Source organism: Prunus persica, chromosome G8 (genome assembly GCF_000346465.2).
Source record: "Prunus persica cultivar Lovell chromosome G8, Prunus_persica_NCBIv2, whole genome shotgun sequence".
Classification (NCBI taxonomy): Eukaryota; Viridiplantae; Streptophyta; class Magnoliopsida; order Rosales; family Rosaceae; genus Prunus; species Prunus persica.
In genome coordinates, this window is record NC_034016.1 from 9450006 (window position 1) to 9522094 (window position 72089).

General features: G+C 37.5%; 4 protein-coding genes across 4 annotated transcripts in view; 1 reads left to right on the forward strand and 3 right to left on the reverse strand.

The window, feature by feature from the left end:
- On the forward strand, nt 25202-26543 carry LOC18768308 (protein EXORDIUM-like 2). Its single transcript, XM_007200461.2, has one exon. It carries the CDS (start codon nt 25283-25285, stop codon nt 26162-26164), a length of 882 nt encoding a protein of 293 aa, XP_007200523.1. The 5' UTR covers nt 25202-25282; the 3' UTR covers nt 26165-26543.
- On the reverse strand, nt 27837-31664 carry LOC18766803 (phospho-2-dehydro-3-deoxyheptonate aldolase 2, chloroplastic). The gene is made up of 5 exons (XM_007200227.2): nt 30974-31664; nt 30446-30723; nt 29614-29890; nt 29124-29369; nt 27837-28367 (listed from the first exon to the last, which is right to left on the reverse strand). Exons 1-5 carry the CDS (start codon nt 31451-31453, stop codon nt 28101-28103), a joined length of 1548 nt encoding a protein of 515 aa, XP_007200289.1. The 5' UTR covers nt 31454-31664; the 3' UTR covers nt 27837-28100.
- LOC18767222 (ABC transporter G family member 11) lies at nt 37801-42473 on the reverse strand. Its single transcript, XM_020553804.1, has 8 exons — nt 42014-42473; nt 40591-40670; nt 39998-40468; nt 39823-39909; nt 39518-39643; nt 39200-39394; nt 38847-38933; nt 37801-38732 (listed from the first exon to the last, which is right to left on the reverse strand). Exons 1-8 carry the CDS (start codon nt 42381-42383, stop codon nt 38040-38042), a joined length of 2109 nt encoding a protein of 702 aa, XP_020409393.1. The 5' UTR covers nt 42384-42473; the 3' UTR covers nt 37801-38039.
- LOC18768468 (ABC transporter G family member 11) overlaps nt 67046-72089 on the reverse strand; it is a 5051-nt gene continuing 7 nt past the window's right edge. The window contains exons 1-8 of the mRNA XM_007201680.2: nt 71671-72089; nt 69960-70039; nt 69367-69837; nt 69192-69278; nt 68762-68887; nt 68427-68621; nt 68030-68116; nt 67046-67915 (exon numbers count right to left, since the gene is read on the reverse strand). The exon at nt 71671-72089 is cut by the window's right edge and continues 7 nt beyond it. Of these exons, the coding sequence (XP_007201742.1) occupies nt 67226-67915; nt 68030-68116; nt 68427-68621; nt 68762-68887; nt 69192-69278; nt 69367-69837; nt 69960-70039; nt 71671-72040 (2106 nt within the window). The 5' untranslated portion in view covers nt 72041-72089 and the 3' untranslated portion in view covers nt 67046-67225. The remainder of the gene's footprint in view (nt 67916-68029; nt 68117-68426; nt 68622-68761; nt 68888-69191; nt 69279-69366; nt 69838-69959; nt 70040-71670) is intronic.

The following is a 72089-nucleotide window of genomic DNA, read 5'->3' on the forward strand; positions in this document are numbered from 1 at the left end:
AGGACTAAGTTGAGGGAATCCGTCTGAAGGTCTCTCCTGAAGAATTATGGAAACCTAAAGAGAATGTCGAGCTAGTACCCCTTGATCCTGACAAGCCATAAAGAAAAGCGCGGATCAGTTCGCGCCTAAGCCAGGAGGAAAAGGCAAAGCTTGCCGCCTTCCTCCAGAACAACAAAGACGTACTTGCATGGTCGTCATCCGACATGTAAGGCATCGATCCCCAGATCATCTGCCATCGCCTACACGTCAACCCAGCTATCAAGCCTATAGCACAAAAGAGACGCAACTTCACCCCCAAACGAGTTGCCATCATTGAAGCCGAGATCGACAGGCTTCTAGCTGCCTATTTTATTGAAGAGGTTTCCTACGCAGAATGGTTGGCGAACATTGTTCTAGTAGTAAAGAAAGATAAAGGCCTGTGGAGAGTATGTGTCGACTGCACCAACCTCAACAAGGCATGACCTAAAGACAACTTTCCACTGCCAAGAATTGATCAGCTCGTCAATTCAACTTTCGGGAATCAACTGCTAAGCTTCATGGACGCCTACTCCGGCTACAATCAAATCATGATGCATGAAGACGACAAGGCAAACACCTCTTTCATCATCGAAAGAGGTACATACTGCTACAAAGTCATGCCCTTTGGGCTGAAGAACGCCGGAGCAACCTACCAAAGGCTGGTCAACAAAATTTTCAAGGAGCAAATCGGCAAGACTATGGAGGTCTACGTAAACGACATGCTAGTCAATGCTCCCGAGCGAGCAGACCACATAAAGAACCTTGCCGAGGCATTCAGCCTACTCTGAAAATACAACATGAAGTTGAGCCCGAGCAAATGCAAATTTGAAGCCTCGTCCGGCCGATTCCTGGGATACTTAGTCACCCAAGGAGAAATTGAGGCACATCCAAATCAAATCAAGGCTATACTCAACATGAAGTCACCTGCCACAACAAAAGAGATACAAAGTCTAATGAGCAGAGCGGCAGCTTTCAACCGATTCCTTTCAAGATCTACCGACAACTGCAGGCCATTCTTCAAAGCCTTGAAGAAAGGACACAAAGACAAGTGGGATGACGAGTGTGAAGTAGCTTTTCAAAACTTGAAAACCCACCTCCATTACTCTCAAAATCGATACCAGGCGAAGACTTGCACATCTAACTGGCGGTGTCCGACTCAGCCGTCAGCTCAACTCTCATTTGAGAAGAGGAGGGGGCGCAACATCTGGTATTCTATACTTCAAAAGGTCTCCTTGATGCAAAGACTCGCTATCCAAAAGTGGAGGTCATTTTTTTGCTCGTGGTTTCCACGAGAAAACTAAAGCCCTACTATCAAGCACACTGGATAATTGTCATGACAGAATTTCCTTTAAGATCAATCCTTCACAATCCCGACGCTTCTCAGGGACTCATGAAATGGGTTATCAAAATCAGTCAATACGACCTCCTCTACTCGCCGAAGACTGATATAAAAGCTCAAGCTTTAGCATATTTTGTTGTAGAGTTTACTCTAATAGCCGAAGAAGAGAAGATGGTCATGAAAAGCAAGGAAACAACAGACGTACCTCCCCCACCGATTCAAACCTGCCTAATAACATGTGGCAGTTGCATGTAGATGGAGCATCAAATCACAAGAGAGCAGGGGCAGACGTCGTCATAATCACCCTAGAAGGAACTTTGTTTCATCACATTAGGCTTTTCTGCTTTAAACAACGAGACAAAAAATGAGGCATTGCTCGCAGGACTGTGCCTAGCAAAAGAACTGTCGATCAAGAGATTGGCCATCTACTCATCCCAGCTGATCACGAATCAAGCCTCAGGCGAGTACATGGCAAAACATCCAAGAATGGTCCAGTACCTCGATAAAGTCCAAGGACTTTTGAAAGAATTCCCTACTTTCACCATCGAACAACTTCCACGGGCAGAGAACAATCATGCAGATGCGTTGGCGAGCCATAGGATCAGCACTAGACACCCATTCAGACGCTCCATCCCAGTCGAACACCTTGACCAGCCAAGCATCGAAGAAATAGAGCCAATCGACTCAATGCAGATCGATGAAGACCCCAATTGGCAAGACCCCATCATCGACTACTTAGTGAACGAAAATCTGCCAATGGATAAGTCCGAAGCTAGGAAGGTCCAGCAGAAAGCCGCGAGATACTACATGCAAGGCGATAAGCTCATTCGTAGATCTTACTCCGGCCCTCATCTTACCTGCATAAAATACCCTCAAACACTTTGTGTCCTCTATAATCATGGAGTCCTCTATTTCTGGCCTACCATGAGCCATAACTCCACTGAATATGTCAAAAGATGTGATGGCTGCCAACGGTACAAACCAGTTCCTAACCTGCCTGCCGAAATCTACTATCCGTAGAACAGTCCGTGGCCTTTCATGCAATGGGCCATTGACTTAGTATGCCCCATGCCACTGGCACCTGCCAAGAAAGAAATGATGATCGTTGCCACTGATTACTTTACTAAATGGATCGAGGCCGAAACTCTATCCTCTACTAAGAAGTCGATGTGGAACAATTTATCTGGAGAAACGTTATCTGCCGGTTTGGCTACCCACAATCACTAATTACCGACAATGGCTCACAATTCATCGGCAAGCAAATCACTGCCTTCTTCAAAAAATATGGCATCAAGCAGCATCTATCTACCCCGAGGTATTCTCAGGGCAACGACCAGGCCGAGGCATCCAACAAAACAATACTGGATTGCCTAAATAAGAGATTAGAAGGCGCATAAGGAAAATGCGTAGATGAGCTCCCTGGAGTACTATGGGCTTATCGCACCACCATGCGGAAATCAACTGGCAAAACCCCATTTTCCCTCGCCTAAGGAACTAATGCAATCATTCCTCCTCATGTCACTGTCCCCTCCATAGGCATTGAAGTGAGTAGTATTGAGCAGAACTTCGAGTAGATGAGGCTCAACCTTGACTTACTTGAAGGCGAGCACAAGAAATCCATTGTCCGAGTCGCCTCCTATCAATAGCGGTTGACGTCTTACTACAACAAAATAGCCAAGATCAAACAGTTTCAACCAGGCGACCTGGTGCTAAGAAAGACCTTTATCACTGCACAAAGACAAGAGTCTAAAAATATGAAACCCAATTGGGAAGGCCCTTACGTGATCAACCGGTCAGAGGGCAGAGGAAGCTATACACTTGACACCATGGACGGGAAGGAGATTCCACGATAACGGTATACCTGCCACCTCCAAAGATACTATCCATGAGACTTCCTCCTACCTACTCGGTCCCCAGCAGATTATTGAGCACTGCACATTTCTGAAGAAGAGAGACAACTGCTGGAAGTTCTGATTTCTTTATTCAATTGTTTCCATTTCGAATAAAGCGATGTAATCTCATGAACATCAATAAAAGTTCAGTTTCTCATTCCAGAATGTCCACACACAAAAAAAAATATATAAAAAAATTACATAGTTGCCCATAAGCAACGTCCTTCAAGAGACATAGGGCAACGACTAGAAGCGTCCTTCAGGTGACGCAACCCGCAAAGAAGCTTCATAAGGGAGACGCAGGGTGCGCTAGGAATTTTTTAAGGGAAGTATCCAAATTACTATCCATTTCTTAAGGGGGCAGGATAGTCATACAATTGCCCATATAAAGCGTCCTAAGGGAGATGCAGGGCGACGACCAGAAGTGTCATTCGGGAGACGCATCCCGCAAAGCATCGTCCTATGTGAGACGCAGGGTATGCTAGGAATTTCCTAAGGGAGGTATCCAGGTTACTATCCGTTTCCTAAGGAGGGCAGGATAGTCATACAATTGTCCATAAGCAGCGTCCTAAGGGAGACGTAGGACAACGACCAGAAGCGTCCTTCGGGAGACGCAGCCCATAAAGAAGCGTCCTAAGGGAGACGCAGGGTGCGACAGGAATTTCCTAAAAGGAGGTCTCCATGCTTCCTAAGGAAGGTATCCAAGTTCCTATCCGTTTCCTAAGGGGGCCAAAATAGTGATACAATTGCTTATAAGGAGAATCATAAGGGAGACGCAGGGTGACGACCAAAGCATTCTCCAAAAGATGCAGAATACCCCGTAGTCCCTCAATGGGGACTCTAGCTTTTGCCAATATCCTAAGGGAAATTTACAACCAAGACACTAGCCGATTACTCAAGCAGTTCACAAGACAATATGCAAATTGAAGTTGAAAAAATAATAACTGAAATTTCGATAACAAAGTGACCGACTGGCCAAGTTCAAACAAAATGAAGACGGTCAAACAAGACCAATTATTCTAAACAAAAAGCAGACTACAATGCTGAAAAGGCATAAAGGAGTCTTCATCTACTCCGAAATGCTAGCAGGAGATTCCTGATCTTCAACCTCTTCAGCATCCACCTGATCCATAACGCTTGCCACCACTTCCTCTGCTTCATCCTCTTCAGCTACTGCCTCTTTAGCCACCTGCTCTTCAGCTCCTTCCATGTTCACAGTATTAACCTGTTCACTTTGCATAGGGAGCAAGTCAGGACAGAGCATCTCGATGTCTTTATCTCCAATGGCATAGAAGGGATCATTTTCATTTGTGCAGTCCAAGTAGCCCAACTTATACGCATCCATGGTAGCTCCAGGGATCATTTCCACAACCGCTCCAACCGTCTTTGACCACCAGTGCCGACGATAACCAGCCTGGTCCCACCCAGCTGGTACTTGCCACGAAAAAGATAAGACAAAGAAAAAAATACATGCTCGACTTACCTTGAGATGCACGGTAACTCCTCTCTTCGACAAGCAGTACAAATTCTGTAAGATCTTTCTCATGCTAGAAAGTAGAGAAGTTAAGTTTGCGATGTAAGAAAGAGTGAAGAGAAGCCATGTATTTATACAAGTTGGACAACCCGGGTCAAGAAGGAATCGCAAGCTCATTCCTACTGGGAATCCAACTCCAAGAACAGTCAAAAGCCTACTTCAATTGAGAATTCGATCTGCAAAAGGAATCCAACTCACAGAAGAAATCCCAAGCACAGTTAAAGAGCCCAAAAAATAATTTCATCTCCTACATGCCACAAAAGTGTCATGCAGAAGCTGGGTGGCATTTGTGGGAGCAAATATTTTCGTCTCCAATCACAGCACGCCACGTGCAAAAGAAGATTATCCCTTAAATTCATTGATTGAACAAATTTATTTAGCCAATTAATTAATAAGGATAATATCTTAATTATAGGATATTATCTTTATTTAAGAAGATAATATCATTAATTTAGATACTATCCTAATAAAGAGATATAATCAAGTCCGACTCAATCCCTACAAATTTGGGTAAAGATTAAACTCCTCCTAATAAAGAGTTTATTCTTTACGAAACCCTAGCCCCGAGGCTCCTATAAATAGATGACTTCATTCATCATTTAAGGTACTTCAAAAAACCTACTCCTAATAGCCGAGAAAAATACCCGAAGCTCTTTCCCTCTCCACTCTCCACTCTCCATATTTTCTCCGCACGGCTCCGGCCGCCCACTGCACACCATACATACATCTCCGTACCCTTTTGTTAGCTATTGTTTTCCTACAAACACTCAAACTAACTTAGGCATCGGAAGACCTTTGGCCAACACCCCCCGAGTGTGGTCTATTTACTCCAGTCTTTTTTACAGGAATCAAGGAAGAGAGAGAAGGAAGATCAAAGGTTGAAGGATCTAAAAGCGAATATTCTCCCAAGAGATTATTTGCACAAACAGCATCTAGTAAATTGGAAGATGAATTTGAAGTATAACTTGTAGAATAATTCAAATTAGCTTCTTGTGATTGAGTGTGGTAAATTATATTATTGCTTGAAAAAGAATAATGGTTTGCTTAGTTCCCTTGTTTTCTAGAGCATAATGATTCCTACATTGTCTGAACTAGAAAAGAATCTTGCACTTCAAGAAAACTTTGGTCTAGCATGTCTGACAAGGACTTAGATATGGGAATTATCATCTAAATATTCAAAAGAATTTGTTGAATTCATTAACTAACTTAGATTGCTTGTGGTTGATTCCGAGACTCTAGACATTCATCATTATTTTTCAACCTTTAAAAGTCAACATTTTTATCTTCAATTACTTAGATTAATTTCTTGTTTGTTTGTTTATAACCCTTGTGTGGGAGCAAATTTTTCAATATCCAATCACGAGAGGTCATGTGGACAAGAAGAATATTCCCTAGGTTAATTAATTGAGCCCATTTATTTGGTCAATTAATTAATACTAAAAATAGGGATAATATCTTAAATATGAGATATTATCTTTATTTAATAAGATAATATCACCAATTTAGATATTATCCCAATTTGGAGATATCATCATCAAATTAGGATTCCGATCAAATCCCTAATGCACTCAATCTCTACAATTTGGGGAAAAAATAAACTCCTTCCAAATAGAGTTTATTCTTTGCAAAATCCTAGCACACAAGGAGCCTATAAATACACCAAGCATTCAAGGTAATCATAAACCTAAGTCTAAAACCTGAGAAATACACCTGAAACTCCTCCCACATTCTCTCTCTCCCAAGCCAACGATGCCACCATCGCCGCCGGCCATACCTCTCTCCTCTCTCCATATTTTTACATATACGGCTCCGACTACCACGCATGGCTATAACCGCCCGGTTCACATCATACATAAGTCTCCGAACCCTTTTTTTAGCTATTGTTTCTCCTTGATTTAATCAGACTAACTTAGGGATTGAAAGGCCTTCGGACAATACCCCTCCCCCCCTCCTCCTCCCGGGGTGTGGTCTATTTACTTCGATCTTTTTTTTAGGAACTGAGGAAGAGAGAGAAGGAAGATCAAAGATTTAAGAATCCAGTGAAGATTTTTGCACAAACATTTGGTGCTTTCATCAAGAGCACGAGTCATACTCAACACGTGCTCTTGAATTAAAGGAATCCGTTTCCTCTATTTTTTTTTTAACTCAATCAAAGTCTTCCGAACAACCATGGGTTGAAGCAAACAAACAATGAGCAAAACCGTCGTGATGGCCCAAACCACGACCAGCTTGGGCCACCACAACGCTGCGGCCCCGAGAATGTCCCATGCTGCAACTGAGGCCATGGCTCACCCTCACAGCGCCGCATCTACCACTGCAGCCCCTGTTACCGCCGCTGCACCTCCTCTCAGTCTCATGATCAAGAGCTTCACTTCATTGCGTACTGCCGCACTACAACCGCACGGTCACCTAGCTGTGGCCATTGCGCCATCCCACAGCCACCTCACAGTGAGCACAGCAGCCACACCACATCATGGACACATGGCATCACCACCAAGCATGGTAGAACCTCCTATCACGGTGGACTCACCGTCGTCACCGACTTTGCCCTAAGCTTGGAATAACTTCACTTGTTCCCTCATTTGCCTCCACGCTCGACGTATGCTCTCGCGTACACCTCCAATGAAACCTTAGCACGTGTACAATTGGGCTCCACACAATTCTCTCATCCTGGTCCACGAAGTCAAGTAAACCTCAATCTGAGAGTTAACTAGCTAACCTAGAGAATGGATTATCAAAACGACTTGATAAGGCAACTCCTCAACCATATAAACTTGGCTCAAAACCTTAGCCTTGGACAACAGGGCGAAGAGAGAAGGATGGACGAATGCACTGGTGGGCAATTTGAGAGGTCTCTAGTAGGTCGAGTAGGAGTAAGTAGACAAGGAGAGGGACAACAACGTCATCAACATACCGACATGTCACAGGCATCCGCGAGTCACGCTTAAAGCAGACGAAGTCTCCAATCTAGGTTGATTTCAAGGACCAATGTGTACGAAAGGTTGGGTTCGCAAGCAGACATTCGTGCCCACCTGGGCTCGCCGGAAAATGTTCATGAAAGTTTAGGCCCTAAAGGAGGCCAACCAAACGACCCTCACAATGAGGTTCGCAATGAAAGGCGCTCCATAGTTCACTCCTGAAGGACCAATTCCCGTCAACAAGTCACAGGGAATCCCTAGCAAGCGCAGTCGCAATCCTTGGACCCCTTACGTGATTAATCTTCTTATCGGACCCATCATGGAGTTTTCTTTTCCCTCCTTTTTTTTCTCCATGCCTCTAATGGATGGACTCACACTCGCTTCCTCATTCTCCTCAGAGTCATTCACAGAGAAAAAATCTCATTCCTTAGACCCATTACGTGATTAATCTTTCTTAACAGACCCATCATGGAGTTTTCTTTTCCCAACCTTCTTTTTCTCCATGCCTCTAGTGGATAGACTCACACTGGCTTCCTCATTCTCCTTAGAGTCATCCACAAAGAAAAAATCCCATTCCTTGAACCCATTACGTGATTAATCTTTCTTATCGGCCCCATCATGGAGTTTTCTTTTCCCATCTTTCTTTTTCTCCATTCCTCCAGTGGATGGACTCGCACTAGCTTCCCCATTTTCCACAGAGTCATCCATAAAGAAAACATCCCATTTTTTGGACACATTACTTGATTAATCTTTCTTATTATACCCATCATGGAGTTTTCTTTTTCCACCCTTCTTTTTCTCCATGTCTCCAGTGGATGGACTCACACTAGTTCTTCATTCTTTTCAAAGTCATCCACATAGAAAAAATCCCATTCCTGTGAGCTATTACGTGATTAATCTCTCTTATCGGACCCATCACGGAGTTTTCTTTTCCCCCTTTTTTTTTTCTCCATGCCTCTAGTGGATGGACTCACACTGGCTTCCTCATTCTCCTCAGAGTCATTCACAGAGAAAAAATCTCATTCCTTAGACCCATTACGTGATTAATCTTTCTTAACAGACCCATCATGGAGTTTTCTTTTCCCAACCTTCTTTTTCTCCATGCCTCTAGTGGATAGACTCACACTGGCTTCCTCATTCTCCTTAGAGTCATCCACAAAGAAAAAAATCTCATTCCTTGAACCCATTACTTGATTAATCTTTCTTATTGGACCAATCATGGAGTTTTCTTTTCCTATCTTTCTTTTTCTCCATTCCTCCAGTGGATGGACTCGCACTAGCTTCCTCATTCTCCTCAGAGTCATCCACAAAGAAAACATCCCATTTTTTGGACCCATTACTTGATTAATCTTTCTTATCGGACCCATCATGGAGTTTTCTTTTTCCACCCTTCTTTTTCTCCATGTCTCCAATGGATGGACTGACACTAGCTTCTTCATTCTTTTCAAAGTCATCCACATAGAAAAAATCTCATTCCTGTGAGCTATTACGTGATTAATCTCTCTTATCGGACCCATCACGGAGTTTTCTTTTCCCTCTTTTTTTTTTCTCCATGCCTCTAGTGGATGGACTCACACTGGCTTCCTCATTCTCCTCAAAGTCATTCACAGAGAAAAAATCTCATTCCTTAGACCCATTATGTGATTAATGTTTCTTAACAGACCCATCATGGAGTTTTCTTTTCCCACCCTTCTTTTTCTCCATGCCTCTAGTGGATATACTCATACTGGCTTCCTCATTCTCCTTAGAGTCATCCACAAAGAAAAATCTCATTCCTTGAACCCATTACATGATTAATCTTCTTATCGGACCCATCATGGAGTTTTCTTTTCCCATCTTTCTTTTTCTCTATCCCTCCAGTGGATGGACTCGCACTGGCTTCCTCATTCTCCTCAGAGTCATCCACAAAGAAAAAATCTCAATCCTTGGACCCTTTACGCGATTAGTCTTTTTAGCAGACCCATCATGGGTTTTCTTTTTCCACCCTTCTTTTTCTCCATGCCTCCAATGGATGGACTCACACTAGCTTCATCATTCTCCTTAGAGTCATCCATAAAGAAAATATCTCAATCCTTGGACCCCTCACGTGATTAATCTTTTTTATCAGACCCATCATGGGTTTTCTTTTTCCACCCTTCTTTTTCTCCATGCCTCCAGTGGATGAACTCACAATGGCTTCCTCATTCTCCTTAGAGTAATCCACAGAGAAAAAATCACATTCCTTGGACCTATAACGTGATTAATTTTTCTTACCGGACCCATCATGGAGTTTTCTTTTCCCTTACTTCTTTTTCTCCATGCCTCTAGTGGATGGACTCACACTGGCTTCCTCATTCCTCATTCTCCTCAGAGTCATCCACAAAGAAAAAAATCTCATTCCTTGGACCCATTACTTGATTAATCTTTCTTATCGAACGCATGATGGAGTTTTCTTTTCCCACCCTTCTTTTTCTCCATGCCTCCAGTGGATGGACTCACACTGGCTTCCTCATTCTCCTCAGAGTCATCTGCAAAGAAAAAATCTCATTCCTTGGACCCCTTACATGATTTCTCTTTCTTATCGAACCCATCATGGAGTTTTTTTTTCCCACCCTTCTTTTCCTCCATGCCTCTAGTGGATGGACTGACACTGACTTCCTCATTCTCCTCAGAGTCATCCACAGGAAAAAATCTCATTCTTTGGACCCCATATGTGATTTCTCTTTCTTAGCCATGTCCTCCTCGTTACAGGCGCATTATAGTCCATGAGCACCAAAGATTGAACCTTTTCCGCCAAAAACATAAATTTTAAATTTTAAATATATATATATAAAGTAAGCTCCTTTACATCAAAATCACACTAACACATGCATATGTACATATATATATATATATACACACCTACACACGCAACCACAAAGAGAAGACGCTACAGCGTATAACAATAACCCCAAAGATTCAATTTTTCTCACAGAAGAAAAATCAGGACAAAGCCAGCTCTTTTCCTTTAAATCGCACACCCACATACATCATACAACACTTGCATATACACACCAGAAAAAGGCAAAACAAAGTGATAGGGAGACAAAGAGACTTACAAGCAGCAAAAATGGCGAACTTGCAGAGAGAGAATAGCACAATGAGAGGTTCGTGATGGTCAGCAAAACCAGAAGAAGGCAAAACGGCGCGAAGTGAGAGAGCTTTAGAGCATGCTAACCACTCCACACCACACCAGAGGGCAAAGGAGTCGGACGCTTTTCTTTCTTTCTTTATAAGTGTGAATTTGGGTCTTTGAGAGTTGAAAAAGGAGAGATCAAATTGGGGTCTATAAGTCTGTATTTATTTTCGGACAAAGCTGGCCCTTTATTGGCCTAAAAATATAAGGACGTTAGGGGGTATTACAGAACAACAAGCGAGGTTGCGAGGGGAATTGACAGATTATTTGTGATCTCAGGTTGAGTATATCTCCCTGAGTCCTGTGAGGGGAATTGATGGTATATTATTAGAATTGATGGATTATGTTTGAGGTACATCTATGTGGAGAATAGTGCAGTACCACCCTGTGGTATAGTTAACAGGATATTCTTCACCACCCTACTCACATTATCTGCACAGGGTTGGCCAGGATCCCTAGCCACCTGCCCAACTTGTCTACATAGGTGGTTAGCTAGTTTCCCCTTCCCCTGTTGCCTTCAGATTTGATAGTTTTCCCATGTATCATGTGATGGGTGATTACAGGATATATGCAATACGCGGATGATTGCAGGAATAGCTTTCTGGTAAAAGGTTTGGTTATGTAAGTATTTGGATGATACACTAATTAAACAGTTAGGTACATAATTCCATGGAATGACATTCAATTATGTAGCTGGTTGAAAACAAAGTAAAGAATGATTCTAGAATTTAATTGTTGGTTTTACCTTGAACAATATGAACTTATCTGAATTTGTTTTTTGGTAGAAATAACTATGTGGCTTGATCCCTCAGTAAGGATACGTAGGCAACCTAGGTTAACTAGGTGCAGCCGCAAGTTTATGATTTGTTTATTATGTTCAGTTTTGTAAAGTCAAATTTGTTGAACGCTTGGGAAGTAATTGAGTTTGCTATGTAGGTAGATTTCTCGGTTTTAAGCCTTTTCAGGGGGGACTCTGCTGGTTCTCTGGTAGAAGTCAAACCCTAAAGCAATTTTTGGATTAGGGCAAGAAGGGTATTTTGGTCATTCGTGCCCGACACCTGCCCGGTGTTGGACACGCACGGAGTTCGTACACGGATTTCAAAGTGGAATTTGAGTCAAGTCCTTTCATATGTTGCATATAATTATTATTCATGGATCAATAAACTTTCTAGCCCAGACCATGGGTACTTAAGTTTGGTTGGCCAAATGGCCTTCTAATTTTAACGTCAAGCCAATTTGGCCTTTAACACTTTAGTATCATAAATTCTTTCTTTCCAAAATATTACTTAATATGTTTAGGTCATGGGATCCAAACCTACCTCCTGACCAATCTAGCTCACTTTGGATTGTCAAATACGCACACTTTATATATATACACTATATCCTCTTTTATTGAGGGACACCCTTTAGGGTACCCTACGATTTTTTTTGTTTCAACGATCCAAATCATCTTTTTTTTTTATGTCTACATTCATGGATCATCCTTGCAAAAAATTAGACAAATTGGAAAACGTTTAGATGTCTAATTGTGTCCTACAAAATCAATAAACATGGCATTTCAAGAAAGTACTAAAATTCCAATAATTTAATTAACTGGTCAAATGATATCAGGTTCGAGTGGTTTTTGATAGAGATGATCTTTCAATTAATATCTACAAAATAGACGGTTGGATTAATGAAATACAAAACGAAGTAAGCCCTACAAGGGTGTCCCCTAAATAAGCTTATTTGAGGAATCACTCAATAGAAGCTCTCTGTATATACATTTTGAGGGATTCCTCAAATAAGCTTATTTAAGGGACACCTTTATAGGGCTAACTTCGCATTATATTTCACTAATCCAAACCATCTATTTTGTAAATATTCATTCAAAGATCATCTCTATAAAAAAACAAAAATTAAAAAACAAAAATCACTTGAATCTGATATCTTTTGACCACTCAATTAAATTATTAAAATTTTAGTACTTTCTTGAAGTACCATGTTCGTTGATTTTGTATAACATAATTAGATGTCTAAACGGTTTCCGATTTGTCTAATTTTTTGCAAGGATGATCTATGAATGAAGACCTTAAAAATAGATGGTTGGATCATTGAAAAAAAATTCGTAAGGTACCCTACTCTAAATGGCGTTCCTCAAATAAAATTATTTATGGGATCCCTCAATAGAATTGAAACAAGAACGTTTGCAATTTCATCAAATTGAATCATATAATCAAGAGATGTCATATTAGGGATTTTGACACAAGTTTACCATATCCCGAGAATATGACATAGAGTATTGAATTAGAGAAGGGCCAAATTGCGTTGTCATCATAAACTAACTAGGTTCTCTAAATGAATTCTTTTTAGCTTGGGTAGCCATAACATACTGGTAGGTGTCACTCATGGCTTGTAGAAGCCCTGTAATGACTAATTATAATTAGCCTTCCCCAATAGGGAGAATTGTATGAAGGGATATAATTCACACTTGATTCAGAGTGAATCATTCATGCCCACTGCCTCGCTAATTAGAACCTATAAGATTGCACACCGAAAAGGAATCGATTGTGAAATTATGACGAGAATGAATGATTTTGTGACTTGGTCAAAGTCAATGTGAAAGTCAAAGGTCAAACGGTTGACCCGGCACTTGACATGGTCAACTAAGGATGACCGGGACCAACACTCGTTAGACAAGTGAGTGATTGAATTAGTCAAGTCACTAGAGTAATTAAATTGATTAGATTAATTTAAATCATTCAATTAAACTTATGAAACATAACTTTAATTAAAGGTGTCATATGACTTGGAAATTCAAAAGGGATTTGACCATATGGACTTAGGCACATATGTGACACATTATAGGATTAATATGTTGAACCAAGATAGCAAAGATGACACACAAAAAAGAGAAAATGGGCTTTGGGGGAGGGGGATGTGGCTACACTAGGGTTTAGGGGCATTTTTGTCAGCTCTTGTGACATTTTTGATCCTATAAGTGTGTAGCTATGGAATCCTATCATCCTAGGGTTTTCAAGTTGGTGAAATTGGAAGAAAGAAAACATCAGACTCTCTCTCCCTAACCCCTTCAATCTATCATATCAAGAGGGTGCTAGCACCACTCTTCACTTGTTGTCTACTCATTCTCTTATCCCATTCAATCCTTGGTGAAGAGCTTTGGGGAGGTGCATATCTTTGTACCTATTTGGAGAGCTACAAGGTGGAGAATCAACATTAAAGGAAGAGCCAACAAAAAAGGGACCACTCCCTCTACTTGAACACCATTCTTGGTTTAAAGATTCGCTCAAAGGGTATGAACATCTTATCTTTCTCTCAAATAGGATTTAGAGAGTCTTTGGTGCACACTTTCATAGACTTATAAAAATTGGGACCAAATGAGACTTGCATGAATCCCTAGTTTATTTAATGCTTCCGCTTTTACTTTGATTTCATATTAGATATGGCTTGCTAGGTGATTTATACTCTCAAAGTTTGGTTGCAGAGTTTTAGAAATCTCTACACAACAGCATTCCCATACTACTCCCTTTAGAAGAAACGGCTCAGATTCTCAAAACATAGGATCGTCCAGTAAACGTTTGGAGTACACTAACTTTGAGCACACTCCATGGCGCAAAACACATCCCTAAAGAACTTCGACAGTGGGAACGTGAAGCCCAAGGAGAAAGAAAATGGGCGGAAGGTGATGATTCTAGCATCTAGGTCATTCGCATCCACACAAGGTGCATCGTCAGTCGAAAACTCCACCAGCTTGACATGCATGTCATCAAGAATGGCAGAAGCATAAGTGGCTGGCCACTTCTGGAATTGAGCTTCAGACGTAACATGGTGCAGATTAGCCACAAACCTCTTCTTGTGCACTTTGGAGCCTCCTCACAGATACAAAGGCACTTGAGAGCTTGGTGATCGGCTACCCTCCTCAAATGACATGGTGACTGAACAACTGCAAGATGAAAAAAAAAAATTTGCAAGTCAAATACATGACAGATCAACAAAAAAACAAAAACAAAAAAAAAACAAAAAAAAACAAAAAAAGGAGCTTTCGGCAACAAAAAAAAAAAAGGCCCAAACCGCGAACTTGCAGCCCAAGTTGCATGGAGCAGCTAGCACAGACCTAGGCTGCAGCACAACCCAGGCCCGTCGACACCTCCAACCCACGCTCTAGACGGGCCTGTACAAAAAAAACAGAAGGACCCACGCAGCCCAAGCGTTGCCAAAGCAAGCTTCTGGGCGAAGCTAGGTCCACGCCATGCTTGCAAGCTGCAACCCATCGCTGCTGCTAGCGCTGCAACTGCAGCTAACGCCAGCCAGTCCTCGTCGCTGCAAGAAAATGAAAAAAAAAAAAAAAAAGGAGAAGCATTGGCAGCTGCCGCCATAGCAGCCACCACCGCCATCATCTCCAACGCTGTTAGTCACGGCAACCACCAGCCAGCTACCCAGCTGGTCCTCGCCGCGGAAAAGAGAAAAAAGATAATACATTCTTGACTTACCTTGAGATGCACGGCAACTCTTCTCTTCGACAAGTAGCACAAACTTTCCGAAATTTCTCTCAAGCCAGAAGGTAGACAAGTTTGTAACATGGAGAAGAGCTAAGATAAGTCCTACATTTGTACAAGTTGGGCATCCTAGGTCAAAGAGGAATCACAAGCCTATTGGGATCCCAACTCCAAGGAAAGTCAAAAGCCCACTGCAATCAGGAACCCAATCTGCAAAAGGAGTCCAACTCACTGGAAAAAGCCCAAACACAGTTGGAGAACCGGAAAAATAATTTCATCTCCTACATACCACTCAAGCCCGTGCAGAAGCTGGGGGGCATTTGTGAGAGCAGATATTTTAGTCTCCAATCACGAGGTGCCACGTGGACAAGAAGAATATTCCCTATGTCAATTAATTGAGCCTATTTATTTGGCCAATTAATTAATACTAAAAATATGGATAATATCTTAAATATGGGATATTATCTTTATTTAATAAGATAATATCACTAATTTAGATATTATCCCAATTTGGAGATATCATCATCAAATTAGGAGATTTGATTCCCATCAAATCCCTAATGCACTCAATCTCTACAATTTGGGGAAAGAGTAAACTCCTTCCAAATAGAGTTTATTCTTTGCAAAACCCTAGCACGCAAGGAGCCTATAAATACATGGCTACACCAAGCATTCAAGGTAATCCTAAACCTAATTCTAAAACCCGAGAAATACACCTGAAACTCTCCCATTCTCTCTCTCCCTATCTGACGGTGCCACCACCGCCGCTGGCCACACGTCTCTCCTCTCTCCATATTTTTTACATACATGGCTCTGGCCATCACACACGGCTCCAGCCGCCCAATTCACACCATACATAAATCTCCTTACCTTTTTTTAGCTATTGTTTCTCCTATATTCAATCAACCTAACTTAGGCATCGGAGGGCCTTTGGCCAACACCACCCCAGGTATGGTCTATTTACTCTGATGTTTTTTTTAGGAACCGAGAAAGAGAGAGAAGGAAGATCAAATGTTGAAGAATCCCCAAGCGAATATTCGCCCGTGAGGATTTTTGCACAAACACCTTGCTTTGCTTTTGTTTTGCTTCACAGACTCTCAGCACAACAATCTTTATAAATTCATTTAGGCATTAGTTAAGATTGAGCCTAATTTGTGTTTGTGTTTTGTTTTTCTCGTGTCTTGTGTTTTGTTCAATTAGATTTAATTTAAGACTTCAAATTCCAAATTAATTTAGGCAACTCTCCTGCTCTCTCCTAGCTAAACCCACCCCATAGAAAGTTATTTCTAGCACCATCCTCTCTCTAAGGTTGCGTCATCTTCATCCACAATTAAGTTGATGAAGAGATGTTTGTGACTTGGAAAATTTTTTAGAGATATTTAGTCATATACCCATTTTTAGCTTTTTTTTTTTTTTTTTTAGGATGAAATAGCACTAATGATATAGATAAACCCTACACCATTTAATTTCTATGAACAAATCCAAAAAAATGATAGCTAGCCCTATTGAATTTAATTTTGATTATTAAATTACTTTGATTCCCTATTGAGTGTTTTGAGTTTTTTTTTTTTATGAGGCTTAGGGTTCAGTTTGTTTTAAGAAATCGATGGTTGTTTTGTAATTTATAATAAGTTAAAAGCCATAAGCTTTTGGTGTGTTTCTAAAGTTCATTTTATATGAGTTTTTTAATAAATTTGACTCTTATATTGGATGTAACAATAAATCTCCTAACTTTTTAAGTGGAGGAGAGAAGATCAAGTTTGAAGCTTCATCAACCTTGGTGGAATAGTTGGATAGGGTTGAAGGCTCGCTCCTTCCGTCTCCTTTTTACTTGGGTTAAAGACTTTGCTTTTGAACAAATGAATCTTTGAATAACCAAGGTTTCCTTCAAGCCGCACCCATATGCTACAGATATTCACGAGTTTGTGCTACAAGCTACATGTTGCATAACCCTGGTGGATTATGACTTGGGCTATATATTTTACTTCTTGATTATACTCAAGTCCAAATACTCTTTGTATGTTCACAAATAATTATTGTGTTTTGCAAACGAACACTAATTCGACTTATTAATAACATGTTATTATCGTGTCAACTCATTATAAACCCGATTCAATAAGGATTGACTCAAAAAAAACACTTATTAATTTTTTTGCATATTCAAATCGTGTTATTGTGTGACGTGTCGTCCATTATTTTCCCTAAAAAAGACCTAAACCCTTGTTTTAAGTAATGTTACTTTGGCAACTACATCATGCTTATAATATAGTTCCGCTGCAACTTGGAATGGACCCATGGATTACCTACCTTCAACACGAGCCTCACGATGTTCTTTTACTTTTTTGGATAAACCTCACGATATTCGTTGAATATGCTGAAGATAATTTCATTTACTAGAAACACTAAAACAACTAGCTTAAAAAACTCAAATGATGCCAACGGAGTCTAGTGTTTAGTGGAAAAAGATCAGATCTTATAGATTAGTGGTCTCATATTTGAATTTTCATGGAATTTTGATTGTGTGTGTGAAAACACTATCGTCTCTCTTAGAGCATTTCCACTCATTTGTCATGGCAAAAAAGCAAGGGGAGGCAAGGGCTGTTACTATTCATTTGAATAGTATCTACCTTAGCAATTTTTTTATTGGTTTTTCACCCATTGTCGTGGCAACTCAAGAGTAACCACTATTCATATGAGAGATGAGGAGAGGAATTTGTATAGAGTTTTAGTGTGAAAAGTGAAGAATATAGCTAGGTGGAGCCCAACGCTTTCCCTAGCAAGAATTGAACGCTAAAGACAGGATTAGGGGCCTAGGCGGCCTCTTGCCTGAGCTAGCCCCTCCCCGCTGAAAATATTCTTATAATTTAGAGGATCATCTGTGTCATAAAAAAAATAATAAATAAAAACTCAAATGATTTCAGTACCTACCATATTGTTTTGTAATAGTATCACACATATATTACAATTCCTTTCCGAACTGTAAACCACTTGAGCTTTCTTTGGCTTTTCCACTTGATAAACGAACCACCAAACCTTTGACTTGGACATAAAGTTAGAAACATTTCTTTGGATTGTATTGTAACCCTCTTGGAATAATCTTTGAGAGTTTCCTTCAATAAATGCTCATTGTTTTATAAGGCGTGGGAGGCTTTTCCTTTGTTCCAAAAACTTTGAATGGTCTGTCGGTACCCACGGCAAGATAATGACAAAGGAGTGGTTCATTTTATTTATTTTGGTGCACACAATGGGCGGTGGGTGGTCCTTGTTCCTTTGATTACATGGAGGAATTTTTGGTGCTCTATAACTTGGCTCTCAACTCTTAGCTCCCATAGTTTTTCTAGCTATTTTATTTAGGCATAATCATCATGACATTAAAATTATTGAGACCCTAGTTTTTTTGTTTTTTTTGTTTTCGATTTAACTTTATAAACGTTCACACACAAAAAAAGAAATAAAAATAATAAATCAATTAACTTCTATTTAGGCCATTGGACGACGAGTAAAAAAGAACACTCCTATGCAAGTAGGATGTTAGCAAAGACATAAATCATCATTTTTTCCCCCATAAAAGATCGAGCAAGGGACTTGGGTGGAGGATTTGGAGGCGGGAATGGGTGTCGTGGAGGGAGGGGCTAGGGAAGGGAGGAGGCTTTGCACGGTTGGAGACGGGAATAGGGACATTAATGTTACAATCGACTAATATTGATTTTCACGAAGTTAGATGAAGGTGGTACATTCACATTGAAAGTGAAGTATTTGTGTGCATATATATGATGGATAAACTCTTGAAATAATTGAATATATTGCCCTATCATATTGATATCTTTTAGTTTCGATGGTCGAGGAGAGTCTCCAATAGGTTTTAGGCTTTAGCCCATTTTTGTTTATGTTAAATTTTCGAGAGATGGGTCAGCAGGCCACTATCAGTAATATCGATATTGTCCCTAACTTAACCACTTATAAAGTCCAAAAATTTCAAATCCTATTATAAACTCAACTGCATGCATTGCAGCTGTGTACAGTGTATGAACCCGACCCACCTGGAGCATATCATCATCAGTATATAGTTGGCTAGCCACTCACAGACCGGCCTCATATTGTATAGCGTCGGCAACTTGCCCTGTCCTAATTAATCATATTTTTCTTTAATGAATTAATAGCTTTTGTCAATACACGAGGAAGGAAGATCAATAATATGACAAGATCAACGGACCAGATTTTTTATTTTTTCTTTTCGGTCAACATGGCCTCATCTTGTTTGTCTATTGGTGATATGATCAACTGGGATGTGGATATTCAGACCACCACCTTAATTATTATTCAAAAAAATTATTCAACTAGCTACGAATTAATGTGGCACACTCAGAGCTGGCTTCCAACTTTTTGGGTCTCGCAATTTAATTTGGTCAAATAATTCATGCAAAACTTCGTTTGAAATTTTTGATTCTTCAACTCCTTTTTTTATTTTATGTAGTCCTTTAATTCTCTCCCGTGTGCCAATTAAGAGCGAACTAACGACTTTATGGACACAATTAAATAGTAGGATAGGTCGTTTTACATGATAGCTGTACCAAAATTGACGCTTTACATCTTAATTAAATGGTCAAATTGACATATTTTGGCATAAGAACTAAATTGGCACGAATGAAAGAGAGTTGAAGGACGACATAGCTTAAAAAAAGAGTTTTGAGAATCAAAATAAAACTCGGGTATAAATTTAAGGATATATATATGTACAAGAATTACATTGAAATATATTTTGATTAAGGGTTTGAAAAGAAAGTGAGGACTTCAATCCTTTTAAAACGTCAACACTAGGACAGAAAACGAGAAAATGAAAGGCAAGAACAATCAAAAAACAAAAAAGAAAACTCCAGAAAAACGGAATAAACACAAAAAATATAGGTGTTTCGTTGTTTGGTCGCAATGAGCCGGTCCCACCTAATTCAACCAACAACACGATTCAAATCAAATGAAAAGGAGGCAAAGGGAAGGCCATGCAATGCATGATAATAATGCACGCAAAAATCCAGCTGCATTATTTTGTTTCCTTTGTCGGCTTGTGACATTCTCTACATGGGTCGCTATTCTAATTTTCTAAACCCTAAAGTCTTGGTAATGTAGGGTCGATTTATCCCCATCACTCCCCTAACTCCCACCAAATGATTGGTGCATATACACATCCATTCATGCACATACATAACTCCGTCCTAATTTGACTCAAAATCTTATCACTTTATAAATATGACAAAATCAGAAATCATAAACGCTATAAATTCAAGAAACATATGATGATTGAGAAAAACATTAATCATACTAGAGATCATTAAACGTTTGGTATCATGAGTTATCTTATATCACTTGAATTTAGGTTGATAAACCGTCTCTTTTTTTTTCTTTTTTTTTTGTTGGGAAAATAGGTGATTGCTCTTTAAAAGTCGATATATTTATTTACATAGAATTGGGGAATTTAGGGATAAGGAAGTTTGAAATCGCAAATTAGTATATACATAAAGGTACAAACTAGTATAGATATTGAATTTTTTATTTTTTATTTGGTCGAAGTCTGATCTCATTGAAGAAATCCAGAGAAAACAGGATACAAACAGAGCCAAAAAAGCAATAATAAGGAGAGAATGCTTGTGTGTTAGCTTCCCCACCAATCCACAAATTTATTGCTTCACCGTTGCCCCACTTTAATTTGAAGGGGTGTTATAGTAAAATCTTAAAATGAAATCTCTCTACATCGTTACGATATTTGGATATAGCTATACTAGTTTGTACCTTTTTGTATATACTAATTTGTGATTCTAAACCTACTTATCCATTTTCAATTTAATTAAGACATAATTTTAGTTAAGTTCGGTTTTCTTCTAAGTTGTGCTTCGGTTAATCGCTCATTCTCATATGAGCCTTCTCGAATGATGCCACAATCCATTCTAATGTACGACAGTGTATTGAACTACTTCAACAAATTTGAATACACCATAATTTATAATCACGTGCTCTAATCATCTGATTTACAATTATGTTCTGTCTCCGCTGAAATTCCCCTTACCTTTTAATTAAGTACTTTGTTCCAATGCACTTCATTGTACAAATTGAAGTACGAACATCGACATTCACATCACGAGGATCAATATCTTCTTTTCGTACACACAAAAAGATAAATAAATAAATAAGAGTTCTTTTGGTCGTATTTGCAATTTACCAGACACAACCACATCTCGTAATGACAAAGCTTATCCTTATTGCATCATTTTCATAGCACACTACATCCACTGTGTGGGCCACTACAAAGACCTAAAAGACCTCGAAAATGAAAACACGTGTCAATTACAAAAAGGTTTTTTTTTTCTCCTCTTTGTGGTCAAATTTAGAAAAAGTTATTTACCGAAAAGCAGAAGTGAGTGCAAGACGGTGCATGCATGCCTTGGAATTATTCTCCCAAGTCCCCGACACCGCCATTTGATGGTTGACCAGAGCTTTTTGTCGACGCCTTTGCCGACGTTGCTTCCCTCTCTTGCCACTCACGTGAAACTAAAGCTTTTTCTTGTGCTCAAAACGTGAACCATGACCTAATCTTTTAGCCTTTTCCTCCTTCATTTTCTTGTAATGTTGTTTGGATATGATCAAATTATAGGGTTTAAATGCTAAAGTTGTTTTTGTGTTTTACTATTTGGTTTTGCCAATTTGGTCCCGTGTTTGGGTGTCGTTATCTAATTAAAACGATAGCTTTGTGAAGTCAAGATTAGAGAAAGATATTATATAAAAAGCGACGTTGTACTGATAACGTGTTATGCAAATAAGAAAATAAAGAAATAGTAGAGAAAGTAGTTGTATTCCTTGCTTCTTCTCATTAGCACCTCTATTTGTAGGGTTTACTTTACGATTACATGGATGACCCACAAAAATTCTTAGCGATAACTTCATTTACAGTGCCCGAGCCATTAAGGGACCAAACTATATATTATTATCTTTTATGATACTTTTAATATTTCTAGGGTTTTCTCTTCAAGTCTACATCTTTTTTTAATGTTTTAGATTAATTTTCTAAATTTTCTGTATACATATTATTATTTTTTACACAACCCCGCCAAATCTAAGAGTCATTTTCACCTATTTCTCTTGTTATATTTGTGACTATTTATTCTCTTATTCTCCATATAATATATTATTAAGTTTTAATTGGGATGACTCACTTAATTAAGATTTGTTCATCTTTCTCTTATTTTTGTATTGTTTTCTCTCTGCTTATGGTTCATTAGGGTTTGTCAACATTTGATTTATTCTCTATTGAGTTTAATGGGTCTTTCAATTAATGTGTAGACTACCAAAATAAAAAATTGTAAAGATTTCATTATATATGTATTATGTATGGTGTTTTGGTCTTTTTGGTTACTTTGGAAAGTATTGCCAGTTCGAATTATATATATATTTTTGTAAAAGGCCTCCTCACATATAAAATCATGGCTCCACCACTGCTCATTTATTAGGAATTTCATAACATTAAATTATTTGAGGAAATAAATTTTCCTTCCCGTAGGATCGCTAGTTGAAGAGAAGATGAGAGGCTTAGTAACTAACTTTTCTTAGAGCATCTCTAAGGGAGACGTCAAATATCAAACATTAAATTTGAATTTTATGGCTTATGTAGTAATTAATTTAACATATAATAGAGTTTTACATTCCACCCGATATGTCACATTAATTAAAAAATAATAATAAAATAATAAAATAACTTCACAAGGTCAAATAGCCAAAATAATAGCAAAATTAACAAATCCGAAAATACAGAAACCTAATTGAAATTTGGTTTAAATTACATAAACGCAAGAGGTGAAATTTGGTGTCCATTGTAGTAATCATTTTGTTTTATTTGCCCAAAAATCATTTTATTTGTTTCTTTCTCGGAAGCAGAATTATTGAATCTGTCACGTGAAGTCGGCAACTTGGACTCGCATGTTTAATGTTAACCTGTTGCGTTAGCCAAAAGTAAAGGCAATGTTTGGAAACTGCAACATTCAAGTTATCTGACGGCCAACTTTACGTGCCTACCATGTAGACCGTGGACAACCCTGCACACAATCATAACCCATCAGACCTCTCTCTAATGTTGATATTTAGAACTCTCACTGCTTAGAAAACACTTACATAAAACGAAGATAACGCTATTTTGATATTCCCGATTAATAATGATAACTTTTCACGTGACATTGCTTTATTCGTCAGGATGGTAAAATAGTTATATTCGTGTTGCAACCAAGATTTTCTCTTCGCTGCTCAATTTCCACAAAAGCTGACGTCAGTCGAAAGCGCCAAACAAAATACTTGAGGGCCCCACTGCCCGAGTAACTCGAAGGTCCAGCTTCGAGGCCTCTAGAGAGCATCGAGCATCAAACACTATTATTTTATTTATTTTATTTTATTTTCAAAATCCCTGTTTTTAATTGCAACTAGACACGATCATGGGGGAGCTTTATATTTTTTTAAAATTAATTTAAATAATCCCGAAGCGCTGAACCATTCGGTCTCGGAGTCTGCGCAAAAGCAAAGCCTCTACTCTTCCTCTGGGTGATGATGTCATCGCTTATCAACTCCACAGTGGCCCTCCCTCTGACTCTGACCAATTATGCACCAGCTACCTAAGGCAGTCTTCTGTCCACGTCATAGCTAGCTATGATGGGTCATGGAAACCCTACTGGGGTGGGGCCTACTCTACTGGAATGGGTTTGGTAAAGGATGAGATTTTTTTGGAAAAGAAAGGATAGAGGTTAAAGAGAGGAAGGTGCGAGAACAAAGACAAGAATCGTTTTTTTTATATGAAAAGACAAGAATCGTATGAAATGAAAATGATCATAGACTGGCGCTTTACCAGTTCATAAAAAAAATATATCATAGGGAAAATGACTCTTTTTTTGTTTTAATTTGCACACTAGTAATTTCATATTTGAATTTTCATGATATTTTTTTTAAAAAAATTTGAAAGAAAAAAAAATTACAAAAGAGAAAATAGAAGGTATATACACGTCAAAAGAATTAGGCGAGTTAGTCTCAAATTGCCGAGCTAACTATTCTCAACTTTTACATTTTAATTGATGTGGTACATAAAATTACATTTATTGCTAATTACACAAATGAGATATTAGTTGGTACTCCTAAAGTTGTTGTAAACATGATTCTCCAAAAACAAAAACAAAAATAGTTGTTGTAAATAACGAACAAAATCCTAATAATTTGGGCAAGTGCAAACGTTGTGGGGAGACAAAAATAAAAAATTTCGTATTTGCATGTTCATATTTGATATGAGGAAATTTACGATTTGAAATTGATTATAAACTAAACAAAACCTAATGTAATCAAAACTTTCAAACTTCAAATGATATAAACCAAATTGAAGATTAATTGAAAACTACATATAGCCCATAAATAATGATGTAGCTTTGCAAATATAATAAATTAACAAAAATATAATTTAGAACGATTTTTATAAAACGAAAATAACATTACTTTAACACACGTGATAACACTTTCATATAACGTAACATTATTGGTTGAAAATAGTAACAGCATTAATATCTAGGTGCATGCGGGGTAACGAGTCTCTCTATACGCTAAGTCAGGATCAAGTGCCTGGAACAAACAAGCCCTCTTCCCTCCGTAGACCACCCACGTCAACCCCCCTTCCTACTATCAGAAATTTTACAGCCTGGCAAAAGCCTCCGGTCTCGAGAGCTCTTTTCCCCCCAATTAAAATCCCCCACGTGTCGTCAGTCTTTGACGTTGACACCTGTCCTCTCTACAGCTGTCCCCCTTATCGTCCTCAAAACCCGAATATAAAAGCACACACAAACCCAATAGCGCTTCACTCACTGACTCACCTCCCCCACCCCCACACGGCCTCAAAACCCTGAAATTCTCGCCCTTCGTGATGGCTTCTATTTACCACTATGCCACTTCTTTTATAATCCTTCTCTCTCTCATCGGCCCCAACTTGGGCGCTCTGGTAGAGCAGCAGCCTCTGGTACTCAAGTACCACAACGGCGCGCTTCTCAAGGGCGACATAACCGTCAATCTCATATGGTACGGCCGCTTCACCCCGATCCAACGGTCCATCGTCGTCGACTTCGTCCAGTCCCTCAGCTCCCGGCGGGCCCCGCCCGGCTCCGCGGCGTCCTGGTGGAAAACGACGGAGAAGTACAAGAGCGGTGCCTCGAACCTCGTGGTGGGGAGGCAAGTCCTACACGAGGCCTACACTCTGGGAAAGTCCCTCGGTAACCGACACCTGCTGGCCCTCGCGGGCAAAGTCAACGCGCTTAAAGCAATAAGCGTGGTTCTGACCGCGAGTGATGTGGCCGTCGCCGGGTTCTGCAGCCGGTGCGGGACCCACGGGTCGACCCCGGATAAGAAGACGGCGTACATCTGGGTCGGGAACTCGGAGGCCCAGTGCCCCGGCCAATGCGCCTGGCCGTTTCACCAGCCCATCTACGGCCCACAAACGCCGCCGTTAGTTGCGCCTAACGGTGACGTAGGGATTGACGGCGTCATCATAAACCTAGCCACGCTGTTGGCGGGAACCGTGACCAATCCGTACAACAACGGCTACTTTCAGGGTCCGGCGAGCGCGCCGCTTGAGGCGGTCTCGGCGTGCACGGGCGTTTTTGGATCTGGGGCTTACCCGGGTTATCCGGGTCGGGTCCTGGTGGATAAACCGACTGGGGCGAGCTACAACGCGGTTGGGGCCAACGGGCGTAAGTTCTTGCTGCCCGCCATGTGGGACCCGCAGACCTCTGCGTGCAAGCCGCTTGTGTGAGTGATGTGGCAAGCATCTGGGCCGCACGTGATGGTGTAGATATTATTATAATAATATAATATTAAGGTTGATATATATTATGGTGATGTGATGGTGTACGATGGGGTGGATAGGGTTTTTTGAGGGGGTTTTGTACACACTTGAAGGTTGTCGTCTTGCGTGACGTGTAAATTTTATTTTCTCTGTCTTTAAAAACAAATAGAGGGAAAATGTTTGTGAAAGCAAAAGGAGAAATGAAGGTGGCATTGGCATTATGAAGCTTGGGTTTACTTTTGGGTAATATTTTATAGGATAAAGGAAAGCTTAATGATTTTATGCTAGGCCCTGGGAGACCATTGTGACAAGTATGCGAGAATAAACTTACCTATATTCGCAACCCATATTCCCGTTTATATTTATCTATATCTCTCGTCACGGAATTTTTTTCTACAAACCAGGCAAGCAATGTGAGAGATCGATATAATAATCAATGCGTGCATGACATACATAATTAATTAAAAACGTCGAGATGTAATTCTTGTGTCTATAACACTCATCGCGTCAATTGGTATAACACTAATTAAAGACGTCGAGATGTAGAAATTCTAGCTCTTATACTTTCCTGTCTTTTGTAATATGCAAAACTGATGGTTCAAATGGAATGGAAGGTTACCTTCAATCAATTATTTAGTAAGAAAAAAGTCACAAGTTGGGAGAGAGTTTGTTTTCTTCTTCCGCCCAAAGTGTGCATGTTTTTCGAATTTAAAGCGTATTGAATGGACCATGGAGTAAGTACATTTACGGTTTACCCCAAAAACAAAAGAAAATTAAGTACACTACAAACAAACCCCAATAAGTAAGGCGGTGGGCGATTTGGCCTTTTATCTTTTTCCCTTTTTTCCCAATACATCTCTCCAATAATCCAATTCTTGCTCCAACCATGTCGTTTCCCCATTGATTAAGGAGATATTTAGTCATATATTCATTCTTAGCGTTAATAATATAGATAAATTCACTATTATTTAATTTCTATAAACAAATTTAAAAAAACCCCAAAAAAAGGGCATTTGGCCCTATTGAATTTAATTTTGATTATTAAATTACTTTGATGCCCTATTGAGTGTTTTGGATTTTTTTTTTAAATGAGGTTTTGGGGTTGAGTTTGTTTTAAGAAATTAATGGCAGTTTTGTAATTTAAAAGAAGTTAAAAGCCTTTTTTTTATATTGTAAATGAGATTTTGGGTATGTTTCTAAAGTCCATTTCATATAAAGTTTTTATTTATTTATTTATAATTTGGACTTTTATGTTGAGTATAATAGTGAATCTCCGTTGATTAAGAGGTTGTATTGTACCAATACCATAGAGGAATTAAATGGGGATATGCTTGCTCAATGCCATATGCTCAAGTTTAATTAAATGGAAGGAATATGTTCCAACATTTTCTTTTTTTAAAACCTTTACCACTTTGGTGGGTGAGCGGGACTAGATTGAACTATTTGAATTAAAACGAACAAGAGTCCTATCATTATTTTGATGCTGGGATCAGTTCTTAATAAAATGAACAACTGTCTAAAATATTGTGTCTTATAAGTCTCATTAAGTCCCACCTAGAGGAATGAGACTAATGATGTAGGCTGAGATATAAAAGAACATTTGAACCACAAACAATATCATGCTGAAGACCCGGAGAAATGAGAGCTTAGGTCAAAATTAGCTTATTCATATATAGAGAAATACATCATTACATGTCTGTTGCTATACATTTTAACCATCATCACAAACATACGTATCATCTTTGTAACTTCTCAAATCCATCGATATCATATTTGTTCGATTTCCTGATGCAGTTGAAAGCCTTTTTCTTTATATATCTCATACTATCACACCTACTCTATACATAATACATACAGCTCACCACGATTTTCTGAATTCAGATTCAAGCAAAGCCGTAATCTCCTATATAACAGCAGCGGCCGGAAAGTGCCTTGATCCAAGTCTTCTCTTACGTAGCCGCTCAGCAATGATAAAGGCAAGTTCAAGAGATTGTGAAGCATTGAGCCTTGGATCACAATGAGTGTGGTAGCGTGAACTCAGATCATTATAAGTTATAGTTCGTGAACCTCCGACACACTCTGTCACGTTTTGCCCTGTCATCTCTAAATGAACACCTCCTGGGTAGCTTCCTTCTTGATCATGGACATCAAAGAACGCTCTCAGCTCAGCCTGACAGTACAAAACAAGAAGATCATTGCTGCTATTAGTATAGTTGGAGGTGTTAGTAAAACTTCAACTAAAGAGAATAAACATTGAACGTTTTGGACTTTGAAAAGCTTAACTATGCAAAGCTTCCATGACTAGTAATCTTTCCAACCTACTCAATGTAGTCATCAATCAGGACAATTATGAAGGATCAATGTTTCAAGCATTTTTCTGACCATCTAGAGATCAATACATTACTTTATCTGAAATTGCAATCATATGTACAGTGTGAAGAAAGAAATCAAGCCCATTTGTTGGATTTTCACATTTCAAAGATATGTTCAAAGAAAAAAGTAATTTGTATTATATGATAAATCATACAGACAACTTAAATAATTCCATGGACTAAGATATCTCATTTCAAGAGTGTCCTTGTCCAACCTACTAGACATGGGTGATCATGTTTTATTGGTAATTGACTATTGACCAATTGTGTCATGACAATGAAACGCATAATTGGAATGGATTTTTGCAAAAGGACAACACTTCAAAACTCAGTGATAGAGAGAGCCATAGACTTCAAGAGATGCAGTTAATTTCCTTCTTTATTGTTATTTTATTTTATGAAAAGGTATCTTAACTTGAATAGATATTGGCAGACTTACTTGAACAGAATAGACAATTTAATTTATATATATATATATATATATATATATATATAAAAAGATGAACCCAGCAAACAAGTGGCAAGAGTGAAAGTGTGAATTTATAACATCATACCCTAATTGCATCAAAGGAACGAGTTTTGAGTCCACAAGGAGCTTTTATTGTGTTTCCGTGCATAGGGTCACTAACCCATGTGACAATTTGACCTGCTCCGCGGACAGCCCTGATCAGATGAGGAAGCTTCACTCTCATGTTCTCAGCTCCCATTCTCACAATTACTGTTACTCTTCCTGGTTTGTTCTTGGGGTTTAGGATCTCTATGAGCCTAACAAGCTCATTTGGATCCATTTTATCACTCACCTGCATTACAATATTGTCTGTCATACACTGCCTACATTTTTCTGGAAAGAAAAAACAAAAGAAACCACCAGCATATCTCTCTACCAGGTTCACAATCACAAACTAAGATATTCAACAAAGACTTAAAATACATGACACATAATAGTGTTACGCTTCATGCCACCAATGCAAAGGAATTTAGTATGAGAAGAAAAAAGAAAACGAGTGTTTTTGAACATAAATGAAAGCAAAATGTGCTGGATACCTTGATGCCAAGGGGATTAGAAACTCCTCTCAAAAACTCAACATGTGCACCGTCCAGTTGGCGGGTTCGTTCCCCAACCCACAGCATGTGAGCAGAACAGTCAAAGTAAAGCCCAGAAGTAGAATCCTCCCTAGTAAGTGCTTGTTCATAAGGCAGAAGCAAGCATTCATGAGATGTCCAAAACTCTGTTGTAGTCATGATTGGGTGGTCAACTGTGAGTCCAGTAACAGCCATAAATCCAAGGACTTCATCTACCCGGTTAGCCAGTTCACGGTACCTATTGAGCCAGACCAATTATATGCTTAAGCTTGAATTTTTCCTACGTACTAAAAGCCCTGTTGAACTCTAGAGCTACTTCAAATCAACCCACATAGAAATAAACTGCATACACCCAATTTAAGATCGACAGAGTCCGTATAACATTATAAATTCTATTTTAAAACAAAAACACAATCAACTTAAGTGCGAAGTTTCAAAACAAACGAATAACATTTCTATACATGATAACCTAAAAGATGTGTCACCTTATGCGTATGAAGTTATGCTAGAAATAGAAAAAGGACTCAACCATCCTAAATGGGGTCATCAAATCAATCATGCCCAAATCATTAACTGGTTTTCTGGCACAAATTATTTAACCTAAACTTTACCATCACTCAATATTCACCATATTGGCACCACTTGAAAAGAGAGTTCTACTACTTAAGATATCAAAGTTGACGCTGTGTGAAGCACAATTTGAAACTATAATATTCCATTAACCAAAAAAAAAAAAGGAATTTCCAGAGCAAGTTATAAATTTGAAACTAACTCACAGGAATAAGAACCATACCTATCTCCCTGCTCGCTATGCTCTGTAAAATCCAGATTCCATTGGGTGACTCTCTGCATGGCGGCATACCCTCCAGTGGAAAATGCCCTCAAGAGGTTCAAAGTTGCCACAGATTGGCAATAAGCACTAACCATCCTGTGGGGGTCTGGAAGTCTTTCCTTTTCATCAAACGCATCACCGTTGACATTGTCACCTCTGTAACTAGGCAGCTTCACGCCATTTTTCTCCTCAAATGGATCCGATCTTGGCTTCGCGAACTGACCCGCCATTCTCCCTACCTAAATTATATACCCATAGTTTATGTCATCTATCAGCACCATTAACAATTATTATAATGTCCATCAGTTAAAATTCAATGGCTAATTATTATAGATACGATTTTTTTTGCCATGAACCATTTCTACGACTACAGTTCAATTATAGGAAAACATATCTCTCACAAATTAGCATTCCACCACCAAAAAAGAAAAAGGCGCAATATTTAAACACCAAAAAGGAACAAGAACGAGAGACGAAAGCAATCATAACCTTAATAACAGGCATTTGGCCACCAAACATAAGCACAACGCCCATCTGAAGAAGCACACGGAAGGTGTCCCTTATATTGTTAGCATTAAATTCCTTGAAGCTCTCCGCGCAATCACCACCCTGAAGAAGGAAGGCCTGGCCCATGGCAGCCTGACCCAGTTTCTCTTCCAAGCTCCTGGCCTCCCCAGCAAACACAATGGGCGGGAAGGTCTCGAGGGTGCCGAGGACCGAGGACAGCTCCTCCTGATCTGGGTACTCTGGGAGCTGCAGGGCCTTCTTGGCCTTCCAGCTGCCGAGGCTCCATTTGGGTTGGGTTGGAAAGGTGGGTTGTGGGGTACCGGAGGGCTTTGATGGATCGGCGGCATGGACGGCTGAGATGGGTTTGTGGGTTGGGAGCTGAGGGAGAGAAGGATGGTGTTTGATGGGTTCGGGGTGGAGGAGGGATTTGAACGAGAGAGCAGAGTAAGCTGTAAATGCCATTTTCTTCGTCTTGTCGGAAAATTTGGATGTTGGAAATTGGTATTTGGCTTGGCAGAGACGATTTTGTTTTTAATTTTGGGAATTTGTACGAATATTTAAGAGATGTGTGAATTTACTGCCATGTGCTATGTTTTACAATTTTGTCAAGTGGCTGTATAAATTGAAACACATCCCCATTGTATGAAAGTTCTTCTTCGCACTTGAGCTTGACGCATACTAGGGGTGGGCACGGTTCGGTTTGGACCGGTTTTTGCCTCAAATTAGAACCGATCCAATACTATTCATCCGGTTTGGTTCGGTTCGGTTTTAATAAAAAAAATTTCAAAAACTGTCCGGTTCGGTTTGAACCGGTTTCGGTCCGATTCCGGTTCAGTTCGGTTTTGAACCGGATTATAAAAATTATTTTTTTAAATTACTTTTTAATACAATTCTCAACTGAAATATTATTTTTTTACTTGAAAATTAACAAATTATTCAATTTCATATAAAAAATAAATATTAAAGTGAGAAAATAGAGATATTTTGACATTGAACTTGGATAAATATTATGTTTTTTTTAGTGAAATTAAAAATATAGCATTAAATATAAATATATATATTGAAATTATATATTTTTTTAGTTTCACCGGTTCGGTTCGGCCCGGTTCGGTTTTTGAAGACATGGAACCGGATCCGGAACCGGTCCAAACCGGTCCGGTTCGGTTTTTGACCGGTTTTTGACTTTTTGGTCAACTCGGTTTTTTTCCGGTTTGGTTCGGTGCGGTTTGGTTTGGATTTCCGGTTCGCCGGTTTGAGTGCCCACCCCTAACGCATACCCCCCCGCCTGTCTCTTTCATTCAGCCTTCCGCTCTCCCGTAGAACGTAGAAAAAGGGTGAATTTGACTTTAATACCTGAAAGTTTACTTTTTTGCGTCAATTTCATACCGAAACATTCATTTTTGGGAGCTTGAGTTTCAGGCCCACTATTGGGCCAGAAACAGTACAAAACCCACCCATTTAGAATTTAAAAAAAAAATATATTGAAAAATTACCACAAACTGAAGCCCAGCCTAAGTTTCATTAAAAAATCCAAACTAAATTACAACTTTCCCACCACCGTTTCAAGAAAAAAATCCAAATTGAAGCCCAACCCAAGTTTCATTAAAAAACACGAAACACTCAACACAAGCCCAACCTACATTTACAAAAAATTCAAACGAAGACAAAAGAAATTAATAATGGAAAACGGACCAAGCATGCAAGTGCAACCCAAAAAGTCGTCTTTACAGGAAGTGTTATTCTTATTAAAGAATGAACTGTTACAAAGGCCTTCTTATGCATATCATCTATGCTGAATTGTCATAACTAATTACAGCTGAGAATATATTAGTAAATATAAAATATAACTAATTTAACAAAGTAATAACTAGTTATTGCCTTTAGCCTCCCTCAAGCTGAAAGGCGGAGAGCACACTGTAAGCTTGTCGCGAAGAAAAACATGTTTGGTAGTAGATAAAGGTTTCATGAAAATGTTTGCATGCTGATTTGAAAAGAAAACAAATCGAATTTGTAAGAAGCCGTGTTGAACCAATTTGTAGCCCTTGGCTCGAGCCAAGCGGCAACTTGTCCAGCAGGTCATAGTGCGGCATAGCTCCTGTAAAAAAAAAAAAAAAAAAAAAAAGACAGTCGCAACCTCGCCCAACAACAACCGGCAACCACCATGGTAATAGCCACCACCCGACGACAGCCACTAAAGCTCACAGCTGGGCTCGGAATACAACCTAGCTGCCAAACTGCAGCAAAAGCTGCGGTCCAGCAATTAGGCCCGCGACACGCTAGATAAGAAAAATAAAAAAATAAAAAAAATAAAAAAGAAGAAGAAGAAGCGGTCGTAGCCACAGCCGCACTACCACCATCCAGTCACTCCAACCTCCACTCTAGAACAACAACCAGCTGGCCCACCAAGCTGGTCCTCGCCTCTAGCAAAAAAGTGTATCCATATAAGGTGACAACCACCGCTGGCAACAGCGTCAGTTACGACGAAAACTAGCCATGCCTACCCAGCTGGTCCTCGCCGCGAAGAAAAAACGAAAGAAAAAAAAAAGGTTCAACCTACCTTGGTATGTACGACAACTCCTTGACAAGCAGTACAATCCTCCAAGATCTCTCTCATAGGCTAGAAAGTAGAGGATAACAAGTTTGCAATTTGAAAAGGAGTGAAGAGAAGCTTTGTATTTATAAAGGTTGGGGATCCTAGGTCAAGGATGAATCACAAGCCTATTCTCATTGGGAGCCTAACTCCAAGAAGAAGTCAAAAGCCTACTCCAATTAGGTGCCCAACTCGAAGAAGAAAGCCCAGATGTAGTTGGAGAGCCTGATAAATATTTCTCATCTCCTCCATGCCTCACAAACGCCATGTAGAAGATAGGGTGCATTTATGAGAACACATATTTCGCCAGCCAATAAGAAGGTGACACGTGAAATTAGGGTAATTATCTTTTATTTGAGATAAGAATATCTCCCTAAATCAAGGACCAAATTTTTACCAAATATCTTGGAGTAATTCCTATCATTTTTTTAGGGAAAGAATAATCCAAACCAAATAAGGATTATTCTCCAAAAACCCTAGCACACAAGGAGACTATAAATACATGGCTACACAAAACTTTCAAGGTAATTCTAAATTCTTCCTTAATTCCAAAAATCCTAGAGAAATCACTCACTCACTCACTCACTCTCTCTCTCTCTCTCTCTCTCTCTCTCTCTCTCTCTCTCTCTCTCTCTCTCTCTCTCTCTCTCTTTCTCACATGGCTAAGGCCACTAGGCCAACACCCCCTGGGAAAATTCCATCCATTTTAGCTATTGTTGTATTTTTATCAAGATTTAATTGAACTAACTTAGGCATCAGAGGGCCTTTAGCCAACACCCCTTGGGTGTGGTCCATTTACTCCTATTTATTTCGCAGGAATCAAGGTCAAGAGAGAAGAAAGATCGAAGACTAAGGAATTAACCCACGAATATTTCCCGTGCAAAATATTACTCAAACAACTGCCTGTGGAATCACAAATTCGCACCTCAACTCAGGAGATGCCTCATGTACTCTCTACATCAAGAATGACAAATATGCCTTTAATGGATTTGAATTTTTTTGTTTTTACAATCAATCAAAACCTCTCAACCCTTTATGTCTCTCCTCCTTGTTTCTCTCTCCTCTTTCTCTTTAGTTTCCGGGAACAAAGGTCTTTCTAGCCATCGGAGAGATTCATTCCCCAGACTTCTAATATTCTCTGATTTCATGTAACTTGGGACATGCAATGCATCCAAATATCCTTTCTGATCAACATTAATTATATTTTTCTCATAACTAGTGTATGGGATTTTTTCTTCCGGCATCTACAAATGGACTGGGCTGCCGTAAAGAGCAAAATGACAGAAATTTCCTCCTTATGTTTGAGTTCAAAGATCAGACCCCAAAATGTTTCGAAAGGATAGTAAAGCCTTAGGAAACACCCTGGTCACCTTCACCAATAAAAACAATGGCTACTTACAGATGAATTCTTAGTGCTTATAGGTAGAATCTTAGCTTGGCATGAGGGACTTGTGGCATGAGAGCAAAATTGTCATGAGTTTAGCCTTAAAGGGAAAGAGCTATGAGTTTCCATGAAAAACACGGGTTCTAAGGAAGAGGAGGAAAGGATTATCAAAGGTTTTGGCTGAGAGGAGGAAAAAGAGAGAAAATGGTGGCTTGAGTGTTTTTTCGGCAGCTTGATAGAGACTCTGTCAAGTGTTAGAACAGCTTTCCAAGAGAGAAAATTAAGGGAAAAGGATGAGCTAAGCACGAAATTACTGGGTTTTGGGAGTAAGAGAGGAAGCTTGCTCTCTGGATGTGGTTGATGCTTGTTAGGTAGAAGAGGCCTCTTTTATAGCCGCTGGAAGCTGACATTTTTCAAGAAACCCTAATAGTTTCTATCCAATTTGGTCAAATCCCTCCCTTCCTTTCTCTTCTCCTCCCTTGACTTTTCCCATCTTGGTGAAATTTCCTCAGTCTATTTGCACAAAATTAGGGATTTTTGGGAGCTCAAGGCCATTTCCCGCAGCTGTTTTAGTAGGAGATTCCCATTCTCAGCTATTTCCCTTTTTCTTTCCTCCCTCCTTCCATGGCTAGATCTGATCAAGGAAAGCAAATGGATATACATGCTGGTTCGAAGGGTGCCTCTCCTCCTGGCAGCTTGCGCGCTAATATCCCTTGGTTATTCAGATGTTTTATGCTTGGAACTTGTTCCTTCCCATGTGCTGGAGCCTTCTAGCAGCTCTGCATATGTGGACATCTTGCTCCCTTCGTGGCTTCTGTTTTTTCAGTAAGGGGCTGAGGCTTTTGCTGCTTCTCATTTATAATTGTATGGGTCTTCTAAGATAATGGGTTGGTTTGTTAAAATAAATGGGCTAACCTCAACAAGTGTTGGCCCATTTTTGTTGAGGTGTTGGGCTAATTTGGTTAAGCTAATGAGCTATTTCCTCCTTTGTGCTCACCTACATGTTTGGGCCTAAGAAATGGGTTTGAGTCCCGAGGCTTCCAAGCAACCCGGAACCTCCATTTCTCGGCCCATCAATGGGCATCATGACAACTTATTACCATCCCCACAACTCACTCAAGCAAGCTCCGGGTATTTAAGTGGCTTGGGCCCACTTAGGCTTGTAGCGTGGTTGGGCGTGAAACAATAATTTTCTGCTTGGCGTGGCATGTTGCTTGGCACGCTATAATTTTATTGTCCTTAGAGAGAGACACGGTGCTTATTTTAGCATGGGCTTGTATTTTATAACCTTACCCCAGTTCCTGGCATGACAAATTATTTATTTACCATGGCACGTGGACTGTGACTTGTATATGACTGGCCTTCATGTACTCTTATATGTGACTTTTCTTAATAAATTATCGTATTTGGGTTGAAAATTTATTTGGGCCCAACCATGGACTTTTTTGGGCCTCAACAACTAGAAAATAAAAAATACTCACTAGATACTAGATATAGTACAACTTCAACTTTATTGCACACATACTTCCTATTCCATTCCAATACTGCTAGAAATACCTATCTTCATGCTTAATTTATATAGTAAATTGAGCTTAGACCCATAAAATTCATTTTAATTCACCTACAATCCTTTCCTTTAGTTTTCTATGTAAAATACCCAATTTTTTCAAATAATAGCCGATGACTAGGATCCAACTAAGCAAGTTACCTAATATAACTTTAAATTTAATTTATTGTATTTTTCGGATTCCAAAACTACCCTTATTTATAAGTTAATGTGTTATGAGGGGTGTAACTAATGACACCCGTTGAAGTTGGAAATATCTCCAAATAGTTGTAATGGATGTAGGAACTAATTTAGAAACTTATTTGAAATTAAATATTAAATTCCACATTAAAGTATTAGAAATCTATTTTTGAATTAATGGTGTTTTCCTTCTATGAATTACGACTAGTAATCTATTTAAAATATTAATAATTTAAATTCAATATTAAATTTAGGAATTAATGTTGTTTTTTTTTTATTTTTATGAATTATACGACTAGTATTCTTTTTTATTATAGTTTTATGAATAATAGTGTACATTCTAATTATGTTGAAAAATAATTTGATAATCTATTTATTGTTTTGTTTTTAATGAACCTATTTTTTCTTCAAATATTGTACCTATTTTTTTTCTTTATTACTTGTTTTATAAAAAATAATTTGATCATCTTTTTATTTATGAATTTTTTTTTAAATGAGCCTATTTTTTCTCTCAAAATAATGTACCTTTTTTTTTTCTCTAATGATGTACATATTTTTTTTATTTAAATAATGTACTTATTTTTTCTCTCAAAATAATGTACCTATTTTTTCCCCTAAACAATTTACTTGGTATAAAGAACCTATTTTTTTTCTCTAATTTTTTCTCTAAATAATATACCTTTTTTTCTCTAATAATGTATACCTAGTATAATGAACTTATTTTCTTCTTCTAAGTAATGTACCTATTTTTAATTTATAAAAAATGTGCATAAATTTCAATTATAAAACGTACCTATTTTCTATAAATTATTGTGTACCTATTTTTAATTTATGAAAAATGTACAAAAATTTCAATTACAAAGTAATTGACCTATTTTTGTTAATTTGTTTTGGTAAATAATATACCTATATTTTTATACGTATATATTTATATTTATATTTTTCATATGTACATTATTGGATATGTAATTTACATATTTTTTTTATTTGCAATTTTAAGGGGCCATATGTTAGAGGGAATGGCAACCAAAAAAAAACGGAGTGATTGATATGCTATTAATAGGGAGTTTTAATTACAATTATGGCACTTAATAAAATGCTTGGAATAAATTATAAATAAAATATGAAGTCTGATGGCAAGGATGTAAAAACATAGGAATACTACGACCTCTTATATCCTACTGCTCATTTAAGTTTGAAATTGGGTTTTACACATAGATTTATAGAATGATAGGTATATGTCTAAAAAATAGAAATTGTAAGGACCTATATTGGACAAGCCCTAATTTATAATACCAACAATACCATTTGTATTATGCTACTACCACTACGGATTCTCTCCATGCACAGGCGTAGAGGACGGATTGACCAATATTTGCATGCTTCGCTTATTGAGAGGCATTGCCAAAAGAGTTGTACCAATAGTCTTCACTTTCTCTATGGCCTTGATGATAACCAAGAACAAAACTCGATACAGAAGAATCATCCCTACCAAGATTGCAAGATCAACCCACTTAGAGTAACCCATTTCGACTTGCCATTTATCTCTCAAAATATGTTCCCCACTGAGACTGGATGTTTTTCCTCCTTGATCACTGCTAGGAAATGTTGTGCCCATGAATTCATTTTTAAACAGTCCTTGGTATGCATACTTGTGGAACGCAATGTAGTACAATGGGAACTTCCACAGAGGCTTGGGAATATTGTTTGGTAGTTGGAAGAAACCGCCGCACATAATCATAAGCCCTTGAATTCCAGCGCCGGCGATTATTCCCATGAGGAAGTTGGGCACAATGCTAGCAACTATCATCATCAGGCTCTCAACCAGCATCATGCAAGCAAATAACACACAAGCAAAGTAGACGAAGTGTTCAAATCCTTTGTGAAGTCCAGCGACGTAATAAGTTATGGCTCCAGGAATCACTGAAATCAATATCAAGAAGGGCAGAGAGGAAAATGTGTTGGCAAAAACGAATGCAGAAACACCATAGTGCCCGTTTAATCTTTCTCGTTCAAATACCTGAGTTTACAAGAGAAAAACTATGTTTAGCAACATTAATATATACGGCATTTATGATGTAAACTACAGAAGTGCAAAACTTAGCATATCCAACCCTATTCCAAATTAGTTTACCTTCATATCTTCCACAAAAGAGGGGAATCCACCGATAGCCATAAAAGTAAGAAATGAAGATACAAACATGATCAGCGAGCCTCTTGCCTGGAAAATAGAAATCTAATAAGTTTTATATCAATATATCCAACACTATAAGACAGCTCTCGAACAATTTCCTATGTAGTGTTCTCTTGTCAAGCTAGGCTTAGAAAACTGTAAATATGAACCACATATTACGTAATACGTACACAGATGGAGATAACATGTTATATTGTGAATTAGATGGAGAAATGATCAGGTTGATCGTTGCAAAAATGTTTCGTCCAGACTAAATTTGGCAACATAAGCATCTTATGTACAAAACAAATCACCTGAATTGATTCATAACTATGTCCAAGATCTTGATAGATAGTGCCCAAGCCTAATGCAATGGTAATGTAGACAGCCAGGCGCAACCAGTAGTAGCCTCGATCTCGATACATGTTCATGAAGGATCTTCTTGTAAGTACGAAAGATTGTGTAAGAAAGCCAGCATGGCTTCTCTTCTCCAATTCTTCACCGAAATCCTAAATTTCATATAAATTTATGTTAGTCATAGATTTTGGCCCCTCCCATGATCCTGGGAATCAACTACCAATTGAAAGGATAAATAATTGGAGCTATATATGAATCTGATTACTAGCCTATACCTGCTTACATAGTTCAGCTACTTGTCTTTGAACTTGCTGATAACTTTCAGATTCTTTATAGGACTTTATTAGAGTATCAATCGCTACTTCTGTCGGTGTGCGTCCAACCATGCCTTGTTCAATGTCCTAAACAATGAACAGTTTGGATCATGAGATTACATTTGGGATGGGCTCAAACGAGTCATTAATTAGCACGGTATTAATTACTAACCAATGAGCGCTTGAGCACTCTTGATTACCACATAAAGAGAAAAGTTCCAATCAAATACGACTAGGACTTTACCCCAAAAAAAAAAAAGGCTTACCTGCTCAAAATCTTTGTTTATAGTCTTAAGGAAGTGATCTGATGGATTTTGGAGAGTTGGGCAAGGGAAACCACATAAAGAGAAAAACTGCAATCAATTGAAAATAACAGCAGTTAACCCTACAGCTACGGATCCGAATTTAGAAATATTAAGCTAGGGAAATTAAGCTAGTCACCTGATTTGCTGCAGAAGCAGGGCCAAAATAGACAGTTCTTCCGGCGGACAGAAGGCAAAGATTGTCGAAAAGTTGGAAGACTTCAGAGCTAGGTTGATGGATGGATGTAATTACAGTCCTTGGAGTTCCATCAGTTTTATCCAGGTTTGCAATTCTGCTCATGACATAATAAGAAGCTGCACTGTCAAGGCCACTTGTTGGTTCGTCGAGGAAGAGAAGATTTGGGCGTGTAAGAAGCTCAATGCAAATGCTGACTCTCCTCTTTTGTCCACCACTGAGGCCTTTAGATCCCCACCCTCCAATCCTTGTGTTCATGGCATCTTGCAAACCCATCTCTCTTATTGTGATTTCTGCTCTCTCTTTCTTCTCTGCCTTGGACATGGAGTCTGGCAATTGCAACTGAGCTGAGTAGTATACGGCTTCGCTGACCGTTAAAGTTGTGATCAAAGTATCATCTTGTGTAACATATGCCTGTGTTGATGATATTTAAATTATGAAAAGAGATATTGAAAGCTTTATAAATTACTCGTATTTATATCTTCATTAAGCCAAAAGAGAAAGGAATTATGATATATAGTTCTTGATCTTCCTACCGAAGTTCCATATGCCAGTGCTTGTTTTTGCCCATTGATTAAGATATTCCCTGTTTTCCTTGTGTTTGAACTCAATCTCCCTGCAGTATCATGAGCACTTGACTTAAAATTAGACCTGTGCTTAGGGTTAATCCACACTATATATAATTAAAGAGTAATGCTATGTAGACACACAATATTGACAACATTAGCTGACCACCTTAGTGTCTTTAGTTTAGTAACCACACATCTGTATATAAATTGAATTTTAATTTTTTATATATTTTTATTTGTAACAATTGTGGTTCACGAAATTTCAACCCCACACAGAAAATATCTCCAATAGGTTGATTTTTCTAGCTATTATTGGACAAATAAAACAACGTTAAATTTCCTATTTTGTTTTATTCTAAATTATGTAGTAACTACAGTACACTATGATTTGTTATTTTGTACACGTTTTATGATAGTAGACTTAAAGTCATCTTTTGCTTCAAAAAGTAAATAGATAGCGAAATCTTTCACTGAGTGTATACTTCTTTGTGATTGGCATTCTCTTTCACATCACCCATCACCACGTGAGGAGAACACAAATAGGTATACACTCACATGCCGTGACGTCTCCTCTCTCTCTCTCTCTCTCTCTCTCTCTCCATTTCTATTAGGGATGGCAATGAGTTTTAACAGTAAGTTTCATATTAATTTATCATTCAACACATCCAAATTAACTATAAAGTTCAACTCAACTATTCAAAATCACTTCAATATGAAATTCCAAATAAGATTAGGAAGAATTAGGAGAGGGAGGTTAACTTAGAATTAAACATAAATATTATAATTATATATATTTATTTAAATATAAACATATATATTTTCGGGTCGGGTTCGGGAATGGGGACGCCAATACCATCCCCTCCCCCATACCCATCGAGGATTTTTCAAGTTTGGAGATTCCTGTACCCGATACCCATTTGGCCTCGAAATCTCCCCCTGTTAGGGTAGGGGACTCGGCCCTTCAGGGATTTTTGTCATCCCTAATTTCTATAAACAAGCCTATTCTAGTAGCTAATCCATATCAGGGGCGGCCTGGCATGGTACAAGTGGCGCCACTGCACAAGATCCCCGAATTTTTTTTAGTTTATATTATATATATTAATATTATTAAAATTATATATATTCTAGCGGGCAACACATTGACACATAAGTGTATTTGGTTGTGTTGGTTTTTATAGAATAGTACCAAGCCCAGATTTGAGTCTTAGTCAATCTATTTGTATTTTCACATTAGATTATATGAGGACTCCAGTTTAAGTTTCGCATAGGGCCCTCAAAATCTCATAATCAACCCTGATCCATATGCATGATTTTTCTATTTTTATTCTCATGTCGGTGAAAACCAAAATTTTGCTAACTAATTATTAAGTAAGAGTGTATGAATTGTTACCTCCTAAAGCATCAAGAAGAGTAGACTTGCCACAGCCAGAAGGACCCATTATAGCCAAGAGCTCCCCAGGCCTGGCATAACCAGTTACACCTTGGAGGATTGATCTTGATCTGCTACCATTTTCATTCTTTGCCTTAGAAACCACAGTCACCCACAAATCCTCCCACGTCAAGAAAACACCCTCTTCTAACTTCGGATAGTTTTCGTTCTGGTTTCGGTTTCGAGCAGCACCCGTCCCTGACCTAGTTACAGTTGTAGTTCTAGGCAGTGGATCATTATGGCCTACTGTTTCAACCTCCAGTACTGCTGTTCTAATATCAGCTGATTCATTACTATAACTATATTCATGTAGCGAGGTAGACGAAGCCATATAGCTAGGAATTCAATTTCACAGAGAGAGAGAGAGAGAGAGAGAGAGAGAGAGAGAGAGGTTTGGTTTAGTTTCTTGTTGGTGAAGTGCTTAAGGAGGATCGAGGCCGGGTATTTAAAGAAGCTTAAAGAGCAATTAAACGTGATTTACATGATTACATATTACTAATAAATGCAAAAGGACAAGAGTAGTTCGTAGAATAACAGAATAACAACGTCCACTCGTTGGCTAGTACCACACGACACCTAAATTGGGAAGAAGTCAAGCATTTTTTAATGCAGAACTTTCATTATTCAACTTAAATTTTTAAATAAATAAAAAACCAAAGCACTAGGAGCAGGGTGGACCTATTAAGGCGTAAGAAGGTGCAGCTGCACCTTCCCTCGCCAGAAAAAGTAAATGTCTTTGTCCTTTTACTTTTATTTATTTTTATATTACTCCATTTACTTAAGTTTACAATGTAAATAAGGAAGTACCCCCCATTTGGATTCAAATAAAAATACTAGAAAATCAAATTCCCACCAAATCAAAATATGAAAATTCGGTTTTAGTGCAAAATACGATTTAGGCTAAATATGATGGCTCATTAAGTCAATATATACTTTATACTAAAATCCTATAAAATCAAGTTTACTTATTTGATGTATAAGGAATAAAAGCCGCTAAAAATTATCTTGAGAAAATGATTATTCTGAAAAACTATTTTTCATACTTAGTCAATATTGCACCTCCACTAAAAAATTTCTGAGTCCGCCAGTGACTAGGAGTTCATCTTTTTAATATAAAATAAATTATTAGTCTAATTAGTTAGTTGTTTATCTTTTTTATTATCATAACAATATAAGGTTATTATTTGAGAATCACTTTGAGAGTGATTTTAAGTAGGCCAATAATCATTTTTTGGGAGATACATTTTGTCATTTAATTACTATTAAGTGATTTTAAGTGATTTTATAGAATAGAATCGCTTAGTATGTGAAAGATGCTTCTTTTTATAAGTAATTCTGACCATCCTATAATCACTTCCAAACCAACCGTGATATAGTTTATAGTAACAAAGATTAATCCATGGGAAATGGTCTTAGCTTAAGTTGTGAGAGTGGGTGTTAAAATTAGATAGGATTAGAGATTAAATAATTTTAATATTATATAATTACTGTTTGAGCTTAAGTAAATATACTTTAATAAAGGTATATTTTTAGGACAATAAGTATGCCAAATTGAGCAATTATTCATTAAACTATTGTCGTTTGTATGAACAAATAAATATATAAAACTAGTTCATCAATTCGATTGGTATTCTTGCTCAAGTGGTAGAAAAACAAATAACACTTTTCTCATCCCAGATAGTCACACATTATAATTGTAGGGGACCGAGAGAGATAAACTTAGAGTGCTGTTAAACGAACTCTAAAATTAATTGAGTACACCTTATAATCTAAGTTAACTCTAAAATTTTAATCAAAATGTAAAATTAACTAAGTACACCCTATTTAACTACCAAAAATAGCCCTAGTATAACACTCTAATACCAATCCTAAACCAGGTTTCTCTTTTTACATGAATCTGTGCCCTCTTTTCAGATTTTGGGTTTCATCAAAATCTTTAATTTCGTAATACTAATCCTAAACTAGTACTCGCTGAGTTATTCGTGAGTACCAAGCAATACGAAGACTTTTCTATGTCTGATAAGGGTTGAATATAGTGAGTAAGGTGTACTTATTAAAATTTTATTTATTTCACAATTCAATATATCCTTTTTGGTCATTTTATATTAGGATAAATTAGTAATTCAATAAATAGTTTGGTAGTAGAGTTACTAAGTTAATTTTAGGATTCGTTTAGTAGCACTCTAAACTTATAGTCATTCGACATTATGAACCTGCGATGGACTTATCCAATATAGGTCCCTACATTTTCTATTTTCTATACATATATCCATCACTATATAAATCTATGTATATAGTCTAATTTCAAACTTAAATGACCAGTAGGATATAAGAGGTAATAGTATTCCTATGTTTTTACATAGTTGCCACCAGACTTCATATTTTATTTATAATTTATTTCAATCATTTCATTAACTGCCATAATTGTAATTAATACTCCCTATTAATAGCATACCAATCACCCCATTTATTTTAGTTGTCATTCCCTCTAACATATCGCCCCCTAAAATTGCAAACAAAAAAAAATCTGTAAATTACATATTCAATAATATACCTATTAAAAATAAAAATAAAAATATATACGTATAAAAATATAGGTATATTATTTACCAAAAATATTAAATAACAACTAGGTTAGTCACTTTGTAATTGAAATTTCCGTACATTTTTTATAAATTAAAATAGGTACACAATAATTTATAGAAAATAGGTACAATATTAGAGAAAAAAAAAGGGTACATTATGTAGATAAAAAAATAGGTTCATTAAAAAAAAAAAGTTTTTCATAAAACAAACAATAAATAGATTATCAAATTATTTTTTAACATAATTAGAATGTACACTATTATTCATAAAACTATAATAAAATAGATTACTAATTGTATAATTCATAAAAGAAAAACAACATAATTTTTTTATTAAATAAACCAAAACGTTAATCACATATAAATTACTAATACGGTAATGCTGAATTTAATATTTAATTTCGAATAAGTTTCTAAATTAATTCCTACATCCATTACAACTATTTGGAGATCTTTTCAAATTGAACGTGTGTGTCATTAGTTACACCTCTCACATAACACGTTAACTTGTAAATATGGGTAGTTTTGGAATTTGATAAATATAATAAATCAAATTTTAAGCTAGATTAGATAACTTGCTTACTTGGATTCTTATTTGAAAAAATTGAATATTTAAATAGAAATTAAAAAAAGAATTGTAGGTGGACACCAAACCTTCTCGTACATTTTAAACCTTGCAAACTTTTGACCGAGTCTACCTACGGACAATCAAAATCAACAAAATATCTGCACCTCTTCATGGACACCAAACAAGTATCAATCTGTTGAAATCCACCCTCACATCTTCATGGACAAAAAATGTCGACTCACACACACTAACTGGCCACCATATAAACAGATTGTCAGCACAATGTGTGGTAGGAGTTAGAGAGCCACAGTGGCCCCTACATTTGCGCCATTTTGTTCTTGGCCCTACAAGTTCAAAATACGCCATAGTAGGAAAGATGACACCTCATGGGCAGCCGCCTAGGGCCACTAAATTGGGAGGAACTCTAATTTTTATGAACTCTATATATATACTATACTACTTTATAATAATAAATAGTTATATATATAAAAACTATATTATGCCTAATTATTCAATATTCCAAAATAAAGAATCACGCAAATAAAAAGAGACTCAGCTAACGGACCTAATCGAGTAGAAAAGAATGTTGAATTACAGATTAGTTATCTTAAGTTCATATTCTCAATTCTCATGTACTTTAGTAAGATGTGTGAAAAAAATTCCCTCCTCCTTTATAACTTCGGCAAAACAAAGGCCCAATTGTTCATTAAATTCATAGTCTAAATCAATTAATCTAGTACATTTAAGAAATAAAACACATCTATGTCAAGTTCTAATATCTGAACTCTTCAACAACAAACACTTATTGACTTCACCCATTTTTTCTCAATAATTCAATCAACATTGAAGTCCTAATAGTTTAACATGCATGATGATTGACCATTTAAAAAAAAAATCAATATGATGTTTTTTTCTTTCTCTTTTATTAATTTTATGCATATAAAGAATAGGGATTTGGGAAATAAATTTAAAATTTACAAATGCTTGGTTAAGATTCTCATTTTTGAAGAAGTTTCTTGTCGATATGGGTAACTAAGTATGTCGTACTAGAATTTGATATATTTGATAAAGAATTTCACTAAAAATTTCCCCCTTCTTGTTGAGTTGCAGTGTGGATTATATGTTGTTTGTTAATTTTTTATTATTATCTTACAATCTTCAAATTGAGGTCATAAATATTTTTTTCAAAGTAAGAACATAAAAAAGAATAAAATACATGAGTATCGTACATAGAGGATCGAGGGCCACAATTTTGTGGTTTACCCAGGGCCTTCAACTTCGTAGGGACACCCATACGTGAACATATAAGAAATTTCTCATTTCTTACGCCAGCGATGTGCGACTATATATACGTCATGTTCAATGTGTAACACACCACATGTTATGTTCAATGTATAACACACCACATGTCATGTTCAATGTGCAACACACCACATGTAATGTTCAATGTGTTAGGTATCTCACAATAAATAGGTGAATGAATGTGTTTTGGGGTCAACCCACATGACTTCTCTGAATCTCCAAAGCATAACCTGGGGCCACACACTTCTCTTTAGGGTGTTAAGACCACCAGGCCACTTAGGCTTCCAAATACACATATGTGATTATATAATAATTATTTAGGACATATTCACATTTTGGGGGAACACTATCAGGTTGTGTAAACTCTCCCCCAGTCTCTCCCACAGTCTTTGATTTCTCCATTCGAGAATCTTTGTGTGTTTTGTAGATCAATAGAGCAAAAAAGCATAATTCATGCAATTCAAGCATGTTAAGACCTGATTTGGATGAATGGAAGAAGAGCTTAAAGACAAATCCAATATGAGTTACACTCCCTTGTTAGTCTAGTTTCGTATGTCACATTGCAGGCCTTATTTCAGCAATCTACACAGCTCAAATGAGGAGACATTCTCAAGTAAAGTTGGTCCAATGGGTCTCTACTACAACATATCCAAAATGGAGCCTAATTGGAAGTATATGGAGTCCTCTGCCCACTAAACACTGAATCGTGCTCAGGAGGAATTTTGTCTGCGCAATTTATTTCGGCCTTAACTTCTTCCTTCGACCTTGGATTGGCCTAAATGACATGTTGTTGGAAAGATGACATTCTAAACTTCAAGATGGAGTGCTCAAAGTCGTCATTTGCTTAAGGAAATCCTAATTCGTGAGCCCTTGAAGTTGCTGGTCATGCTAATCTAAGGATGAGCTAAGTGTGCTTGGTCATTCTAACCTAAGCATGAGGTATTATTGATGGTGAGGAAGTTAGGTGAAGCAGATTCGTTGCTTAGAATTGGAGTGGAGTTTTGCAATAGCTAAAAGAAATAAAAGAAGATGAAGTGGGAGTTGCAGCACTAAGCCTAAAGAGAAGATAAATTGTTTTCCAATGCAATTGTGTGGTAGGTGAAGTGGGTGTGGTTGGTGAACTCAATATCCAAATCAGAATTTCTACTCACCTTAACCCTATAAATAGAGAGTCTTCAAGGAGCTGGGAAGTCAAAAATTCAGATATTCATTCATATTTCATCACACTGTACACAAAGAGAGGGAGAGTTGAGAGTCACAAAGGGAGAGAAAAGCCATGGGGATGAAGTTGTTCCATCTCTAGCATGTTGTCCCCATCTTCTTCTCCTCCCTTTGTCTTTTATTTTCGTCTTGTATTTCCTTAGTTTTACTTTGTTTTAATAAACACCAAGATGATTTTAAGTTTTTGAAGTTTGATTGGTTTCCAAGTTTCAATTTTAGTTATTGTTCTTATTCATTACGCTTATCAGTTGATATCCTTGTTTGAATGTTTGATCACCATTTAAACTTGTATGTTACCTATCTTGGCTGGAATTAAGAGTAGACATCATATGCCTTAATTCCAATTGAACTATGAATAGGAAGAGTGTGTATGGACATTCAACAATATGGATTAGATACATACTTGGGTGTTTAAAACGTTCTTCTATACTTAATGGATTTCTATTGCTTAATTTACGTTCGACAACAAGGATCTAATTAGGGAATTATGAAGACAAGGTTTAGACCAGACACCAAGGCTAAATTATACATTAGAGAGATTCAATCTTTTTACTTGAATTGAACTTGTTAACTTGATTACTTGAGACTTAGAATTGTATTGTTCCCTATCTCTTTGCAATCTTTAAGCTTAGTTTCCATTTCTGTTTTGTGCAGGGAATCGAATTGAATCAATTTATCATCAATCCTCGTGGGATCCGTTGTAATAACCCAAACCTTAATTAATATTCAATTATTAAACTATTAAGAGGAAAGGACAATTTTGCCCTTAGAATAACTTATTAAGGGAAAAGTTGACTTTTTGACAGAGAAAGAATTAGACAATTCCACATGCACCGTTGTGTAGAGAGCGACGAAACGAGTCCATAGACACGTAGTGGGCTTGAATCGGAGTTATAACGAAGAAAATACGGTCAAAATACGTAGAGGGGTAAAATGGTAATTTTTGTAACCAGAAATTTTAAACCCTCCTTTCTCTCTCTCCTGTCGCATAGAACACCCCCTCCCCTTCGAAAATTCAGCTCCAGCCGAACCCTTCCCTCCACCCTAGCCTCTGCCACTGACCACCCCAAGCTGCAAGATCGGAGCCAAAACGATTGGCCAAGCCATGCCATCAACCTCAGCCCACCCTGACGCCAGTCGCCGCCATGGTGCTGCCGGAAACCACCAAAATCGCCCTGGATTTGGGTCGATTTTTCACAGCTTCATTCTCTCTCATTTAGCCACCAAATCGGATGATCAAGGTATGGGTTCTTAGCTATTTTTCGTGACCTAGCAGTTGGTTGGGTAGGATCTCAGAAATTTCTAGTGTAGATACCTTGATTTTCAAGTTAGGTTTCAGTCGATTTTGAGAGCATGATTTCAGGCACTTTTAGCCACTTTTCGGGATAGGTCTAAGAACAAAAGTGGTTTCCAATAGGGTGTTTTACCTAAGGTAAGAGTTTGGGCCAGCGATTTGGAGTTTTTCCAACCGCCAGAAATTTATCAAGCCACCCAAGCGCTGCCGGTGCTTGGGCAGTTTAGTGGGGACCACATTTAGTCCTACAATAATCCTCGTGTTGTCACGAGCGCGTAGGAATTCACAGATCTAAATTCGGATAACGTTTGAACCCCGAACGGATCTCGCATATTGTATGATTTCCGAGTTCAATATATTTGAGCCGACGGATCGTAGTCATTTTCAGATATGTTAATCTAGACAATTCTAGGATCGTTTAGGATTCAACGGATAGTGAATCGGAGTCCCGGATACTCTGAAATTGTGAACCCTAGGGTTGAGATTTTAGGAACCGCTTGATCGTGACCAATCCAACCGTCCAATCAAGACCAGACTCACAGGACATGTGTCCTAAGTATAAAGGGATGTTAATGTGGGCATAGGAATGACTTTAATTTGATGCACGACTTCTAGGATCCAGGGGTCAGGGTTTTTATGTAATTATTATATTGAGTAAATATATTAATATAATAGTATGATAATTGAATCAGGCACCCGAGCGCCAGTTGACCCTCAGGAGGGACCTTCAAAATGTCCAGCGAGCTCGGACTAACTGTGAGTGGACTCTTTGTTTTCATAAATGAATTTATGCAATTCAGTTATAAGATTTGATCTTGAATAAGTTTTATTTAAAGATTAGTGCTTTCATAATTTGATATGTGCTTTTAAATATTTTAAGTTATATGCTGCCAAGTGAGATATTCTTTGAGGATATAGAAAAAGAAATTTTAGCTAAATAACAGATAAATGGCAGCAGAGTTTTAGATTGAATAGAAATTCAGTTATTCATCATATTTTTCAGAAAGTTTATATTTTCTTAAGCCACCTTAGGTACCCAAATATAAATATGTTGCCTTTGGATAAATTGGTTGCCTTCAGTATTGCCTTTCGGATTTTACTAGTTACCTTCGCACTACTACAAAAAAGCAAAAAGACGACGGTAAATCACCGTCGTGTATTGGATTTTTCAATGGTCGTGGAATCCACCGTCATCTTTTCCCTCATAAACCACGACGCTAAATAACCGTCGTTGTTAAAATATACAACGTCATCAACAAATACAAAACGACGTCTTTGTACTGCAAAAAGATCTAAAAAAAGCAATCAAGGATGATAATAGACGACCAACTCTCTAAAAAAACCGTCGTTAAAAAGGAAAAATATGACACAGAACAAGGCCGCAAGATAGACATACAACGATGAAAATACAAATACGACGACGTTAAATATAATTTTCACGACAATAAAAAATATGACGTCTTTAAATACATTAGAAGACGACGTTATTGATACCTACTACGTCGCATATATAAAAACAACTGTCGTAAAATTAATTTTCCACTACGATTTTTCGATAAAAGATGACGTGGAAATAGTTGTCAGTGTCATTATTTACGACGTATATGTTAATAGAGTAGACGTTGAAAAACTAAACAACGTCGGTAACAAATATATGAGAGTCGTATTACAAAATTTATACGTCCTATTTTCAGAAACAAACAACGACGATAAATATTAGACGTTGTTAAATAAAACAACGTCGGAAAAAAATAAAAACAGACGTGTTTAGTCTGCTAAAGTTCTAGAAAATAGTCGAGGATGAGAATAGACGACCAACTCAAAAAAATCACTGTCGTTAAAAAGGAAAAATATGACACATATTAAAAGAACAAGGCCGCAAGATATACATACAACGACGACAACTAAAATACTACGCCGTTAAATATAATTTACCCGACAAGAAAAAATATGACGTCTTTAAATACATGAGAAGACGACGTTATTGAAATCTACAACGTCTCTTATTTACAAAAAACCGTCGTGAAATAAATTTTCCACTTCGATTTTTCTAAAAAGGATGACGTGGAAATAGTTGTCAGTGTCATTATTTACGACGTATACATTTATATAGTCGACGTTGTATTTATATGTATTCATTACTCACGACGCACTTAATAATATAGACGACGTTGAACTTCTAAACAACGTCGGTTCCAAATAAATGAGAGCCGTATTACAGAACATATAGACGGCGTAGATTATGATGAGAGCCGTATTACAAATAACGTCGTTTAATTGTTATTAGACGGCGGTTATAATGAATTTCCGTCGGAATTCATTTCGTTCCTCTTCGTTTATAAAAGAACTTGCGACGTGGAAAATGTATGATGACGTCGTATTTTTTAACGTTCAGATTATATATCTCGTTTTTTAGACGTCGGTATTATGGGATTGGAGTCGTGTTATTCTGAATTACATGGCGGTTCTTAATCCTTCACCGACGTGATATCCTGAATAATTGCTTCACAATAGCGTCGTGGTTCTTCATTGTTACGTTGCTTTAAGACGTCGGTAAATATGCTGAATAACTGATTCACAATAACGTCGTGTTTTATTTGAACGTAGAAAGTGAAGAAATCACATTACAATATATTACAAAATTAATGTCATACACTGCCAATTACATAAGCATCATTCAATCCATATATCTTCACACCCATCTCGAATATTTTGACCGCCTAACTCACCTACCAGTTCATCAAATGTGTCAACATTTGGCATCCCTCTAGTAAATGGCTCACACTCAATTACCACATCACCTAATACTTCATCACCAATAACATCATTATATTCTCTATTAGGCATTGATAACACTACCGACCAACCACGATGCATCGGGTCGTCAACAAAAAATATTTGTTTGACTTGAGAAGCCAAAACAAATTGGTCATTCCTATGTCCAATTTTACTCAAATCTACAAGGGTAAATCCAAGTTCGTCGACTACAAGACCAGAACTATCTATCCAATCACACCTAAAGACTGGGATTGTAAACTTTTGGTAGTCAAGGTCCCAAATTTCTTGAATGACACCATAGAAACCCATATTTGAGAGAATTGAGTTTTTATCCTTGGCACTAGCAACTTGCATGGTATGTGCAAGTAAATAAACTCCACTATTTTGAGTTGTCCGCACATCATCTTGTGCCTTGATATTGAATTTAATACCTTTAATAAGATAGCTCCTATATAATGGCACTGACATGTTTGGACCAGCTGCTAGCCACCTTAAATTTTCTGATACGCCATGATTGTCTTCCTCAAGTTCACTTTGAACCTGCAAATTAATCATATCTTAATTCAATCTAACATATAAATAAGAAGAAAATTAAAAGAGAAATATGTTATTCAACAATATATACCTTGAAGCGTAGCCATTGAATGAAAGTGCTATTGTGCTTATCCTGCAGCCACTTTGTTCTCTTTCTAAATTTTGGATAAGCAGTCTTGATGTGAATCATATGTTGCCTACATGACACGAAAAATTCAAGCATTACCGTCCTAAATATAGAAGATAAACATAAGAAATAATTTAAAATGGAAACTTAAAGAATAAAGCTCATACGTACTCGATATAAGGTAGGACTTCCTCCGTATTCTCCAAGACATATAGATGTGCTTGATTCAACAGGTCCTGATCAACTACGCTCACTGTGCAACCTGATAATGGCTTTGAAAGTCCCATCTTTTGGCTTGAAGGCACTCCAACTGTACTAACATAAGATAAATGCTGAGTACAACACTCTACCGCTTCTTCAGCTATATACCGCTCAGCAATGCAACCTTCGGGACGAGTACGATTCTGAACATACCCCTTCAGCACTTTCATATATCTTTCAAACGGATACATCCACCTAAAATATACTGGCCCACATAGACGAACTTCTCTGACAAGATGTACTACTAGATGAACCATGATATCAAAGAATGAAGGGGGAAAGTACTTCTCAAGCAAACACAGAGTAACTACTACATCTTCTTCCAACTTATCTAGCTTGGAAACATCAACAGTCTTTGCACATATAGCATTGAAGAAGAAGCACAAACGAGTTATTGCATACCTTGCAGGCTTCTCCAAAACAGAACGAATTGCCACAGGGAGCAATTGTTGCATTAAGGTATGACAATCATGTGATTTAAGGCCAAGAAGTCTTGAATCTTGTAAAGATACAAGATTTTTAATATTTGAAGAATAACCTTCAGGGACCTTCATACCATAGAAAGAATTGCAAACCTCTCTCTTCTCTGCTCTTGACAAATTCCAAGGCCCAGGAGGCAAACGAGTACGTCTTTCTCCATACTCGGGTTGCAAATCAGTTTTGACCCCCATGTTCAATAAATCTAATCGAGCAGCAATCCCATCTTTATTTTTTTCAGGGATCTCCAGCAATGTACCAATAATACTATCGCAAACATTCTTCTCAATGTGCATAACATCTAGGGCATGCCTCACAGGAAGGTATTTCCAATACTCGAGATCAAAGAATATTGATTTCTTCTTCCAACAAACTCTGTCACCATTTTCAACCATATGCAGCACTTCTTCTCCGGTTAATGGCTCGGGAGGTATGCCATATTCAAGTTTCCCATTAAAAGCTGCACGTTGCCTCCTATATGGATGATTGATTGGTAACCATTTTCTATGCCCAATGTAACAAATTTTGTGGCCATTTTTCAACCTGTGACTAGGTGTATCATCGCCGCATATTGGACAAGCTTTATATCCTTTAACAACACAACCAGATAAGTTTCCATAGGCGGGAAAATCATTAATTGTCCACATTAATGCAGCTCTGAGTGTAAAGTATTCTCCATTATGTGCATCATACACTCCTCTAATCCCATCCCACAAAGATTTTAAATCATCAATCAAAGGCTCCAAGTAGACGTCTATATCATTTCTGGGTTGTTTAGGACCGGAAATCAATAAGGTTAACATCATGAACTTTCGTTTCATGCACAGCCATGGAGGGAGATTATATTAACTAAGATAACCGGCTAACAACTATATCTGCTACTTAGAGAACTGTGGGGATTGAATCCATCAGATGAAAGAGCCAATCTCAAGTTTCTCGGCTCATTACCAAACTCAGGCCATTTATCATCAAGAAGTTTCCAAGACGGGGAATCCGCCGGATGAGACATCTGACCGTCAATTGATTTTCTAGCAGCATGCCAAGTCAAACTCTTAGCTGTCTCATGTGATTGAAACATCCTTTTAAACCTTGGAATTGGAGGAAAATACCACACCACCTTCGCTGGCACACCCTCTTTCAAGATTGAATCTTTGCCTTCCTTCCACCTTGAGATACCACAAGTAGGACAATTAGTTGAATTGTCATACTCCTTCCTATACAAGATGCAATCATTGGGGCATGCGTGCATTTTCTCATAACTCAGCCCCAATGCACACAAAGTCTTTTTAGCCTCATACATAGAGGTTGGTATTGTATTTCCTTCTGGAAGCAAATCGCCTTGAAGTATCAATAATTCTGTAAAACAGACATCACTCATCCCATGTTTTGCCTTCAAATTATACAACTTCACTAATGCCGATAACTTCGTGTACTTTCTACAACCAGGGTACACTGGTTGATCTCCATCCCCAATCACATTGGCAAACTCATACGGATCGGAACCAAAATCATTATCATCCATATCAATTTCTTCAGACACAAAACTGTACCTACTATGGCCATCATCTTCTTCAACATTTCTACTAGCATTAGTAGTTGCTTCCCAAGGTTCTCCGTGAAATGTCCAATTCTTATAGCTTTGGTCAATTCCATTAAAGTATAAGTGATCCCTTATAATTCCAACCCCAAACAACTTCAAATTAACACATTTAACACATGGACAACGGATATGTGTTGTAGTTAGAAGATTTTCTACAGCAAAGTTCAAAAATGCTTCCACCCCAAACTCATATGCCTTCGATCTTCTATCCGAGTGCATCCATGACTTATCCATCTCCGACACTATAACCTATTATATATAATAAAGTGAAAATACAGGCAATGACCATCACTATAGCAGATTATACAAAGATCTAATAGCAAGTAATACACAACAGAGACGACGGGTTTTAAACAAAAACAGACGTATTTGGCATATATAGACGACGGATTTTCAACAGACGTCGTCTAATATAAGTAATACAAACGACGGTTTATGAAAACACCGTCGTGTATAATTAATACAACGACGGTTTTTTCATAAACCGTCGTGTAATCGTCGTCGTATGCCTAAAAAGGCATCGTGTCTCAGTTTATTTTCAAGAACCCAAAACCCATTAAGAACACAACATATATATGAAACCAAGCAAGAAAACAACATATACATGAAACCAAGCATGAAAACAATAAATCCATTCCCAATTCAACATAACATAGGGTGATTAAAAGATCCGACAAAATTAAATCCATTCCCAATTCAACATAACAGATAATGTAATCCATGAACCCATTAAACAGAAAATCCATGAACCCATACTTATAAGCACATTATTAACAGATCACAAAGCATATACCTAAAACCCTTTAACAAAACAACCTAATATCATTCAATGAATTTACAAGGGGAAGATAGGGTTTGTACTTACAGGTTGGACGAGCTCACAGATTCGACGGAGCAGAAGTGACAGAGCAACTTTTAATTAGAGCAGAAGTGAGAGAGCGAAATGTTATGTTGCACGAAATCTGAAAATTTTAGGGTTCAGGGTTAGAAGAATAAGAATAAGAGCCAAATATAAAAAAATTTAGGACGCGCGAAAATTTTTAGAGCGCGCGCTCTTTAAAACGTCGAAAGAAAAACCATGACGAAAGTTCTACAAGAACCGACGTAAATGTAATATTCAACGACGGAAACACTGAACGTAACGCCGTTTATTTTGACGCTTCATTTTTTGGATTAATTTTAAATTTATTTTCAATATTTTGATATAAAGACGACTGAAAAACCACGTCGGGGTTAAGAAATTGAAAACGTTGTAAATAATAATACACGACTTACATATTAAAATGACGTCGTTTAACGCAGAAACCATGTCGGATAATTTACTGGACGACGTAACATATGTATTCCACGACTCAACCACCGTCGTTAATAATTAATACCCTAAACCCTTAAAACTAAATTATATAATTTTAAAAATTAAGTTTATAAAAGGGTTTATGGTTTTACAGCCTAATATATACCCTAGACTACCCAAAAATTATACTTTAAAAATAAACCCCAATAAATAACAACCCTAATCTCTAAACCCTAGACTCTAAACCCTAAACCATAAAACTAGAAGTGATTTTATGACTCATCAAAACAATTTTGTTTTGGATGTTCATTTTAAATTTTTGTTATTCAAAATGAATTTTTTCAAGCTTTAGGGGGAAGAAAATATATCAATGACTTCATAGGAGTTGACTTTGCATTTTTCTGATTTATTTTAAATTTATTTTGAATATTTTGATATAAAAATAATAAAATATTCTTATCACAACAACAAACCACGTCGGTGTTAATAAATTGTAGACGTTGTAAATTGTAAGAGACGACTAAGTTGTTAAAATGACGTCGTTTAAATGAGAAACGATGGCGGATATTTAACTATCCGACGTAAAATATATATTCCTCGACTTAACCGCTGTCGTTACAAAGTACTACCCTGAACCCTTAAGAAATTGAAGACGTTGTAAACCATAAACGACTCCATTGTTCAAAGAACGTCGTCTAAATATCCTTTTACGTCGGATTTGTTTAAAACGAAACCACAAAAAACGACGGCTTTTGACTTTATTACGTCGTTGGAAAATTATTACACGTCGGTAACGTATTTTGTATGTTTGTTTTTGTTTTTACTTTAAGAAAACCTCAACAAATTTTTACATTATATATTATAGACAAAATTTGTACATTATACATAAATATCAAGTGTTCAATAATTCCCCTATTTAAGTTGAAGGCAAACAAACTCTGCCCATTCATTCCGGACTTCATCAATTGCTTCTTGGGGGTATGGCTCTTCCTGTTTTCCCTTCGCATACTGCATAAAAACAATGACTATTAGGGTTTATAAATAAAAGGAAATTCAATCACAGACGACCATAACCGACGTAGTATATCTATTCAACGACGGTAATTTTACATGACCGTCGTTGATAATACAAAAAACGACGTAAAATGTTTGAAGGTTATTTCTTCTTACCTTCTTCTCAAACCCCAAGGAAGGATCCATGATGATGTCCTTCATGAAGCGCATCACGTAATACCCGCATTCGACATTGCTGGGTTGCTTTGGTGTGCCTGACAGAGTTTTCCAAATGACTGCCTTACGGCCTGATCTGGCTATGTGGGAATTATAAATTTTTATGGCACTGTTCACGATGTTTTTGGCCTCTTCATCGACCACACGATATCCTGGCAGAGGATCCAGAAAATAGACTGTTTCCCTCTTTGCTCTTACAATCAGCAAGATCCAATGACGGCTGCACAAAATTAATATAAAAACGACGGTTATTTACAAAAACGACGTATTATAATATTTCACACGACGAAATAAAGTAGCAATCGACGACATTATATATTTATCACGACGATAAATAACTACCGACGTGGTTAGTCGTTTCAAACGACTCAATAAAATAAAACACCGACGTGGTTAGTTTATACGCTGTCATTTATTGAAAATCATAAAAACAAAATCCTGTTAAGGAGACTAACCCTGGATTGTAAGGCATCAGGAAAATCTGTTCACCGTCAGTCTTCTGAAGTCGTGATGCTACCATTCGTGATCTGTCAGCTATTGTGCCAGAGCTGGCACTAACTGTAGCAGGGTCGATAAAGCCAACCATTGTGCACATATTTGCTTGTTTTAAAACATCGTGTAAGTACCTAAATATATAAAATAATATAAACAAGTCAGCGCAAAAAAAACACACGACGGTTATGTATAACAAAACGACGTATTATAAGGTTTCACACGACGTACTGAAATAGACAACGACGTTATAATAAATTTATCACGACGGTACATACTAACGACGTGGTTAGATAGTTAAGACGACGCAATAAATAAACCAACGACGTATTATTTTAGAATGACAAACCTCATATATACAGCAATGACTGTAGCTCCTATTTCCTCCATGCCTGCAAATTGTGTAATATCTTCAGGCAGGAGGAAGGTATCGCGCTCTAGACCAAAGACCTCCTTATCAATTGTAAAGTGCAGGGTCTTATCCTGAGGCACGAGTGTCGTTTCCACATAACGACAAAGGGTTTGTAAAGAAGATGGCGCCTCCATATTTGAATAATCAACAACTTTAGTAACCTGTTTAAAGAAATAAAAAAAATGACGTGGTAATTCAATAAAAACGACGGTTTAAGGAATAAAACGTCGTCTGAAAACAATTTAAACGACGGTGAAACAACCGTCGTGGTGAATTATTTATTACGTCTTAGAAAACAATTCCGCCGTCTAAGTTGTAAACAAACGACGGTTTAAAGAAAAATATCGACGTCTGGAATTTTGAAAAACAAATAAAAAAGGCAAAGTTATGTGAACATACCTGGTCGTCATCTTCTTTCTGCTTTTCATCTTGTTTTTCTTCTTTATTCTCTTCATCTATGACGTCGGGAATGATTAACTCCGTCGTCTAAAAACCACAAAGTTTTAAAAATAACGACGTTTAATGGCGTGTAAAACAAGTAAACTAAATACGACGTGGTATTGAAATACAAACGACGGTTTATTTTTAAAATCGTCGTGGTATGTATTTCAAACGACGGTTTTATTAATAATAACGACGCTAATGGTTTTTAAAAAAACAGACAATTCAAAGTTCAGATATGTTACCTTTTCTTCCTGATGTTTCCCATTTTTGGCAGTATCATCCTCAAAATGCTGGGATCTCACATCACCTCCAGAGCAGCTTGCTTTGTCAGGCATTGGATTTTTGGGACTTTGGCTAATTCTGGGTTTAAGCATGCTTGGATCAAAATTGGGAATTAATTGGGAAAGCTGACTCAGGAAATGCTCCCTCTCAGCCTCTACCAATTGTTTCGTTCTAGCCTCCATCCTTAAAGCCTCTTCCCTTGCCTTAGCCTCCATCTTTCTAGTCTCTTCTTGAAGGAGAACTCTTAAACTGTCCTTCAAACGGTCGTCAAAGCTCACTCTCTGTGGTTTGGGTAAATTGAAATATTGCTTTGGTGAGATCCCAGCACCTACTCCTCTGACTCTGCCTGGATGCTCGGGGCCCAAAGCCATGGTCAGCACATCATTGCTGCCAGAGACGGTGACTTTGCCTTCCGAGACTTGTTTTTGCAAATCATCCTGAAACAAAGATATATAAAAAAGTAAGAACAAAAACACACGACGGTTATTTATATACAAACGACGTATTATATAATTTCACACGACGCAATAACATATAAATCGACGTTATTATAATTTATCACGACGGTAGTTATATCGACGTGGTTAGATTTTTAAAACGACGAAATTAATAAACCACCGACGTCTTATGTAACAGAGGGATGATTCAATACTCACACCTTTAACGACGTTGTTTAAAACATTTCGACGTAGTAATTTAATACAGACGACGCGAAATTGAACCACCGACATCTTATGCTATAATTACAGAAAACAGAGTTGTGATTCCTATTTAGACCTTTAACGACGTGTTTTAAAAAATGTCGACGTGGTAATATCATTCACACGACGCAAAATATAACATAAGACGTAATAAGAATTATTCACAGTTTAATAAAAATTTAAAACAGAGTGAGTAGGCTTACAATTAATTTTGCTTTCTCTGCCACCTTTGGATCAGGGATGTTACCATGTTTGTCCTGTCTAGCTCTCTTCCATAAGGTAGATCGATCAATTTCTACCCCAGGCATGGTTTCCTCTAATTGATCCTCCAAACCAGCATATCCTTTTCGAGACTATCGATGATTGTACTCGAGTTTCTCCCTAATCTGTGCATGTTGAGAATGCACAGACTCAAAATCTTTGGATAGCCTTGAAGCTACAAAGGCATCCCATTGTGCTTTCTCTATGAATTTATATGTTTCAGGGGGTTGGCTTAATCTCTCCCTGTCATTGGTGTATGGAAGGATATAATGCCTCATTAGTGTAGACTTGAAATCCTTCCATTTCTTGGCAGCAGAAGCTAAGACAGAGTTCTTGCCCCCTTGACCTACTACAAAAGCAATGTCAACTGCTTCCCAAATCTGCTCCTTTATATCCTTGGGGATTTGAGCCCATTTCAAGTCCACAAGTGGGACTCTGGAGCGTGCCAACACACCAATATAGGACTGCATCTCACTGTGTGCTTGGCCAATTCCTTTCCCCCTTTTATTGTACTCAACAATTGGCCTCAGTTTCTGAAGTTTTCTCTTCACAACACGAGGCATTGTGCTCATACCTCGACCAGCCTTTGAATCATCAGAGATTGTTGTCGCGCTGGTTGGTTCTGTATCAGCAGATGATGAAGCAAACTTCATCTTCTTCGAAGACTTCATTATCTTCGAAGACTTCTCTTGAGGAGGTACTTGCTCCTTACCTCCATTTTTGTTGGAGCCAGAATCCTTACTTTGGTCTTGGTGAGAAACCATTTTTACAGACAAAACTGAAAGTGAAAATATTTCAAGAAAAGATTAAGAACACAAACGACGGTTATTAATAAAAGACGACGTATGATATGATTTTAAACGACGCAATGAAATAATATCAGACGTAATAAATGTTTAAAACCAAGGTAATTAAACAACGACAAAATAATTAACTACAAACGACGTAATAATTAACTATAAACGATGGAATATTTATATAACGTCGTGGTATTGATGTTCACACGACGTCAGTAGTAATATACCGTCGTCTATATAAGGATCCAAAACCCTTCTTTCTTTCTCTGTGAATGTTTGATTGCAGATTTGATTTTTCTGAATCATGGTTTTTGTTTTCTAATTTGATAAAATACAAGGCCAAGAAAGAAAGTTTTGGAATCTTATATAGACGACGGTATTTTAATATGACGTCGTGGTATTAACATTCACACGACGTAAAACAATAAGATACTGTCGTCTATATTAGATACCAACCCTAATTTCTTTTTCTTTATATTTTATCAAATTAGGGAAAAACAAAAACCATTGTTCAGAGAAATCAAACCTGCAATTAAACAAGCAAATAAAAAAAAGACTATAATTTTAAAAACAACTTTGTCAATTTTCAGACGACGCTAGAACGACTGACGAACCGTCGTGGTCTACATATTTAACCACGTAAATAAGAAGCTACCGTCGTCTTATTTAGTTGAGGTAGTTGTCTTCAAAGTTGGAAACTTTCCCTCTTTGTCTGTATATTTATTCGAACTTGGAAAGAAGTAAAATGATTTTGGCCAGAAAAAAGGTAAAAAGATTTTTCAAACAAAAAACGTATGAGCATGCAAAACAGCAACCAAAATAGTGAAAATGAAAGCTTACCTTTTGCGTGCAATGAAAGCAAGAGGAAGACGATCGATGTTTAAGTTCAGAGACGACGAAGAAGACGAGAGGAAGACGATGAGATACTCTGAAAGTGCTCTGACAAGGAAAAAAGTCTAAAAGTTTTCTCTGGGAGATTGAAATTTTTAATCGGGTTTGGAAACAGTGCATGTGTAAGACAGGTACACGAAAAGTTGCTTACATATAAAACCATTTCAAAAAATAATACGGCGGTTACATATAACTACGACGTATAAATTACAAAATACGACAGTACGTTTAACTTCGGACGTGGTAAATAAGTACGACAGTAGTGTTGTAGGTACCGTCGTAGTAAACTCAAAAATTAAAGTACATAAGTAATAACTCGCGTCATGGTAGATCATTTAACACGTTGGTTTTATTAATGTACCGACGTGGATTTATGTAATATACGTCGGTCATAACGACGTTGATTTTAAAATTTAAACAGCGGTTTTTTTGTAAGGACCGCCGTTGGTTTTAAAAATTTATTCTATAAATTTGTCGCTTTCATTCATTTTCGGTTTACATTTAGGGTTCCAAGTTCTTCCTCTCTCAGAGACACTGTCTCTCACATCTCAAAGACAGTAATTTGGATGTCTTTCTCAAAGAGAAATTGAGCTTACTCGCATCAAATCTATGTCCACAAGAAGAAGCTTGTCAACTAGCCTTCTCACTTCCTTGATCAAGCCTGATAGGACATTTAGTGCTTCTGAATACTCCTTGCTTTCCATCAAAAGAGATGCAAGCCTAGCCTCCACTCGCTGTCGAAGGAAAGTTCGCTTCTCAGGGAAATCTGAAGATCAGATGTGCCTGATCCTCTGCTTGATTTTCTTGGCTAAGAAGATCCGTCAGATTTGTGATAGCCTCTTCCTTTATCCGTAGAGCTTCAGAAGAAGAAGATGGGTTTCAAGAATGCGATAAAGAATAGAAATGGCTTCATGAATGCGATAAAGCATGAGCAATCGAATCAGTGCTTTGAACTATACTCTGAACTATACAAGTCAATGCTTTGAACTATACAAGTCCTGCAGAAAGATAAAGGACCAAACTGTTAAAGAAACTAAAACTATTAAAGAAACCATAAACTAACACGACGCAATATTTGTTTTGCGACGTGGAATCTTTTCATTTAATGTCGTTAGGTTTAATATAACCGACGTGGATTTGAATTGTTAAATTATGAATAGAAATTTTTTTCCCGTGACCTTTCAGTTTATTTTTCAATTACAGTGCGTTATAAATAGAGTTTTTTTTCCGGAGGAAATTTAAAATGAAGGAAATTAATGTTCTGGATTATGTTAAGTTTCTTTTTTGGATGACAGATTTCAATTCTTGTCATTAAGTAGATCTACCGACGTAGGATAAGAAAATAAAGGAAAAAATTGTTAACAAAAATTCTTATTAAGACGACGGTTTAAATTAAAGGTACGACGTATAAAATTAATAAATACGACGTTAAATTTTATAGTACGATTTAAAGATAACGTCGTAGAACTATATGAGAATAACGTCGATATATTTATATTTTTCGTCGTTGTAAATTAATTTAATACGGCGACATTTTGTATTTTAAGGCCGTCGATTTATTTGTAATTATACGGCGTCTTATACGAAAATTTCGTCGTGTTATTTTATGAGTAAAAACGGCGGCTTTTATTGAAATCGTCGTCTTTACTTTCTACGTCGGTCGATTCATAACTTATGCCGTTCTTTGTTGGCTTTGATTTTACACTGTGGAAATCTGTTTCAAATAGACGTCGGTTTTTTAATTAGGTACGTCGTTGTTTTTGAACAGCCATTTGAATCTCCATTTTTAGTTGTCTAAGGTGGTATTACACGACGGTGTTTTTAGAACCGTCGACGGTTTTCACTTAGACCGTCGTTGTTTTCTGGTCGTCTTTTTCACTTTTTGTAGTAGTGTCGGTTTAGTCAGCATGCTTGACAGTGCCCACGAGTCCCTTGGTACTCGGACTTGTGCGGAGCGAGGAATGCGGATCAGGCTGACTTATGTCCCCTGAATCCTGCGAGTTTGCGGCTCGAGTTGACCTTATGTCACCGAGACCTGCGAGAGGAATTGACGGATCTCAGGAATTGACAGACTTGTAACAAGTTTAAATTTTAACACGAAGGGCAGTTAGGTTATTTGTGCTCGGCACCTGCCAGGTGTTGATCACGCACAGGGTTCGGCTCGGATTCCAAAGTGGAATTAGAGTCGGGTCCTGTCATCCATGATATCCCAAAATGCCGAAATAAGCCCATACCCTTTTTAGCATATTGCGAATTTAGCCTTATTCTAAATAGACATCATTAAACCTTTTTATTAGGAAACTCACTCTACCCAAGGAGGAAGCTAGTCAGCAAAAACTTTCTAAAAAGGTTTTCTCTGCCAAACTCAAACGTTGGTATCGATTTCCAGCTAAAACTCATCAATTGAAGGTGTTGAAGATCTAATCCAGCAAAGACACAGCCAATCTAGCCCAGTTCAGAAACAGCTACCCAGGCAGAAATCGAAGTACAATGTTCTGTTGTCTTTTTCGAAGTTGTCATTTCACTTTTTAAGTCCTGTAATAGGCAGTTCTGCCTAAGCAGTTTGTCTTCTTTTCATTTATTCTAGCAAGAACTACCAATTTTGTACTGTGAAAAATTATGAAGTTTGAGGCAAGAAAAGAACTTACTTGGCCGATATTCCCTGCCCAAATTCACAATTGCTTGTTTACAAGTCAGTAACTTGGGGCACAAGTTATCTATGTTTTTAGAAGTTTGCTAAGGTTTTGAACTGCTAGCAGTGGCACGCTCACGCACAAAAGAAAGTTGACTTGTTGACCACCAATGGTTGTCAAGCCAATGAGGAACTTTACCCTACCATCACAAGATCAAAATCAAAACGGGTGAACAGTTTCAATTTAAAGAGCGAAAGCAACCTAGTTGATTAAAGAACCTTTGATTCTAAGATTGGTTATTAAATGTGATAAAAGTATAAAGTTCTAAATTTATCATATTTGGAAGTTTTATGATCATAGTTTGCAGATATTCACTTTATCATATTTGGAAGTTTTATGATCATAGTCTGCAGATATTCTAGCAACGGTTGAGTGAGCCAAAGCAACTCAATCATGACTAGTTTTCTGGATTTAAGGTATTGATCATAATTGGCATTATAGGTGAAGGCGTGTTAAAAACTCTCTGTCCAAAGATGTGAGTGGTTTGACATGAATACATTTATAATGGAACAACATGAGAGATGCACTGCATGAATTAGCAAGGAATTTCTTCAGTCCAAAGACGTGGGAGTTTATTTGTTCAGGAAATTCGTGTATGTTCATGTCCTAGTGTTGAAAACATGTTTAATCCTCTACCCAAAGGTGTGAATTAATCATTTGATTGAGGATATGGGGACAGATTGATCGTATGATATATTTTGGAAGATTTCAGTTATGTCACAATGAACCTTAACTCCATTGGCATACAATTTTGTTTTTGTTATACATATTGTAACATATTTAAGTCGTTGATGGTAATTTAATATTGGTGATCTTGAATACTCAAGAATAAAGACAAACTTGTCTGTTTTGGATTATTTTGTAACTCGATTTTTGCTGACAGATTCTTCATTATAAGTAAAGATTATTGAATGACTCAGCTAAAATTTGTTAAATGACCTGATTTTTGGATATGTTGTAGATATACGTGTTTTATTAAATACTGTAAAATTTCATAATTATTGGATTACAGTTTATTTATGAGAATTTTATAAGTGATATGTGTTCAGGAAAAAGAATGTGCTGGCAGTTTTTCTGAGTAACCTTGTAAGTCAATTTCCAGATTTTTTTCAGTTAGGTTAAACAACTCTATATTTTTTCTATATAAAGTTTTTTTTTTGGTGCATACTTAAGTAGTGAGTGTTTGCCCAAGTGGGAGAATTGATGTAAGGTTTTGGGCTTCACACTCATTATCTTGGTTTTATAATTATATAAACTCATAAATTTTTGAGCATATGTAGATGTTTATTTCTTGTTACATGGCAAAATGAAGTTCTACACTATTAAGTACTACGTATGGGATCAACACATCAAAATGAAGTTCTACACTATTATTTTTCTGACCAATATTTTGGATGACTGGCTGTTTATTTTTGGGATCTAAAATATTCTTACCATGCTTACTGTTTTCTACTTGTGTTGGTTAAAGAAAATTGAATTGGTGTTTAAGATACAAGTGGAATAAAGTTGAATGCTTCCATTACAATTTTTGTTTTTCTCATCTACGTGCAACTTACATGTAAAGTTTGTTTGAGAAAGAACTGAATAAATTAAATTTGAGTTCTAACTCTAAGGATTGGATTGCGATAAAGTTTTATAATGTATTAATTCATTTTATACGATATTGATCCCTTTTTGTAAAATGCAAAATATATATATATATTTTTAAATAAATCAAAGGATTATAAGCGAGATTAGCTTTTCAGTATCGGTCATCAGATGCACAAACATCTACACCCTCAAAGAGGGGACCAATACTTCAGAAGCCCCCTGCCCGTCCCCTTGATCATAATTTATTAATAAGAAACAAAAAAAAGATACAAGAACAACAGGGGGGGACCGAACCAAACCCTACAGAAGAGAAAGACAAGGACAGAAATGCACAACAACATGTTGACCTAAGAGACCAAAACTCTGAAAGAGTAAACAAAAGAAACTAGAACCGGTAATTAGGCATGTCCAGCCAGTCTCGCTGACAAAAAGGCAAAATAAAAGAAGTGCAGTATCCCACCAAATTAAACCAGAGCCCAAAGCACCATGATTTACCAAAGCATCAACATCTTGATTACCCTCACGAAAGATATGAGAAATTTGAAATGACATGTGTTGGAGGCGATGCAAGCAATTTTTCCAATCAACTCGTAGAAGCCAATGCAAAATATATGTTTTGATGAGTGAAAGCATTGGCACATCACCCCTTCTCCGTTGGTCGATGTGGGATGTTACAATCCACCTTTCTTAAGGGCCTGACATCCTCGTCGGCACACTCGCACCGCACGGCAGAGTGGCTTTGATACCATTATATCACACCCCGGATCGGCTCTATCGTAGCACGATATTGTCCGCTTTGGGCCTCCCTCTCTGTCATCACGATTTTGTTTTTGGGAACTCACGAGCAACTTCCCAATAGGTCACCTATCCTGGTATTGCTCTAGCTCAAACTTGCTTAACTTCGGAGTTCCCATGACTCCGAAGCCAGTGAACTCCTAAAAGGCCTCATGCTAGATATGGAGATGAGCATGTACATATAAGGCACATCACTCTCAACACTTTATATCTCTCCTCCTTGTTTCTCTCTCCTCTTTCTCTTTAGTTTCCGGAAACAAAGGTCTTTTCAGCCTTCGGAGAGATTCATTCCCCACACTTCAAAAATTCTCTGATTTCATGTAACTTGGGACACGCAATGCAGCCAAATATCCTTTCTGATCAACATTAATTATATTATTCTCATAACTAGAAAATAAAAAATACTCACAAGATACTAGATATAGTACAACTTCAACTTTATTGCACACATACTTCCTATTCCACTCCAATACTTCCAGAAGTACACCTATCTTCATGCTTAATTTACAATACCAACAATACCATTTGTATTATGCTGCTACCACTACAGATTCCCTCCTTGCACGGACAGAGAGGACGGATTGACCAATACTTGCATGCTTCGCTTATTGAGAGACATTGCCAAAAGAGTTGTAATAGTCTTCACTTTCTCTGTGGCCTTGATGATAACCAAGAACAAAAATCGATACAGAAGAATCATCCCTACCAAGATTGCAAGATCAACCCACTCAGAGTAACCCATTTCGACTTGCCATATATCTCTCAGAATATGTTCCCCACCGAGACTGGATGTTTTTCCTCCTTGATCACTGCTAGGAAATGTTGTGCCTATGAATTCATTTTTAAACAGTCCTTGATATGCATACTTGTGGAACGCAATGTAGTATAATGGGAACTTCCACAGAGGCTTGGGAATATCATTTGGTAGTCGGAAGAAGCCGCCACACATCAGCATAAGCCCTTGAATTCCAGCTCCGGCTATTATTCCCATGAGGAAGTTGGGAACAATGCTAGCAACTATCATCATCAGGCTCTCAACCAGCATCATGCAAGCAAATAACACACAAGCAAAGTAGACGAAGTGTTCAAATCCTTTGTGAAGTCCCGCGACGTAATAAGTTATGGTGCCAGGAATCACTGAAATCAATATCAAGAAGGGAACAGAGGAAAATGTGTTGGCAAAAACGAATGCAGAAACACCATAGTGCCCGTTTAATCTTTCTCGTTCAAATACCTGAGTTTACAAGAGAAAAACTATGTTTAGCAACATTAATATATACGGCACTTATGATGTAAACTACAGAAGTGCAAAGCTTAGCATATCCAACCCTATTCCAAATTAGTTTACCTTCATATCTTCCACAAAAGAAGGGAATCCACCGATAGCCATAAAAGTTAGAAATGAAGATACAAACATGAGCAGCGAGCCTCTTGCCTGGAACAATAGAAATCTAATAAGTTTTATATCAATATATCCAACACTATAAGACAGCTCTCGAACAATTTCCTATATAGTGTTCTCTTGTCAAGCAAGTTAGGCTTAGAAAACTGTCAATATGAATCACATATGACGTAATACATACACAGAACTCTTAATGATCAATGCCTAAGTTTGAGAGAGTGTGATGATATATAACATGTTATCTTGTGAATTAGATGTAGAAATTATCAAGTTGATTGTTGCATAAATGTTTCGTCCATATTAAATTTGGCAACATAAGCATCTTATGTACAAAACAAATCACCTGAATTGATTCATAACTATGTCCAAGATCTTGATAGATAGTGCCCAAGCCTAAGGCCATGGTAATGTATACAGCCAGGCGCAACCAGTAGTAGCCTCGATCTCGATACATGTTCATGAAGGATCTTCTTGTAAGTACGAAAGATTGTGTAAGAAATCCAGCATGGCTTCTCTTCTCCAATTCTTCACCGAAATCCTAAATTTCATATAAATTTATGTTAATCATAGATTTTGGCCCCTCCCATGATCCTGGGAATCAACTACCGTTTGAAAGGATAGTGTTGCATGGTATATAAATAATTGGAGCTATATATGAATCTGATTACTAGCCTATACCTGCTTACATAGTTCAGCTACTTGTCTTTGAACTTGCTGATAACTTTCAGATTCTTTATAGGACTTTACTAGAGTATCAATCGCTACTTCTGTGGGTGTGCGTCCAACCATGCCTTGTTCAATGTCCTAAACAATGAACAGTTTGGATCATGAGATTACATTTGGGATGGGCTCAAACGAGTCATTAATTAGCACAGTATTAATTACTAACCAATGAGCGCTTGAGCACTCTTGATTACCACATAAAGAGAAAAGTTCCAATCAAATACGACTGGGACTTTATCCCAAAAAAATAAGAGTAATGCTAGGCTTACCACATTTTTCATATCACATTGTGTACCACCTCTCCAATAGAGGTGGAGCCCACCAATACAATGTGGTATTAAAAATGTGGTAAGCCTAGCATTTTTCAAAAAAAAAAAAGGCTTACCTGCTCAAAATCTTTGTTTATAGTCTTAAGGAAGTGATCTGATGGATTTTGGAGAGTTGGGCAAGGGAAACCACATAAAGAGAAAAACTGCAATCAATTGAAAATAACAGCAGTTAACCCTACAGCTACGGATCCGAATTTAGAAATATTAAGCTAGGGAAATTAAGCTAGTCACCTGATTTGCTGCAGAAGCAGGGCCAAAATAGACAGTTCTTCCGGCGGACAGAAGGCAAAGATTGTCGAAAAGTTGGAAGACTTCAGAGCTAGGTTGATGGATGGATGTAATTACAGTCCTTGGAGTTCCATCAGTTTTATCCAGGTTTGCAATTCTGCTCATGACATAATAAGAAGCTGCACTGTCAAGGCCACTTGTTGGTTCGTCGAGGAAGAGAAGATTTGGGCGTGTAAGAAGCTCAATGCAAATGCTGACTCTCCTCTTTTGCCCACCACTGAGGCCTTTAGATCCCCACCCTCCAATCCTTGTGTTCATGGCATCTTGCAAACCCATCTCTCTTATTGTGATTTCTGCTCTCTCTTTCTTCTCTGCCTTGGACATGGAGTCTGGCAATTGCAACTGAGCCGAGTAGTATACGGCTTCGCTGACCGTTAAAGTTGTGATCAAAGTATCATCTTGTGTCACATATGCCTGTGTTGATGATATTTAAATTATGAAAAGAGATATTGAAAGCTTTATAAATTACTCGTATTTATATCTTCATTAAGCCAAAAGAGAAAGGAATTATGATATAAAGTTCTTGATCTTCCTACCGAAGTTCCATATGCCAGTGCTTGTTTTTGCCCATTGATTAAGACCTTCCCTGTTTTCCTTGTGTTTGAACTCAATCTCCCTGCAGTATCATGAGCACATGACTTAAAATTTGACCTGTGCTTAGGGTTAATCCACACTATATATAATTAAAGAGTAATGCTATTTAGACACACAACATTGACAACATTAGCTGACCACCTTATGTGCCAGTTGATGTCTCATGCCATGTATTTTATTTATTTATTATGCCATGTATTTTATTTATTTATTATCTTTAAATTAAAAAAAAAAAAAACAAAAGTGAAAAAATTAATAAATAAATAAATAAACCCTAGCGTCTTTGTCTGTAGCCTCACGTCTATTCTCCACTCTGCTTCTCTCACGCCCTCCCTTAGCCACCCAAATTCCGAAGCCAGCGACACCCAGATTGTAGAAGGATGAACTGCGACGCATTTAAAGAAATCTATATTTGCTGTCTTTAGGCATTTTCTAAATAAATTAACATCACCTGATATTGCTACATCATCATCATCTGTAATTGACCTGATATAGAGAAGGAGAGCCATGGGTTTGAATGAAGATCTCCCTCTCTCTCTCTCTAAACTTTTTTTTTATTTTTTGTCAAAAACTTCATCTCATGTGATGGTGATAGTTTGAATGATGATCTACCCATCCGCTAATTTCATTCTTATTGAGCAAACTCAGCAACAACAATGGAGGATGAGGATGGATAAATGTGATGGAGGCTACAGACCAGGGACGCTAGGGATATTTTTATAATTTTTTTACTTTTGTTTTTTTATTTAAAGGATTATTGAAAAGAGAATAAATAAAAAATAGAATACACATAGCAATATTTATTAATTGACATGACATGACACAATAACTGCTATATAAGGTGGTCAGCTAATATGATCAATGTTGTGTGTCTAAATAACATTACTCATAATTAAATAATCCCATAGTGTTTTTAATTTAGTAACCACACATCTGTCTATGAATTGAATTTCGATTTTGTATTTATTTATAACAATTGTAGTTCATGAGATTTTCAACCTAGCACAGTTACTCAAGAGAAGAAAATTCAGGAATCACAGAAATTATCTCCACTAGGTTGTATTTTTCTAGCTATTAGTGGACAAATAAAACAACTTTATATTCCTATTTTGTACACGTTTTATGATAGTAGACTTAAAGTCGTCTTTCGCTTCAAAAAGTAAATAGATAGCGAAATATTTCACGGAGTGTATATATACTTCTTTGTGGTTGGCATTCTCTTTCACTTCACCCATCATCACGTGATGAGAACACAAATAGGTATACACTCACCTACTGTGACGTCTCTTCTCTCTCTCTCTCTTTCATCACTCCATGTCATGGTGTAAGTGGTGCCACCGTATAGAGCCCCGAAATTTTTTACTTTATATTATATATATTAATATTATAAAAATAGTATATATATTCTAGCGTGCAACACATTGACGCATAAGTGTATTTACTTGAGCTGATTTTTAAAGTATATCCCTTGATACAAGGCCCAGATTCGAGTCTCAGTCAATCTATTCAAGGCTCACCACATTTATCATAACCCAAGTATAAATATGCTATATATAGAACTGGAAGAGAATTTCTATTTTTATTCTCATCATGTCGATGAAAACCAAAATTTTGCTATAACTAATTATTAAGTAAGAGGGTGTGAATTTTTACCTCCTAAAGCATCAAGAAGAGTAGACTTGCCACAGCCAGAAGGACCCATTATAGCCAAGAGCTCCCCAGGCCTGGCATAACCAGTTACACCTTGGAGGATTGATCTTGATCTGCTACCATTTTCACTCTTTGCCTTAGAAACCACAGTCACCCACAAATCCTCCCACGTCAAGAAAACACCCTCTTCTAACTTTGGATGGTTTTCGTTCCGGTTTCGGTTTCGAGCAGCACCCAGCCCTGACCTAGTTACAGTTGTAGTTCTAGGCAGTGGATCATTATGGCCTACCGTTTTAACCTCCAGTACTGCTGTTCTAATACCAGCTGATTCATTACTATAACTATATTCATGTAGCGAGGTAGAAGAAGCCATATAGCTAGGAATTCTATTTCACAGAGAGAGAGAGAGAGAGAGAGAGAGA

Bases quoted from the DNA above. Each gene is read 5' to 3' on its own strand.
- LOC18768308 (XM_007200461.2), top strand. From the start codon at position 25,283: ATGGCTTCTATTTACCACTATGCCACTTCTTTTATAATCCTTCTCTCT.
- LOC18766803 (XM_007200227.2), bottom strand. From the start codon at position 31,453: ATGGCATTTACAGCTTACTCTGCTCTCTCGTTCAAATCCCTCCTCCAC. The intron at 29,891-30,445 runs GTATGGTTCTTA...CTGGCTCAATAG, and splicing joins CATAGCGAGCAGGGAGATAG to GTACCGTGAACTGGCTAACC. The intron at 28,368-29,123 runs GTATGATGTTAT...TTGTACTGTCAG, and splicing joins GTTCCTTTGATGCAATTAGG to GCTGAGCTGAGAGCGTTCTT.
- LOC18767222 (XM_020553804.1), bottom strand. From the start codon at position 42,383: ATGGCTTCGTCTACCTCGCTACATGAATATAGTTATAGTAATGAATCA. The intron at 40,469-40,590 runs GTAGGAAGATCA...TCATCAACACAG, and splicing joins CACTGGCATATGGAACTTCG to GCATATGTTACACAAGATGA. The intron at 39,910-39,997 runs GTGACTAGCTTA...AATTGATTGCAG, and splicing joins CTGCTTCTGCAGCAAATCAG to TTTTTCTCTTTATGTGGTTT.